At 39.0% G+C, this 72089-nt stretch overlaps 1 protein-coding gene and 1 non-coding gene across 2 annotated transcripts; one reads left to right on the top strand and one right to left on the bottom strand.

Annotated features, from left to right (window-relative positions):
* Window positions 1-7096: 7096 nt before the first annotated feature.
* Window positions 7097-8729, top strand: LOC112742554 (phosphatidylinositol/phosphatidylcholine transfer protein SFH11-like). The gene is made up of 7 exons (XM_025791794.1): window positions 7097-7114; window positions 7314-7442; window positions 7540-7617; window positions 7710-7811; window positions 7886-7935; window positions 8036-8144; window positions 8709-8729. Exons 1-7 carry the CDS (start codon window positions 7097-7099, stop codon window positions 8727-8729), a joined length of 507 nt encoding a protein of 168 aa, XP_025647579.1.
* A 29315-nt stretch (window positions 8730-38044) lies between these two features.
* On the bottom strand, window positions 38045-38152 carry LOC112745570 (small nucleolar RNA R71). Its single transcript, XR_003173490.1, has one exon. It is a non-coding gene; the product is annotated as a small nucleolar RNA R71 (small nucleolar RNA).
* Window positions 38153-72089: the final 33937 nt, after the last annotated feature.

The raw sequence follows: 72089 nt of genomic DNA, 5'->3' as shown, positions 1-72089 counted from the left end.
GCTTGACTTAGTTTTTGCTTAGTTTTTCCTCACTCTTGGCTTGGAATTGATGACTTTGGTGCTCCTTGAGTCATTGATGTCCATTCTTGTTTGATATATTAGAGTAGTTAGTTGATTTGGTTTCCATTGACTCTATGTGACCCAATAGTGTTGACTTAGGACTTAGGGATTGAAATCACTATGCCTATTTGACTTATCCTTGATGTAGGGTTGACTAAGTAAGATTAACTCTTCATAATCATCATGTGTTTGTGGTCAATAGCTAGGATAGGTAGCCTTAGCCCTCAATCTATGCCAAGAGGTTTCTTCCATTTTAATTTTTCTTGCTTTGACTTTTATTGCTTTGACTTTTAATTCCTTGTATGATCTTTTAATTGCCTTCATTTAATTCCTTGCTTGTTTACTCACTTCCTTGCATTTTAATTTCTTGCTCCTTGCAATCACAACCCCCAATCCCTCGTAGCTAATAACATGACACTTCATTGCAACTCTTAGGGAAGACGACCCTGGAGTCAAAATACTCTTGGTTAATATATTTGGTTTGAATTGTGATAACATTTGATTGATGATCAATTGTTGGGTTTGGACTATACTTGCAACTCAATCCTATTTTTAGTATGAAAATCCAAACCTATGCAATTTGATCACTCATCAAATTCGGCACCATTGCCGGGGAGTTGTAATGGTGTTGTATTTTTGGCTATTGTGCATATGTGAATAGTGTGAATAGCTTATTTTTGGTTGATTGTACATATGTTGCTTGCTTTTGGTTAATGTGAATATGTTAATATGTGAATATGTGAATAGTTGTTTTTGATTGATTGCATGTTTTTGCTAGTATTAGGAGTTCATTTTAATTGTTTTTGTTACCTTTGATTTCCATTTTCTTTTTATCCTATGAAATCTCACCCATTGCATTGTGAGTTGTGTTGCTATTGTGTATAGGAATTGGGAATTTCAATTGCTTGTTACCTAGAAGGAATGAAAGGAATTCACAACAAGATTGGGTGCACAAGCTTGGGAATCTCAATTGCCTTGGAGGATACAAGCTTGGGTGGGATTTCAAGTTTGATGAGAGCTCTCCATAAGTCTAACTTAAGGACTCTAAATAGAAGTGCTAGGTGGGCATCTGTTCGTACCTGTGCATGCGCACCGACCTGTGCGCACGCACACTCATGATATTACCCCCTGTTTGCAGCGCCAGCACGCCTTGTGCATGTGCATTCCTTTGTTTTCTGCGACCCGTTCGTGCGCACGTACCTGTGCGTACGCATAGGTTCCCTTTTTCGCACTCCCTGTGTGAGCGCACAGGTTTGTGCGTCTGCACGCCAACTTGCATCCCTTTTGGTGGGAGCACTGGCACAGCCTGTGCCCGTGAACCCCTACCCATTTTTGTTCCTGTGCGTGCGCTCGGACCTGTGTGCGTGCACACACATGATCCTTTTGGGAAAAAAAAAACCTGCCTGTGCATGCGCATAGCTCTGTGCGCACGCAAAACCCTCAACAACCCCTCTACTCGCAGCACACGCACCCCTTGTGCGTGGGAACACCCCCTCTTTTCCCTTCTGTGCGCCCGCACACGCTTCTGTGTGTGTGCACAGATTCTTATGTTCCTTCTGTTCGCAGCGCCTGCACCCTGCTGTGCGCACGCATAACTCCCTTTTCCACCTTGTGTGCGTACGCACACGTACCTGTGCCTACGCACACCCCTGTTTTCTCCTACTTTACTTCTTTTCTTCTCTTCTCTCTACTTCTTCTCTTCTTTTTCCATCCATTCCTCTCTTCTCTTACTTTTTCCCTATTTTCTACTTATTCTTGTTAGTTTTATTGCATCTCATTTTTGTTTTAGTAATTTTATATTAGTTTTGGTTTAGTTACTTGTTAATTAAATAAGTTGCAAGTGTTTGATTGATGTTGATTGGGTTGCTTCTTGCTTAAGTTTTATTTTTGATGACTATGTGCACTGAGCATTAAGTCTTTGTTTGATTGCTTAGATGAACTGTGAGTCTGATTCATGTTTGTAGCTACCATATGCATTAAACTTTATTCTTGTTTGGTATCATGAATTGTGCACTTTTACTTTAGTGAATTGAGTTGTAATTACTTGTTCATCATGATCCTCATGTCAATATAAATCATATAACAAGATACTTGTTTGTTTTTAATGCCTTGCATTTGTTTGAGTGACTTAACTTGATTCTTATGTAGCTTGTCACTTTTTGCAACAAGTACCTTTATTATTTAACTATTGCATCGTGTTTGAGGATGAACAAGTAGGTTGCTTTTCATCAATGAATTGGTTATGGTTGATTGTGCCATTTTTTCTATTCACCTTGCACTTTCATTTGCACAACTTTAATAACTAATGTCTTATATATTCAATTCACTTTAGTTGTGGCTATCTAGGTTTGGTTGTGTCCTATCTCTTGTTTTCCTTTACTTGTAACCTAGGCCACTTAATTAAGGAACATGCTATTTCTTTTGGTTGTGTGGTTTCTATTTTTATCCGGCCAATGTGTGTGTTCTAAATCGTGCGCATTTAGAATATGCACATTGCTTTTTCTCATACCACACTTCTATGACTTCTTTCTCAATTGTTGTTTATGTGTTTATATAGTAACCGGAGCCCCAGTGCCCACCAGCTGAAGGTGGAGCCTCACATCTCTTCACCTCCAAATTGAGTGCATGCACAGAGGACCGTACAACGTTTAAGTGTGGGGGAGGATCCGCAAATTTGGGGCATAAATTCTCTCTTCATAAACAATTTGCACTATTTTCTTAGTTTTGATAGTTATGCTTTTGTGAATATTTGTTTAGTATTTGTTTAGCATTTCACTTTGCTTAGTTGCTTGTATATTTCATAGTTTGCTTATAGTTTTATATTAGTAAATATTTGCATAGTAGAGTAAATAAGTTTGGTAAAACAACAAAGAATTTTCAAGAAATCCCTTTTAGGGTGTTCCATTGATTAGATTTGAAAACTTGTTTTTGAACTTGCATAAAGTATTCTTTGTTATGGAACATAGAAAAGAGCTTGAACAAATTACCTAGTGAGATTTGAGCTTTAAATGTGTGGTTGCACATTTTCAACCACAAAATTTTGTTCTTGTATGATAAACTCCGTTTATGATTGTGATCTTAGATTTGCTTGAATCTTTATGTCCTATATTTGTTGTGTTGAATGCATTTAGTATGATTGAGGCCATTTTTGAATTTAAACTCAGTTAACTCATATGGCCAACCCTTACATCTACCTTTGAAAACCACTTTTGAGTCTTTAATTCCCCTTTGTTATAATATTAAGCACATCTTTTGCCCTAAGTAAAAAACCATTAATGTCCATGTGTTGTATCTTTGATTAGCTTGGGTTTGAGGAGTGTGTGTTATTGAAGTGTGGAGAATTTGTGGAACACATTGGTAGAAAGTTAGTTTGGGTTCTCATTTTGAAATTTGGAAAAATGGGTAAACACTCATGCATTCTATACTTGAAACATATGCATCTCTTTTTCATGTCAAAAAAAAAAGAGAGAAAAAGAAAAGAAAATAAAATAAAATAAAAATAAAAATAAAGGATGCATATGTGTGTGAATTGGAAAGAGGATGCATGAGTGAATGTGAGAAAGAGGATAAATGGATAGTTAGGTTGTTTTGTTATGTATATAGGATGATATAGGATTAGGTGGGGTACTTGAGCTAATCAAAGATCCAATCTAATAGCCCACTTAACCATATTAATCCTACCCTTACCTAAGCCCCATTACAACCCTCAAAAGTCCTCATGATATTTGCATTCATGCATCAAGTATTAGTTGATTGTTAGATGACTTGCAAATCTTTGAGAAACATGATTAAAGGAGAATTGAGTGATTAAGCCCTAAACGCTGAGCGACTAGAGTGTATACACATCCGGTGAGGGGTTCAATCACTCCATTCTATGTTTCCATCCCTTATTTTGTGTCTTCTAGCAAGTTGTTGAAAGTAATTTTTGAAAGGTTCAAATCAAATCTTTGGACATTGATTATATTGCTATATTTTTTTGTCTTGGCCCTAAGACTTGTTTTGGATTGATTGAGATTCTATTGTTTATTTTTGCCAAACTCAATAGGAACCATAGTATATATATATATATATATATATATATATATATATATATAGTATTTAGTATAGTTGCACGCATGTAGTTAGTTGTATTTAATAAATTGCTTGCCCTCCTTATCCTTCTCATTTGATTGTGATTAGCATAAGGACATGGTATTGTTTAAGTGTGGGAGAATTGATGAATCCATATTTGACGATATATTTTGGTTGATTTGAGTGTATTTTATCATGTAAAACCACATTTATTCACCTAAATAGCATGCTTTTGTGTTATCTCCCTTAATTGAGCCTAAATGTCAAAACATGCGTTTTTGTGCTTAAATTAGTGATTTTGATCCCACTTTTATGCCATTCGATGTCATGACATGTTTGATGAGTGATTTTAGGTCCTAAAGGCAAGTTTGGCAAGGCAAAAGTGGAAGGAAGCATGTACAAAGGGAGAAAGCATGAAGAAAACAAAGGAGAAGCACACAATAGAGTGTGTGTGCGTACAACCCCCTGTGCGTACGCACAAGAACCACACAGCCATGTGTGCATACGCATAACAACCTGGGCATACGCACAGGAGGAAAATCAGCATGTGTGCATACGCACACACCTGTGCGTACGCATACGATGCAGCACGTGACTCACTTAATGGAAATCGCTGGGGGCGATTTTTGGGCCTCCAGAGCCCAGTTTTTGGATTTTCTGAAGTTGATTCTTCCTATATTAAGCAAGGTCTCACTCCATGTAAATGGAGGGGGGAGAAATTAGGGTTAGTTTAGCATTATGTAGGTTGTATTCTAGAGAGAGAAGCTCCCCCTTCTCTCTAGAATTACGGTTTCTTAGTTTAATTTCTTGTAATTTCTACTTTTAATTCTTGTTTTAATGTAGTTTCATTTATGTTTCTATGCTTTCTTGTCTTTATCTTCTTCATCTCTTTTATTAATTTCTCTTTTATGTCACTTTTCATGTTATGAGCACTCTTTGTTATTTTAATTTATATTTAATGCAATTTATGTTTTATGTTCATTTAATGCTTCTTTTAGTTGTTGTTATCATTTCCTTGCTTTTGGTAGTTAGCTTTTATTTTTTATGAAATTTAGTGTTATTTTATTTTCATGCACACCAAGTGTTTGATAGAATGCTTGACTTAGTTTTTGCTTAGTTTTTCCTCACTCTTGGCTTGGAATTGATGACTTTGGTGCTCCTTGAGTCATTGATGTCCATTCTTGTTTGATATATTAGATTAGTTAGTTGATTTAGTTTTTCTTGACTCTATGTGACCCAATAGTGTTGACTTAGGACTTAGGGATTGAAATCAACTATGCCTATTTGACTTATCCTCGATGTAGGGTTGACTAAGTAGGATTAACTCTTCATAATCATCATGTGTTTGTGGTCAATGGCTTGGATAGGTTGTCTTAGCCCTCAATCCATGCCAAGAGGTTTCTTCTATTTCAATGTTCCTTGCTTTGACTTTTAATTGCTTGCATGATCATTTAATTGCCTTCATTTAACTTCTTGCATGTTTACTCACTTCCTTGCATTTTAGTTTCTTGCTTCTTACAATCACAACCCCCAATTCCTCGTAGCCAATAGCATGACACTTTATTGCAACTCCTAGGAAAGACGACCTGGGAGTCGAAATACTCTCGGTTAATATATTTGGTTTGAATTGTGATAACATTTGATTGATGATCAATTGTTGGGTTTGGACTATACTTGAAACGTCAATCCTATTTTTGGTGTGAAAATCCAAACCTATAAAATTTGATTACTCATCAGGTTGCGACCTGCATCTGAAAAACAACAACAAGTATGGAATGAGAACCGGAGGTTCTCAGTATGGTAACCGTGACCAATATGTAAGATGTAAGGATCTGGGATGCCGAAGGCAATCCTAGAACTTCACATCGATACAAAATATTCAAGCTTAAAACAAAATAATTAACGTAAACCATAAACAATAAATACGGTTTTTTAAACTTAAAGGATTTCTAACTAGTACTAATCACACCATTGTATCCCATAGCCTTTGCCAACCTAACCTCCGTGCGATCCCATCACCACCACCTACGTAACCTCCTCAGCGCTAGACAAACACAAGTACTACAAGGAAATAATACACAGTTCATATGCAAATATAGCAAGTAATACAAGAAGAAAGTAGGCATATTATACATTTAGGCAAACTAAACTAATCAAAGCAAACAAGCATATGGTAGATGCATATGATGAATGCCCGTCCTATTGGCTGTGATATCACATGTCGGTTATCGTATCAAACCCGACAGAAAATCCAGACGGCAACTCCTGGATTAGTCTCTCTGTTACGCATATTCAGGAGGAATAATTCCGAGGGATGAGTGCCCTACCACCTTCTCCTTTCAGATGGAAATGTTCTGAGGGAGAGTGTCCTACCAACTTCTTCTAGATGCCGCATAATTTGGAGTGATAGTGCCCTACCACCTTGCAACCAGAGAGAAAACACATGCTCAGGAGGAATAATTTCCGAGGTATGAGTGCCCTACCACCTTTCTCTGGAGCGATAATTATGAGTGAGAAGCCCAGCTTCAACCCTCACATCCGAACGTAGGTGGGAGACTGCCACAGCCCCTACGATAGAGAACAATGCATATCATAATCACAATCTCACTCTCAGAGATCACTGCTCATAGCACAGGTCTATTTATATCCATCTTATAGTCCACATCATTCATCCTCAATATCTTCAAGTTCATCGTCAAATCCTCAACATCACAATGTTATCATACCAATCGTCTTTACAACACTCTACCACTTCACTCAACTAAATCACCCTCAGTACTCCAGAAACCTAAGTCTCTGTCTTCTAAACTTTTGCCAGAAATATCTAGTTAAACTCACTTATAGTATTCTCTATGTTTAACATCCAAAAACAAGGTAAAAAGTCTTAAATAGGTGTCACAGAAGTTTACAAGCTTGTTGGGAAGGTGAAGTAGTTAAAAACAAGATTTTAGTTGAGAAACAGGGCATGTGTGTAGGCACAAGGGTATGCGTGCGCACGCCCAAGAAAGTTTTCAAATGTGTGCGTATGCATAGAGGTGTGCGTACGCACAAGTAGTAAAAATTTCAACTCTGTTCATCCGCACAAGGCATGCGAACGCCCTCAACAGAGAACACCTTCCAACGTGTGCGTGCGCACAGGGCTGTGCGTGTGCACAGGTTGCAAAACTTCGTTGGTTAATAAGGTTGCTTCACATGAGATATTTTCACATGAGAGAAAAGAGAAAACATTGGGAATAAGGTACCCTGTATGTTCAATGGCAGCTAAAAGGCACATAGCATCCACTACAAGTATCTTGGATGTTAATGGAGTAGTAAGCACATTTTAATTTCGACTAGTTCAATTCAGTTTCTAGCGCTAGCTCCAAATTAATGCATATGGTTTTAATTGGTGGGTTAATATTATTCTAGGGAATGTCTAATTTCTCAATGCCAGCAAGACACCTCTTTATGGAAATTCAGAAGATGGATTGTAGTTACTATCCTGAGGTATATGTGTATGTCTCTCTAATAATTCCTTTTCAAATGGAAGATTGAACTTACTGATTACAAAACAGTTCGCTACATGGATGGCCTTGCAGACTCTTCATAAGCTCTTTATTATCAATGCTAGATCTGGCTTCAAAATGCTACGAAAAGCCGTTAAGACATTCCTAGATGTTCGCATAGTAGCAAAAGTTCAAGTATAGATCATTATTATGTTCCATCATATTATTCCATTTTTTCATTTCTTGAACTAACACAATTCTTATTTCAGGTGTTAGGTTCTAATTATCTTAGTGTGTTACTTGAGGCTATTGATATAAGGTAACAAATTTTCTTTTCTTGTAAAGTCATCACATTTTTATGGTAAATGTGATAATATAGTGAACCTATAAGATTTAATTATTGTTTGATTATTATATAGTAATTTGCTAAGTTTTTTGGGTGGTAAATGCACATGTTCTACTTATGGAGGATGCTTAATGAGTGATAGAAGTCCATGGAAAAATCAAGATCTAGTAAAAATGATTAAGGTTTGGCAGTACTTGAAAATGGCATATTTTTTAACTCTTTCAACATCAAAAGGGTTGTGCTTTTACTTGGCATGTATGAATAGTAGTTGAGAGATATATATCACTTAATTTTGAAGGTAATTTCTTTGAGAGAAGAGACGGATAGTAAAAATGATTCAAATAATAGTGATGTGGCTTAGTATGGAGTATGGAGTATGAAAATAATGATGTGGTTTCTCACATGTGCCTCTCTTTGTTGAAAATCAAGACATTGATCCTGGTTAGGATTCTAAGGAGTTCATCCTTTTAGATTAATTTATTCTTTCATTCTTTTTTTTTTCTTGGCTTTCTTACCGCTATAAAACTTACAGTGAGTGGGTGCTGTTGTTGCAAATCATTTTTCCTCTATCTCATTTGTAATCAGCAACAGAAAAAAAAAAACAAATTCACTAAATTAAATTATATAATTTCACTTTCTTATATAGACTGAGTAAATATTAGACTTTTCTCTCTTTGTCACTTAACAAAGATTTCTTGTTTCTTAGTATAAATTTTATTTCTATTTTAAAGTTTATTTGCTAATAGGGACCAAATGTTAGCATGTGATCTATATACTCTATTTTTTATTTGATTTTTGTTTTCAATTGTCCGTTCATTTGGTTTATTGTCATTAATTATGATATATGTGAGGAGTTGTGCATACTATGATGTGACTTTGCTTTGCATGTTAATGAAGCAAGTGCTGAGCTTTCATATGGTAAAGTGGCTGAAACAAAAGTTCTCGAGCGTTGAAAAGGAAGAATAGCAATACCAGAAACAATCTATCCTGGCAGAGTCTGAATTGCATTACTCTCACGCCTGAGTAACAATTCTGTTAATAGTGTCTACTTAGTGTTCATGTATATATCACTGTATAAAACTAAGATTGAGACAAGTGTATTCACTCAACTATATTGATATGTTAGTTGGTTACTTTAATCACAACGTATGTTAATTGTTGAAAATTTTTTTCCTCTAACTTTTATGATTTAGATGTCTTGAATTTCTCATTTTTAGATTTATTTTGGGATTATCATCATTTTGAGATGTGATCATGCTTTTAAAAAAAATTAAATCTCATAAAACAAAATAAGCTATGGTTACGGTAAAAACCGTGCCCATAGATAAGACTATGGTCACGGTTTTAAGGTGGGGTGACCATAGATAAGCTTTGGACACAGTAAAAACCATGACTATAGCTTTAAGGTGGGATGACCATAGAGGCTATAGTCATGGCGAAAACCCATAGAGGCTATGGTCACGGTTTTAAGGAGGGGTGACCATAGAGACTATGGTCACGGTAAAAATCATGACCATCGATTAGGCTATGGTCACGGTTTTAATAAAGGGGATGACCATAGAGCAACCTATGGGCACGGTTTTTACGCATGACACGGTAAAAAAATATGGCCTAAGGTGCCAGAATTTGAGCACTACAACCGTGACCATAGATAAAAAAACCCGTAATCATAGGTCTATGACTATGGCAGAATAAGCCACGGTGAAAAAACCGTGACCATATAGAGCTATAGTCATTCTTTCACTAGCTATGGTCACGATTTTTCACTGTGATCATGGATTTTTCTTTTGGTAGTGATTGGTGATGTCTTCTCAAACAGAATTAACGACATCAAGGATGATAGCTGTTTACTTGTTCTTTTCATGTTAATGAGATTTGCGAAATTGTGATTCCTAAGAATTTTGTCCGTGTAATGCCAATTACATATCGTCCAATATCTTCATAAATAAAGAAATACGTGTCAGTAAATATGTTAGATTTGTACAAGAAGATCCTGACAAAGTTGCTACAACATTAGAAATATAGCACAATTTTTGAGATTAAATTACGAAATGTTATACATTTACCTAAAAAGAAATGAGAGAGAAACATATAAAAAATAAGATTAATAATGGGGAATGCCAATTTAATAGTAAGTAATTATGCACTAATAGCTATAAAGAAGAATTGAATTGATTTAAGAAAATTCTGCTAATACAGCACTAATAGTAAGTAATTATTATGCATAAGTATGTTACATATTTTCAATAGTTAAAGTATTTGAGACCCCCTGGGAAAAAAGAAAACTTCTTTTAACCTAAATTGTGATGTGACCAGGTTTAAACTTTACTATAAAAGTAAAAAAATAATATATCTATTATTAGTGTGATAATTGATATAATCGTTATAAGTTGGTTACGAAAAGTTCGGCATATATATTATAGGTCGGCTATTAAAATCACAATGACAAATTAGAACGTTATGATCAACATACGTTACAACCATAATTCGATAACGGACAAACTCGGATCACGAACTCCTAATATAAAAGAGAAGGAGGTACTCATTTGGAGATAAGTTAAATATTGCTTAAGAATAAAATAAAAAAACCTCACTTGAGCATTGGAGTACCTTTTACAGGTATCTTCCCGTATTTTTGTTCACTCTATGTCAAGGTGTGCCTCTTTTGGAGAAGAAGCTTGGAGCAGAGATAAAGAAGGTCGGAGTAGAAAGTCAACAAGGGCGAGTTATACCTCAACCATCAAGCAAGAACAATTGGCGTCCACCGTGGGGCCTAAAAAATAAAACCCTTTTCCCCCTTTTTTTTTCTAGATCCCAAAATTTCTTTATCTACCCATGACTAATCAACTTCCTCCAACACCCTCTAAACTCCTTCGGATTGTAACTGAGTTACAACAAGCTAATCAGCACATGGCGGAAAAAAAAATCAAAAGATGGCAAACCAAATAGCCGAGTTGACCAATATTCGGATTGAAAATAATGACGATCATGATGAACGAGGGGAAGATGAGGAACACGAATTTGATCCAACGCATGTTTCTAAAACTCAGCGGCACGAAAAAGGTCGGCAAACTAATGACTGATGCCAGGGCATCATAGCCTATTTTTCTATGCTTTTTCACTAGATTTTGGTTTAGTTTTCATACAAATTTTATTTATAAAGGAGCAAAAGCATGAATAATTTTTGCATGAAACAAAATCTCAAGCATAGGTGAATTTTAGTTAATATACAGGGTAAATATGATCAAATAGATCACACTAAGTGAAGTTATGATTTTGAGCATTATTAGCACACTTAGCATAGTAAAGATTATCTTGTATGTTACTTTGATACACTTATTTGTTTGATGATAGGCAAAAGAGAAGCAGAAAATGGGGCAAGGAAGAAGCAAGAAGGCAATGTTTGAGCCCAAAGTTAGACCTCAAACGCTACCTCAAACGTTGGCCAAGAGAAAGGTGCATAGTTGGAGGCAAAGTTGGATTCCAACTATGCCTTAAAGTTCAATTCAAGAGATCATAGTTGGAGCCAAAGTTGGACTCTAACCTGGGTCCAACGTTAGGGGTAGAGAGGTGCCAATATTGGAGGGAACGTTGGTGGTCCAACGTTACCTCCAACGTGCTCGACAAAATCTCAAAATGTGAAGTTGGAAATTTGCAGCCATGCGTACGCGTCGCCCACATGTACGCGTGGGAAGTGAAAAATCAGCAGCCACGCGTACGCACACTCACGCGTATGCGTGAGAAGTGAAAAATTGACAATCCACGCGTGCACGTCGCTCATGCGCACGCGTGGGGTGAACGTTGTCTCCAACGCTCATTTCAAACGTTAAAAAACCAAGGGTCACGTGTACGCGTCGCCCATACGTATGTGTGACCAAAAAATGTTAGAGGGAATGTTTGCATGCCAACATTGACGAAAATGCTGAGGAAGGGTTTGGAAGCAAAACTTTAATGCTACAACATCACTAAAGGCCCCAATTACACCCTTGGATCATGCAAGCAAGCTGAGCCTATCAACATCACTCAATCCAAGGCATAAGAAGCATCTAGATTAGGAATTTTAATTCAATTGTAATTTTCTCTTTCATTTTAGTTTGTAAGCCTATATATAGGCAGTAGCTGGATTGGAGAAATCATTCTGGATTAGAGGGGAGTCTAGAATCATGCATCCACATCCCCTGACACACACCACTCTTACACTCTTCTTCCTTTTCTTTGTTTTTCTTCCTTAGTAGTAGCTTCATTTTAATTTGTAATTTTCAATATGAATTCTGAAGTTTCAATTCCAGTTATTAATTCTTAATTTTTTTATTTATTTTTCTGCACTTTCTTTCTTTCTGTTTGAACAAAGCAATGAATTAAACTAACTTTTTTCATTGGGTTAGAGAGCTCTATTGTATTTAATAGATCAATTGTAGTTTTTATTCTTCTTCCTCTATCTTTTCTCTTGATTTTTCTAGAAAGATTTTGTTCTTTATTCAAGCATTTAATTATCTTGGAAGAGAAATTGAATGTACTTGGGTTTTTGTGATAAGCTTGGAAGAAAAATCATAGAAACCATGCTAGAAATGCTTTCTCACATTGGATTAGGTTGGGGGTTGGATGGATATCGTGACATGTAATCTTACCAATACTTTGATCTATAAAGGTGTGTGGTATAATCAGTGACCAAACTTTATCTCTTCCAATGAGCTCTTAGATTAAGGAATTGGGTAATTATTCATGCTTAGAGAGATTGGATTGCCAAGGAATTGGGATCCAATCACTTAAAATTTCTGAGGAGATCAATGAATGCATTGATTGAGGAAGAGATAAGAATAAACTTGATCCGGAGAATGTAATATCTCTTGATCCCAATAATTTTCTTTCTTTCTTTTTAGTTATTTACTATCTGGTACTTTTCTTCCATACATTCCTGTACTTTATTGCTCTTTTATATTCCAGCACTTTATTTTTTTTGTCATTTTACTTACTTCTCTGCAGTTTATGCTTACCTTTACTTTTATGCAATTTACATTTCCTGCTATTCATCATCCAATTGTGCTTGTCTAACTAGGATAATCAATTAACTATTAATTGCTTAATCCGTTAATCCTCGTAGGATCGACCTCACTCTTTTATTAGTTTTATTACTTGATACGACCCGGTGCACTTGCCGGTAGTTATTGCGTGGAAATTTTTTTTTCGCGTATTAAGTTTTCAAGTAATAACTATTCAACACAACCGGCCCTTCTGTATTTTCCGGTATAAAGTACACCGATTTTGCAGAACAGTCGAGCAAAACATGATTCTTAGATAACCAGTCCAAACCCAAGATAAGATCAAGACCGGTCATCGGTAAACAGATTAAATGATGAACAAAATCGCGTTGTTGGACCCTAGATCCATCACAAAGACAGCAATAAAGTGGTTCGACAGTTTGCCTCCTAGATCCATCACAAGTTTTGACGACTTAGCCAAAAAATTCCTTGCTAGATTCTCAATCCAAAAGGACAAAGCCAAACACACCCCGAGCCTGTTAGGGATCAAGCAAGGAGATCGGAAAAGTCTTCGCAACTACATGGAAAGATTCAACAAAGCGTGTCTAGACATACAAAGTCTGCTAACTGAAGCAACCATCATGGGTGTCATCAATGGCCTGCGAGAAGGACCTTTTAGTTACTCCATATCAAAAAAGCATACAACATCTCTGAATGAGGTACAAGAAAGGGCAGAAAATATATTAATACGGAGGAGAATTCTCAATTAGGAGAATCCTCAAAACTTGGGTTCTCCTATCCCTCTCGGGACAAGGATAAAGAGTCCAAGAAAAAAGAAGATCAACTCAGTGAGAAACCAAGAAAATACCACAATTACACCCCTCTTCGGGTGTCTCTTGTGGATGTTTACCGAGAAATATGCAACGCTGAGAAGATCCCACCACCCCGCCCAATCAAAAGCAAAAAAGAGGGGGAAGCTGGACAGAGTACTGTGAATATCACCAAATCTATGGACACCCCACCAACGAATGCTACGACCTAAAAAATATCATAGAGAAGCTAGCCCGGGAAGGAAGACTAGACAGGTTCTTGGCCAACAAAACTGACGAACCGAGAAAGAGAAGACGAGACGAAGAGGTCGGACGGGTTGAACAACCACCCCACACTCCTGAGAGACATGTTCATATGATAAATGGAGGATTCGCAGGAGGAGAGATCTCTAAATCATCTTGCAAAGGACACCTTAAAGAGGTATATCATGTCGGGGAAGAAGAGAGGTCATCCGACCTCCCCACAATTACCTTTACCCAAGAAGATGCAACAGGCGTCATCCCGGAACATGATGATCCCATGGTCATCACTATCATATTGGCCAATGTTAATCTCCACAGAACACTAGTAGACCAAGGAAGCTTCGCGGATATCTTGTTCAAATCCGCCTTCGACAAACTCGGTTTGTAAGATAAAGAGCTCAGAGCATACCCGAATAGTTTGTTCGGACTGGAAGATATTCCAATCCAACCACTTGGATATATCTCACTACACACAACCTTTGGAAAGGGAACCCGGTCAAGGACACTCAACATAGACTACATCGTAGTCGACGTGAGCTCAGCTTACAACTCCCTAATAGGTTAGACAACACTAAATCAGCTCACCGCAGTAGTCTCGACTCCACATCTCTGCATGAAGTTCCTAACTCCGGAGGGGATCGCCACGATAAAGGGAGACAAAAAAATCGCATGACGCTGTTATAATGAAAGTCTAAACCTTAAAGGCAACCCCAAAAGAGAGGAAGTCAACACTATTAAGCTCGGGGGAGTGCGAGCTCGCGAAGAATTTCGTTCAGAGCCGGAAGGCGAGACTGAAGAGGTCCAAATTGGCGATGCCTGGGATAGGACGACAAATATTAGGGCAACCTTAAAGGGAGATTTAAAAGAGTCTCTGATACAATTCCTAAAGGATAACGCCGATCTCTTTGCAGTGACGAACGGACTTCTTCTAGTAAAGAATTTCACAAATAAATTCTCGTTGCAAGTATAGTTTCTAAACTAGCAAAGAATCCTTTGGTACAAAAATTTGGTTGTCACAAGTAACAAACCCCTAATAAAATTGATAACCGAAGTATTTAAACCTGGGTCGTCTGATAAACCCCATTTTGAGGGTTTATCTTGTATCGATTTCAGGGGTTTTATCAATGATTCCACACGCTTTTCATATGAAAATACAAGACTTTGTGTTCCTTTCCTAACTTTTGCCTCATGGATGAAAACATGCTTATTTTGCACTAAATTAGATACATTTCTAATCTTCTCTTGGTGCCATTCAATGCCGTGACCTGTGTGTTAAGTGGTTTCAGAATATAGGGCAGGGATGAACCGGAAGAGAGAAGGAGAATGGGCGCGAAGGAAAGGAGCATGAGGAATTGAGCTTTGGAAACTTCAGCAAGGGCGCGTGCGCGTACTTGGCGCGCCCGCGTGGATTGCGCAGCTAGAAGTCAAAGCCAGAAGCCAAGCCACGAGCCGGCTTGTGTAGCAGCTAGGCCATAACCCCCATGGGCGCGCACGCGTACGCTGCGCCTCCGCTCACATTGCAAGATGCCCCAGTGGCGCGCACGCGTACTTTGTGCGTACGCGCCCGATGCTCGAACATGATTTTTTTAGAAGTCACGTGACCTTGGCATAGAGACATTTGGAGATCTCATCTTGGGGGAAGTGCCTTGGCGGGAAGAGCTTAAGAAGACCAAGGGTTGAAGGGTTAAGGACTTTTGGCTCATTTTTAGATGGTTTTATATTTTTTGCTATTGTTAGTTACACTCTTGGGTAGAGAGAGAGAGGGAGATTCCAAGCTCTCATTAGGGTTCATCTTCATCCATTTTCTGAATTTCCAATCACACTTTGGTGAGATCCATTGCAATTCTCAATTCACTTGTTCATGTTATAGATCTTCTTCTCCAATCTCAATTAGTGCTTGTAATTGCTCAATCCTCACAGATCCTAGATTCAACTTTGTAGTTTTGGATTTTTTCAATTTCTTGAGAAGTTCATTTCCATTGTTGTTCTTTGTTAATTGTTGTTAGTTCCTTGTGTTGAAGCACTTTCAATTCTACTTCCTTCTCATTTTTTACTATGCCCTTTTATCCTTGCTCATCAATTGTTTGATAAAATGCCAACATTAGTTATGGAGTAAAAGTTTCTTACTTGGCATAGGGTTTGGGTCATTAGAAAAAGTTAAATAGTTTATGTCAATTGTTGATTTGGAATTAGAAATTGCTAATTGACTTGGAGTGCACTAAAGCTAGATTTTCCTAGGGTAAAAACTAGGACTTGTGACTCAAGTTAGTTACTCTCATTTGACTTTCCTCTATACCTAGGGGTTAACTAAATGAAGCAAGGCCTAATTGTTATCATCATTGAAGGGACTATAAGGATAGAATTTCTAATGCCAACCCTAGGCCAAGTCTTCTAAAAATTGATTGCTTGTTTGTCATTTATTTTGCTAAACCTTCAAAAGAACCACAACAAGGCTTCCTAATCGATAAGATGCATGCTCTAGCAATTCCAAGGGAGGACGACTCGGGGGACTAGTACTCTCGGTTATAGATTGTAGGATTATTTGATGCAAAGTTTGAATGTCGATTAGACTATACTCACGATTATATCCATTATTGAATTCTATATCGGCATGATAAATTTCGTTTATCATCGTCTCTCAAGGAATTGCAGGGAAGTATGATTTATTATTGGTTATGGAAGCTTATCTTTTTGGGGTTTTTGAATAAGGAACAAGGAAAAGTAAATTGTAAGAAGGTAAATTAATAACTAATAAAGCTCTTAGTAAGGTATGAGAACTGAAAATCCTATCCTAGTTATCCTTATCAATTGTGATGAGAATTGTTTATTGCTCCCACTTAGTTAACCCTTACTAAATAAAGGAAAGTCAAGTGGACTAATCAATTTGATTCCTCAAGTCCTAGTCAACTCCTAAGGAAAGACTAGCTTTAGAGGGATCCAAATCAACCAGCAAATTCCAATTATCAAACAACAAAGGAGTTTGATAACTCAAGTGTCACCAATTACTCAACCAAAGCTAAAAGTTGAGAAATCTAAATATTGAAAGCATCAATCACATAAATTGAAGAAAGCAACCATAAATCTGAAAGTGAACATCGAACCGTCATTCAACGAAGGCAATAATGATTCTCCCATCAAAATCACTAACAATTCTTTTCTTATTTTAGGTGCTAACGCCATGGATGCTCCGAGGAGAGTTACTATCAAGGAAGCGGGTGCACCGGATTATGTCCTTCAACCCCTTCATGTAACTCACCCCAATTTGAATGCAAACTTTGAACTCAAGACCGCTTTGATCAACCTCCTACCCAAATTTCATGGGCTTCCCGCATAAGACCCTATTCGACATCTTAAAGACTTTCATCGTATATGCTCAACAACAAGACGGGAAGGATCCGATGAGGTTGCTATATGGTTGTTTGCTTTCCCTTTCTCTCTTGAGGACAAGGCTAAAGAATGGTTCTACACTTTTTCTAGTGAAGTCACCTCCGATTGGGACTTGCTTAGACGAGGATTCTTGGATAAATTCTTGCCCCCAGAGAAGATGGATAGGCTAAGGAAGGAAATGTCTTGTATTGTACAAGGTGAAACGGAACCACTGTACGAGTATTGGGAACGGTTTCGTAAGCTACTAGACGCATGCCCTAATCACATGCTTGACACTCAAGTATTGCTTGGATACATATGTCAAGGGATGCGAGAACAAGATAGAACCCTCTTGGACACCTCTAGCAATGGTTCTTTGTCTAAATATAAAACAGCGGAGGAGGCATGGCAACTTATCATTGACTTAGCCGAATCCAATCAACATATGAGACGAAGAGTCAACCGCCCAAAAACCGTGAATGAGGTATCCACTAGTAGTGAAACCACCGCTCTAACCAAATCCTTGAGCGAAATGACATCCGTCTTGAGGCAACTCCAATTGAGTCAACAACAACCACAACAACCTCAACCTCAACCTCAACCATATCAACAACACTCTCCACCCCCTCAACAACACAATCAACAATTGGTCCCTCAAAAAGTGTGTGGCATTTGTTCTTGCTATTCCCACTACACGGATGAGTGCCCAAGCCTTCAAGAGGACAACACTTTGGCGGCTACCCACAATTTCTATGACCGCTCAAATCAAGGGTACGACCAAGGCGGTAATCCTAACCAAGGGCACCCTTATCAAGGAGGAAGCTACAATCAAGGGAGTGGGTACCACAATCAAAATTGGAGAGACAATCATCAACAAGGAAATAGGGACAACAACAACAATGGAGGAGGTCAAAGATGGAACAACAATTCACAAAACCGGCCACCATACAACCAAAACAACCCACCATACAACCAACAAAACCAACAAAGAAACTACCAAACATACCAACCACCACATCAAAGACCACCACCCAACCAATCACAAGCCCCTCAACTCACATATCCAACCGCCCCCTCCAACCAAGATGAAACACTCCGGACCATCATCCAAGGCCAAAAGGAACTACAAAACACACTTGCTTCCGGTCTCACCGGCCTCACCTCTACATTACAAGCTCTTCTTGCACGAATGGACACATCATCAAATCCCACTCCTCAACCCCCAATCCAAAGCGTCATTCCCTCTCAACCTCAACCCAATCCTAAGGGGGACATCAATGCCATCACCCTGAGATCTGGAACACAATTAAAAGAGAATGGAGCAAAGGATTCAAATCCCATCACAATCACTCAAGAGGAGGAGAGAATAGATATAGAAGAGGTAGTGGAAAAGGAGACACCACAAGTCATAGTTGAGGATGAAACTCAACCAACAAAAGAGACCCCCAAGACTAAGAGAACCTTGGAAGAAGAAATTGCTCAACCACTCCCATTTCCAACACTTGCAAAGAAAGCTAGGAAGCGCATAGAACTCGACCCCAAAATGGTAAAAATGTTCAAGAAAGTTGAGGTAACCATCCCCCTCTTTGATGCTATCCATCAAGTTCCTAGATATGCAAAATTCCTTAAAGATCTATGCATGAACAAGGATAGAATTCTTGAATTGGAAACCATCCCATTGGGGAGTTCTATTTCCGCTTTAATGGGAGCATTGCCCGAGAAGTGTGATGATCCAGGCCCTTGTATGGTCACTTGCACCGTCAATGGAGTTCAATTCGTAGATTGTATGTGTGACCTCGGAGCATGTGTTAGCATCATGCCTCTCTCCGTCTACCGAGTATTGAAGTTACCACCACTAAAAAGGTCGACGGCGAGATTTGTCCTAGCGGATAAAAGCATAATAACCGTGATGGGTGTTGTGGAAGATGTATTGGTGAACATCAAAGGGTTGGTATTTCCGATTGACTTCTATGTCCTTGAAATGCCATCAAGTGAAACCGAGAGAGCATCATCCATCCTACTTGGAAGACCATTTTTGAGAACTTCTAGATTTAAGCTAGATGCTTACTCGGGAACATACTCATTTGAGATAGATGGGAGAGTCGTAAGTTTTAGCCTAGAAGAAGCAATGAAGCATCCACCGGAAAATCACTCTCTATAACGGTGTGACCCAATTGACAACATTGTTGCCGAAGTGCACCTTGCAAAGTTAGATGAGAAGTACATGATTGAAGAGGCAAATGAAGATCCAAGCAAATTAAACACCACACACCATACAAACCATCCGGAAACCCAAACATCAAATCATGACAAAAAGATGGAATTGAAGCCACTACCTCCCCACCTAAGGTATTCATATCTTGATGAAGCCCAAAAGCTCCCCGTGATAATCGCACAAGAGCTAACTCCTCAACAAGAAGAAAAGTTGCTAGAGGTATTGAGAAAAAATAAAAGGGCAATTGGGTGGAGTTTGGCGGATCTAGTGGGAATAAGCCCCCAAGTATGCAAGCACCGCATATTCCTTGAAGAAGGAGCAAGACCGGTCCGACAACCTCAAAGGAGACTTAATCCAACCATTCTTGAGGTGGTGAAAAAAGAGGTCACTCGGCTACTTGAAGCGGACATCATCTATCCTATCTCGGATAGCGAGTGGGTAAGCCCGGTCCAAGTGGTGCCAAAGAAATCCGGGGTGACCACAATCAAAAATAAAAGCGGTGAACTTATAGCAACAAGAGTGCAAAATTCTTGGAGAGTATGCATAGACTACCGAAGGTTGAATGCGGCCACAAGAAAAGATCACTTCCCACTACCGTTCATCGATCAAATGCTTGATCGACTAGCCGGTAAATCATATTATTGCTTTCTTGATGGTTACTCCGGATACTTCCAAATACACATTGCTCTAGAAGACCAAGAAAAAACAACATTTACTTGCCCCTTTGGAACGTATGCTTACAAACGTATGCCATTTGGCCTATGCAACGCACCGGCAACGTTTCAAAGATGCATGATGAGCCTATTTGCGGACTTTCTAGAGCAATGTATGGAAGTCTTCATGGATGACTTTAGCGTGTACGGTGATTCATTTGATCATTGCTTATGTAACCTTGAAAAAGTCTTAGAGAGATGCACCAAAACAAACCTTGTCTTAAATTTTGAAAAGTGTCATTTCATGGTCAAAAAAGGCATTGTTTTGGGGCACATAGTTTCAAAAGAAGGAATCTCCGTAGATCCGGCAAAAATAAATGTCATATCTAGTTTACCTTACCCCTCCTCCGAGAGGGAAGTCCGCTCTTTTCTTGGACATGCAGGATTCTACCGGAGATTCATCAAAGACTTTAGCAAGGTAGCCCTACCTCTCTCTCGACTACTACAAAAGGACACTGAATTTGAGCTAAGCAAGGAATGTATGGAAGCATATGACAAACTTAAAGTGGCATTGACACAAGCTCCTATTGAGCGAGGACCGAATTGGGCTCAACCATTTGAAATCATGTGTGATGCTTCGAATTATGCGATAGGAGCTGCGTTAGCACAACGCGAGGGTAAGATTCCCTATGTCATAGCTTATGCTTCAAAGACACTAGATGGAGCCCAATCCAACTACACTACTACCGAGAAGGAACTCCTAGCTATTGTTTTTGCTTTGGACAAGTTCCGAGCCTATCTTCTTGGTTCCAAGGTAGTAGTGTTCTCGGATCACGCGGCACTAAAGTATTTATTGGCCAAAAAGGAATCAAAACCGAGATTAATTCGTTGGGTGCTTTTGTTACAAGAATTTGACTTGGAGATCAAGGATAGGAGTGGTTCCCAAAACTTAGTGGCGGACCATATAAGTCGCCTCGAACACACAAAAGGCGACACCACTCCTATCAATGACTCCTTTCCTCTAGATAGTTTGCACACAATCTCGGAAGTAGTTCCTTGGTATGCCCCAATAGCAAACTACTTGGTTTCACGCACCTTCCGTCCCAATCTCAACAAACATCAAAAGGATAAGCTGAAAAGCGAATCCAAATACTATGTTTAGGACGATCCCTATTTGTGAAGGTGTGGAGCGGACCAAATAGTGCGACGGTGCATACCTCAAACCGAATTCCAAGCAATCTTGGATGCTTGCCATTCTTCCGAAGGAGGTGGCCACTACGGCCCCCAAAGAACGGCAAGAAAGGTCCTTGATTGCGGATTTTGGTGGCCAACCCTTCCCAAAGATTCTTCCCTCTATTGCAAATCTTGTCCCAATGCATTCGGTTTGGAAATATTTCTAAGAAGGACGAAATCCCCCAACAAAATATGCTTTTTTGTGAAATCTTTGATGTATGGGGAATCGACTTCATGGGACCATTTCTAAATTCCAATGGCTTTCTCTACATCTTGTTAGCCGTCGATTATGTGTCAAAATGGGTGGAGGCAATCCCCACCCGGACGGATGATGCCCATGTTGTTTATTCTTTTGTGAGGAATAATATCATTTGTCGTTTTGGCTCCCCAAGAGCAATCATAAGTGATCAAGGATCCCATTTTTGCAACAAAAAAATGGACGGCCTCATGAGAAAGTATAGCATCATACACAAAGTCGCCACGGCCTACCACCCTCAGACAAACGGCCAAGCCGAGGTGTCTTCCCAGGAAATTAAACATGTGTTGGAAAGAATTGTGAAGCCGAATAGGAAAGATTGGAGCGCTAAACTCTCCGATGCACTTTGGGCATATCGAACGGCTTACAAAACACCCATTGGCATGAGCCCTTTTAGACTTGTATATGGTAAAGCATGCCATCTACTGGTAGAAATCTAACACAAAGCTTATTGGGCCATAAAGGAATGCAATATGAGTTTGGGTGGAGCCGGAATAGAGAGAAAGCTTCAATTGGCGGAATTGGAGTGCTTGAGATTAGAAGCCTATGACAATTCTAGACTCTACAAGAAACAGATGAAAGCCATTCATGACAAGAACATTAGGAGAAAGGAATTTAGACCCGGTGATCTAGTGCTCCTTTACAACTCAAGGTTGAGATTACTACCCGGAAAGCTTAGATCAAGATGGGATGGACCTTACCAAGTAGAGAAAGTAGAACCTTACGGGGTCTATCACTTGCGCCATCCATCAAGTCCGGACATTTTCAAGGTAAATGGGCACCGTCTCAAATTGTACCATGGTGAGCAAAGAAAGAACTCCAAGAAATTTGAAGTGTTCCTCTTGAGGGATGCATCTCTTGAACAAGAGCTTTGAGCTAGTGGACGTCCAACTTAAGGACGGTAAACAAAAGTGCTAGGTGGGAGACACCCCACCATGGTAAGATCTACCATTTGTACATAGCCATTGAATTTTTCTTTGATTGATACTTGCTTACTACTTGACTTCATGTTTGGTAGCTAGGTGATCGATGAAGTTGTAGCTAGATTTCGTTTCAAATTTTGTTTCATTTGTTGAGTTCATTTGGTACTTTATCATGTCAAAACATCCTTCTATAGTACCTAAAGTGGTTGTTTGGAGGGTTGGAATGCTGAAAGTGGTGCGAGAACATGCAACTTTGAAAAAGGCACCCTTCCGCGCGTGCGCGCACCTAACGCGCACGTGCCCATGAAGCATTTCCGACCATCCACGCGGACGCGCGATGTGCGCGGATGCGTGGATTGCAAGAAGTACCCCTCCATACATATTCCAGGGAGTTAGGCCACTCTCACGCCTGCACCATGCCTGAGGCACAGGCCGCTCACGTGTGCGCGCACGTGGCGCGTACACACTCTTTGACAAATCCTCAGATCGACGCGCTAGCACACCTCGCGCGCGCGCGCCGATCGCCCCTGTGCACTCCTGGTACATTTTCCAGAGAGTTAGGCCACTCTCGCGCCTGCACTAAGCCACTAGCCCACCACCTCTACCGCGTGCGCGCACTAGGCGCCAACGCGCCCACATGCCCGCAAATCGAGGCACGCGCACGCGCCCATGCCGCGCACGCATCCCTTGCCCCTGTACAATCCTGGTACATATTCCAAAGAGTTAAGCCAACCCCAAGCGCATCTCAAGCCTGGGGCATAATCACATTGCCGCGCGCGCACACCGTGCGCGCGCGCGCCATCACTCCACCCCGCTTCCTTGCGCTAGCGCGCCCCGTGCGCGAATGTGTGGGTGACCGACGTAAACCTAATGGGGAGCACACTTGCTCCCTTCATTCTTCTTCTCCCTTTTTCTTCTTACCTCCTCTACTACCCATTTACCTCCTACTATTTCTCCTCCCAAACAACCACCCACCTCCGGTGGCCCCTACATTGCCCCCCCATTCTCCATCATTCCAACCCACAACTTCCTCCCCCATACTATTTTCCATCTCTCTCAAGGTACTATACTAGGCTCCCCTCTTGCTCTACTTTTCTCTTTTGCTTCTTAGTCAGTTAATTTCATTCTCTTTTAGGTAGTCTCTTTCTTCCCCGCCCCCTCTTTTGAGCCCCTCACTTCTTTGGGGTGTTTTTTGGCTCCTTTTCCATTTAACTCTTCATAGGCACTTGGGTCATAACTTCTCTTGCATTGATGGATGAGATGTGTTGCATGATTTTCTTATAACCACTGTGCATTGTGGTGATTAATGTTGGTTTGTAGAATGTTACATTGCTCCCCCCCATCTATTTACATACTACAAAAGGATGCACCCCAAGTGTTTGAAGAAATGCATACATGATACTTTTTGAACTCATTGTGGCTCATTGCTTCTTAACTAGTCACTTTTGGGTGCACCTTCACATTCTACAATCCACCCACTCACCATTTCATAAATTGCTTCCCACTTTTGGTATTTGAGGGTGTATGCTTCTCATGCCTTTTCCTTGCATGCCTACACTACCCCTATACCACATGCCAATGATTTGCCTTGCTCATCACATGTTATCTTCGTTACATGTTGCAGCTGTCATGTAATAAGGATACCCATATTTTTACGGCACAATTTTTCATTTGCATAATCATATTCAATTACGCTTCTTTGGGTTTGATGTTATCTCCTTTCTTTACTATCATAGGATGGTCATCAAAAAGAGCAACGGGAAAGCCCCGAAGAAGCCAGCATCCAATAGAGCACGCCAGGAACTAACGGCCAAGCCAATCCTAAAGAAGGCTAAGGGCCCCGTTGATGTTCTAGAGAAGGACAACCCTCCGAAGAATCCAAACAAGTTCCCTAACCGCTACTGCGAACTTGTTTACTCAAGGATGATTGAATGGGATTATCACCCAGGGCTTCTTCTAGTCCTACCGGCCCACCTCACTCCGATAGTGATGCCACACATTGACCGGAGGCAATGGAGGTTCCTCTTGAGGCAACCCAAGGAGGTCAACTTATCGTGGGTGGTGGAATTCTACACCAACTACCACTCACCCCTTCTCACATCAATCTTTGTGCGCCGGAAGCAAGTGTCAATCATAGTGGAGTCCTTGGGATTGGGCCATTAGCAGATGGATATGATGCCTATCAAGAAGTCTTGACAGCATGCGACGACCGTGAGTTCGATTGGAACGCAGTCCTCCGCGTAATTGCTTCACCCGAAGCATGTTGGATTCGGGGGACCATAAAGCAGCGACCAAAAGGTTTAGATGCACGCTCCCTCACTCAAGAAGCCACGGCATGGGCCCAAATTCTAGCTCACTACGTGCTCCCAAGCACCCATGGATCATCCATTACCGCCGAGCTTGCCTTATTGATATGGTGCATCTTAACCGAGAACCGGTCGACATTTCACATGCCATTCGCCAATCCATGGGGCACATTCATGCCAAGAGAAATCTACCATTCTCCGCTATGGTGACCGAATTAGTGGCGGCAGCCGGCGTCCACCGAGAGGCTAAGGATAGGAGGACCTCAATCCCGGTCGAGGGCGATGTTATTCCGACCAAGAGGTGCCTCAAGCCTCCGGAAGTCACCAAGGACATTGGACTACCCACACCAACTCGCAACACCACTACATCATCCACGCCACAAAAATCAGCCATCCAACGCCTTGAAGACCTTCACAAGAAGTTGGACCGTTGTGAGAGGCGTAACCAACGCCGATATGCTCACGTGAAGAAACTTCTAAGCATTGTCACCCCACCTATGGAGGAACCAGATATCTCCACATCCACCGCAACTTCAAGCGGAAGTAGCGATGACAACGGAGATGAAGGACACTCGGGACTCGGCCATTGCCACCCATTACGCATCACCTCTAGCACGGAGGACCGTGCTAAGTTTTAAGTGTGGAGAGGTCGGCCGACCGATCTCCATAGGTAACACCCAAATAAATTTTCATTTTCTGAACTCCTTTGTAGTAGGATAAGTTGCATGATTAGGTTTTCTTTGATATCATTTGCATGATAAGTTTACTTGGTTGGAACAATGAAACTCTCTCTTAGGAAACTAATATTTTGGGGCAACCTTGACATTGCCAATTTTGAATATCTTGATGCCAAACTTGCTTGAAGAACTGTATTTTGGAACATGAATTTTGAGTTAAGAACACAAGCTAGTGAGCTTTGAGCCTTGTTTTGTGGCTACATCTTATAGTCACTTATTCTCCTTCTTGTGTGCAATTGTTTTCTCTCTATGAGTGTAATCCTTGCTTTGTTTGAGTCTATATGTCCATTATTCCTTGTATTCATGCATTTATATGATTGAGGCCATCACTTCATTAGCCCACCTACCAAATAGCCTTACCCTCTATCTTCCTTTGTTAGCCAAAATTGAGCCTAAGCTTAACCCACTTGTTCTTAAAATTAGCACATTACAAGCCTAAAGCGGAAAACCATAATTGTCTTCATTTGGATCTTTGATTAGCTTAGGCTAGTGTGTGTGTGAGTATCATTCAAGTGTGGGAACCTTGGGACATTGGGGGAATAAAAGGGGAAGTTTTGTATTGTTATTGAAAATATTGGGAATTGGGTACATACTCATGTATTGGTCAGATGTAAAACCTTATGCATTGATGCTCTTGTAGATAGAAAAAAAAATGAGAAAAACAAATGAAAAGGAAAATAGAAAAAATAATATGAAAAGAAAGAAAAAAATAGAAATAAGAAAGAAAAAAAAAAGAGAAGAGAAAAAAAAAAAGAAAGGAATAAAAAGGGGACAAAATGCCCTAAAGCAAAGTGCAGCTTAATAAGATCAATGCATAAGTGTTGTGAAATGAAAAAGAAAATACATGAGTATGTGAAAAAGTAAAGAATGGGTAGTTAGATTAGAACTCAATTGTATAGGATGTCATAGGTTAGGTGGAAAGTTTAAAGCTTATCAAAGATTCAAATTTCAAGCTCACTTAACCATATATGCATCCTACCTTAACCCTAGCCCCATTACAACCAAAGAAAAGACCTCATGATAGATGTATGCATGCATGAAATATATGTTGATTGATTAGATGAGGAACAAATCTTAGAAAGCATGATTAGGAGAAAATTGAGAGAATCAACCCTAGACACTCGAGCGAATAGAGTGTAAACACTTCCGGTGAGGGTTCGAAGGCTCTAATTCATGATTCCCGGCTCTCACGAGCATGCTTCATGCAAAGTTGCATATATTGCACTTGATGCTCAAAAATTGGTGAATCCCATATATTGACCGCCACCGTGCCCTATATGCTTGCATATATCTTAGGAAGGTTGATTTGTTCCTAACCAAGTAGATGGTAGCACTAGTCGTAGTTGCATTCACGTAAGTAAGTTGCACCTCATGAGTCTTATACCTTTATGATCCTTCGGTCTTTTACGTTTCTCTTGCATTTCTCTAAGCATGAGGACATGCTAGAATCTAAGTGTGGGGAGGTTGATAAACCCCATTTTGAGGGTTTATCTTGTATCGATTTCAGGGGTTTTATCAATGATTCCACACGCTTTTCATATGAAAATACAAGACTTTGTGTTCCTTTCCTAACTTTTGCCTCATCGATGAAAACATGCTTATTTTGCACTAAATTAGATACATTTCTAATCTTCTCTTGGTGCCGTTCGATGCCGTGACCTGTGTGTTAAGTGGTTTCAGAATATAGGGCAGGGATGAACCGGAAGAGAGAAGGAGAATGGGCGCGAAGGAAAGGAGCATGAGGAATTGAGCTTTGGAAACTTCAGCAAGGGCGCGTGCGCGTACTTGGCGCGCCCGCGTGGATTGCGCAGCTAGAAGTCAAAGCCAGAAGCCAAGCCACGAGTCGGCTTGTGTAGCGGCTAGGCCATAACCCCCATGGGCGCGCACGCGTACGCTGCGCCTCCGCTCACATTGCAAGATGCTCCAGTGGCGCGCACGCGTGCTTTGTGCGTACGCGCCGATGCTCGAACATGATTTTTTTAGAAGTCACATGACCTGGGCGTGGAGACAATTGGAGATCTCATCTTGGGGGAAGTGCCTTGGCGGGAAGAGCTTAAGAAGACCAAGGGTTGAAGGGTTAAGGACTTTTGGCTCATTTTTAGATGGTTTTATATTTTTTGCTATTGTTAGTTACACTCTTGGGTAGAGAGAGAGGGAGATTCCAAGCTCTCATTAGGGTTCATCTTCATCCATTTTCTGAATTTCCAATCACACTTTGGTGAGATCCATTGCAATTCTTAATTCACTTGTTCATGTTATAGATCTTCTTCTCCAATCTCAATTAGTGCTTGTAATTGCTCAATCCTCATAGATCCTAGATTCAACTTTGTAGTTTTGGATTTTTTCAATTTCTTGAGAAGTTCATTTCCATTGTTGTTCTTTGTTAATTGTTGTTAGTTCCTTGTGTTGAAGCACTTTCAATTCTACTTCCTTCTCATTTTTTACTATGCCCTTTTATCCTTGCTCATCAATTGTTTGATAAAATGCCAACATTAGTTATGGAGTAAAAGTTTCTTACTTGGCATAGGGTTTGGGTCATTAGAAAAAGTTAAATAGTTTATGTCAATTGTTGATTTGGAATTAGAAATTGCTAATTGACTTGGAGTGCACTAAAGCTAGATTTTCCTAGGGTAAAAACTAGGACTTGTGACTCAAGTTAGTTACTCTCATTTGACTTTCCTCTATACCTAGGGGTTAACTAAATGAAGCAAGGCCTAATTGTTATCATCATTGAAGGGACTATAAGGATAGAATTTCTAATGCCAACCCTAGGCCAAGTCTTCTAAAAATTGATTGCTTGTTTGTCATTTATTTTGCTAAACCTTCAAAAGAACCACAACAAGGCTTCCTAATCGATAAGATGCATGCTCTAGCAATTCCAAGGGAGGACGACTCGGGGGACTAGTACTCTCGGTTATAGATTGTAGGATTGTTTGATGCGAAGTTTGAATGTCGATTAGACTATACTCACGATTATATCCATTATTGAATTCTATATCGGCATGATAAATTTCGTTTATCATCGTCTCTCAAGGAATTGCAGGGAAGTATGATTTATTATTGGTTATGGAAGCTTATATTTTTGGGGTTTTTGAATAAGGAACAAGGAAAAGTAAATTGTAAGAAGGTAAATTAATAACTAATAAAGCTCTTAGCAAGGTATGAGAACTGAAAATCCTATCCTAGTTATCCTTATCAGTTGTGATGAGAATTGTTTATTGCTCCCACTTAGTTAACCCTTACTAAATAAAGGAAAGTCAAGTGGACTAATCAATTTGATTCCTCAAGTCCTAGTCAACTCCTAAGGAAAGACTAGCTTTAGAGGGATCCAAATCAACCAGCAAATTCCAATTATCAATCAACAAAGGAGTTTGATAACTCAAGTGTCACCAATTACTCAACCAAAGCTAAAAGGAGAGAAATCTAAATATTGAAAGCATCAATCACATAAATTGAAGAAAGCAACCATAAATCTGAAATACCTCAAATTGCATTAAATAAAGAAATCAAATCTAACATGGAGTTCATAAACCAAATTGGGAAAATAAACAAACTAAAGTAATAGAATAAATAAAAGTAGAAGAGAAACTAAATTAAAGGATCATTGAACCTGGAATTGAGAAGAAGTTATCCTAAAACTAAGAGAAATCCTAAATCCTAAAACCTAAAGAGAGGAGAGAGCCTCTCTCTCTATAAACTACATCTAAAACCTAAATTGTGAATTATGAATGGATGATGAATGAATGAATGGATTATCCCACTTTGTAGCCTCTAATCTGTGTTTTCTGGGCCAAAAACTGGGTCAAAAACAGCCTAGAAATTGCCCCCAGTGATTTTTGATACGTCCAGCATGCGGCACTGTCACGTGTACGCGTCGTCCACACGTACGCATGGATTGAATTTTTGCCAGGTCATGCGTACGCGTGATCCACGAGTGAACGTAACCCAACAGCCATGCAGCTATGGCAAATTATATATTTTTGCGAAGCCCCAGATGTTAGCTTTTCAACGCAACTAGAACTACCTCATTTGGACCTTGTTAGCTCAAGTTATGGTCAGTTAAGTATGAAGAGGTCAGGCTAGACAGCTTTAGCAATTCCTTCAATTTCTTGTATTCCTTCCACTTTTTCATGCTTCCTTTCCATCCTCTAAGCCATTCCTATCCTATAAACCTTGAAAACACTTAACACACATATCATGGCATCGAATGGTAATAAGAGAAGATTAAAACTAGCTAAATCAAGACCAAAGAAACATGTTTTCAATCATAGCACAAAATTAGGAAGGAAAATGTAAAACATGCAATTTACATGAATAAGTGTGAGAATAGTGGATAAAATCCACTCAATTAAGCACAATATGTACCACGAAATAGTGGTGCATCAAATCTCCCCACACTTAAACATTAGCATGTCCTCATGCTAAGCTTAGGAGAAGCTATAAAGGAATGAAGGGGAATGGTAAAACTTATGAAATGCAACCTATCTATATGAATGAAACTAAATGCAAAAATACTTCTACCTACTTGGTTAAAAGTAAACAAATTCTCCAAGACAAACATAAACTGGATTTCACTAATTTAAATCACACAATAAGAAACAAATAAACTTGTAAGAAGATAGCTCATGAAAGCAGGGAACATAGAATCAAGCATTTTGAACCCTCACTGGTAGTGTATATGCACTCTAATTGCTCAAGTGTCTAGGGTTAATCACTCTACTCTTCTCTAGTCATGCTTTCTAAAACTTTTTTCTTTATCTAACCAATCAACAAATATTTAGTATATCAATGCAAACATCATGAGGTCTTTTCAGGGTTGTAATTGATGACAAGTCATCATATGCTAGCTATGCAAGCATTTTTCACTTATTTCATTAGTTTTTATGCACTTTCTTACATTGTAAGTTAGTAATTTGGAGTGGAATTGCATGGCTTATTTGAATCAATCAACCACCCTTTAATTGGCATAAGATCATGAGGTTTAAGCTTGAATTAATTGATTTTTAAATGAATTTTAAACCTTATTAATCTGGTAATACTTTGATTGGTTGTTTTGATTACTTGTAGGTGAAGAAAAGAAAAAAAATGAGAAAAGCATGGCCTAGGGAGCATGCTCAAAGGAAATAAAGAAAGCATGGCCAAAGGAAGAGAAGCGTGGCCCAAAAGAAGAAAAACGTGGCTCAAAACAAGGAGCAAGAGCACAAAGCTCTTGCCAAGAGCTTAGAGCTCTTGTGGAGAGCTTTACTTCAAAAATCAAAGGCCAAGCAAGGAGCAAGAGCACAAAGCTCTTGCCAAGAGCCTAGAGCTCTTGCCAAGAGCTTAACCAAGCGCTACAAAGAATAAGGAAGCAAGAAATTTCGCTAAGTTAAATCTGGGCGTTCACAGCATGACCATGCCTCCTTCAAAGGGCCATAACTTGAGCTACAAACATCCAATTGATGTGCTTCTAGTTGTGTTGGAAAGCTGACATTTAGAGATTTCCAATGATATATGACAATCCATATTTGGCATAAAATTAAGGTACGAGTGAAAGGCATCTTTAAGAGCAAAAAATAAGCAAAAAAAATCAGCAATGCTTTCACCAAGGTTCGAAGTTGGAGCCTCACTCCAAAGCAAAGTAGCGCTCATATGGAGAGCTCTAAGCTCTTGCCAAGAGCTTTATTGTGCTTCACACAAAAAAAAAAAGAGGAATACAGCATGGGAAAAGTGGGGATGCTAGGATTCGAACTTGGAGGCTTCACTAAGGACAAGGAGGAAGCTCTTACCAAGAGCCTAGAGCTCTTGCAAGGAGCGCTACCTCCCTTAAGCATGTCACGCACAAATTGTCACAAGGTCAGGGAACCAAAGCTCAGCTCGTTGCAAGAACCGAGCCTTGCCCTGGGAGCAACTTCCATGGGCCAAAAATTCAACCAAAATTTCTATTTAATTCAATTCTTCACAAATTAAAAGGACCACTCCAAAGCAAGAAAAGCCCACATAATTCAAAGACACAGAGAAGTTAGATTAGGAATTTTATTTTATAATTTGTTTTTAATTTTATTTTCATTTTTATTTTGTAAAAAGCCTATATAAAGGCATCATTCTCAATTCATTAGGAAGGTTGGCTCCACTAGGGAGCATTAGGATCAGAGAGCTCTCTCTTAGTTTTCATTTTTGTTTTGAATCTTAGGTTGAGAATTGAGGAAATTCTGTTTCAATCTCACCTTGAGAATTCTCTCTGTTTGCTTGTCTGCATAATTTCAGTGAATTGTGAGTTGAATCAAAGCTCTCTTTACTGCTTTCATCTCTATTTCTTCTTCAATCTGCTTGCTGTTGGATCAAGGAAGGCATTGAGATCTAGACTTGTTTTCTAGTCTCATTGAGCTCCTGAGATCTTCAACCTCTCATTTAGATTTTGCAATTGAGCTGCATTTTACTTTCTGTTTCATTCCTCTTCAATTTCCTTTCTGTTTTGATCTTGAGAGCAAGTGAGCTCTTGGCTTCCTTTCTGTTTTTATTATTTCATTGAAATTGTTAGTTTCTCTTTGAGAATTCAAAATTGATCTAAGTCTTCTTGCTAATTTCCTCTTCTGCTACTTTTACTTTTCTGCAATTTCCTTTCCTGCATTCCGCAATTTCACATTTCTGTTCACATTGAGGTTGATTTAATTTCCTGCACATTTACATTTTCCTACAATTTAAATTTTCAGTTGCTTGATCTATTGCTTTCTTTAATTTCCAGCACCCACTCCCCTTTACTTTTCATGCAATTTACTTTTCTTGCAATTTAAGTTTCAGTTATTTTACTTTCTTGTTCTTTAAGTTACTTGCAATTTTACTTTCTGCATCTTTAAGATTCTTGCAGTTTACATTCTGTTGGCTACATTTCACCCACTTTCACTTCAATGTTAGCTTGACTAAACTAATCACCCACTAAAATTGCTTGATTCATCAATCCTCGTGGGATCGACCTCATTCTAAGTGAGTTTTACTACTTGATGCGACCCGGTTCACTTGCCGGTGAGTTTGAGTTGTTGGAATTTCGGTTCCAACCCATCAGTAATGGAGCTAAGGTAAGGGTGAGGATATATGTATGGCCAAGTGAGCTATGATATGAATCTTTGACTAACCTAAGCTCCTACTTAACACACACACACTCTATGTAATTCTAAATTCATACCTAGCTATCCATAATTCCCACTTTTGCATCACATACTCATGTATTAACTTTTCTTTAATTTTCACCACATATGTATTGATCTTTTATTAAACTTAACATTGGGGTAATTTTGTCCTCTTATTTATTTATTGTAATATTTATTTATTTATTTGTTTTTTTATTTATTTATTTTTTATTTATTTATTTATTTTATTATTATTTTTTATTATTTTTTATTTATTTTTTATTTATTTTTTTATTAGTTTTATTTATTTATTATTTATTTATTATTTTTTTATCTATTTTTTAATCATAAAAGCAAACATAACATATCAATGCATATGGTAATTTTTTTTGTTTCACATGAGTATGCACCCAAATTTCCAATATTTAAATAAAGTAGAAACATAACACATTCCCCATTAACCCAGGTTTCCCACAGTTTTCTCACACGTAGTTGACACACAATCTCTATCTTAAGCTAACTAAAGATTCAATGGGATAATTAACTATTTTTCTGCTTAAGGCTTGTGATGTGGTAAAATACAGAACAAATGGGATTAAAAGGCTCAAAGTGGCAAACAAAGGTAATTGAAATGGTAGGCTATTTGGGATGAGTGAGCTAATAACAAATGATGGCCTCAATCATATGCAAGCATGTAAATACACTAAACATTGGACATATAGAGTGGAACAAAATAAAGATTACAATTATAGAAAAGAAAACACACAAGAATAAAATATTATGGTTAAATAGTGTAACCATGTAATCAAGCTCAAATCTCACAGGTTGTGTGTTCTTAGCTATAATTCATGTTCCAATTTACAATCTTCAGACAAGTTTAACACAAAATTTTCAATTTAAATTAGTGAAATATTATAAAATATTTCTTGAAAAAGAATTTGTTACTTCAACCAAGTAGTAACTAAATGCACAAAATCAAGCAAACATGCAATCAAATGTGCAAATGCAGCAATGAACTACAAAGAAAATTAAATATTGGTGCTGAAAAGAAGGTAACTAACCCACGGAAGTCGGTATCGACCTCCCCACACTTAAAGATTGCACCGTCCTCGGTGCATGCTAAGATGTGTGATGAGCGGATAATTTATACGCTTTTTAACATTGTTTTTAGTATGTTTTTAGTAGGATCTAGTTACTTTTAGGGATGTTTTCATTAGTTTTTATGTTAAATTCACATTTCTGGACTTTACTATGAGTTTGTGTGTTTTTCTGTGATTTCAGGTATTTTCTGGCTAAAATTGAGGGACTTGAGCAGAAATCAGATTCAAAGGTTGAAGAAGGACTGCTGATGCTGTTGGATTCTGACCTCCCTGCACTCAAAGTGGGTTTTCTGGAGCTACAGAACTAGAAATGGCGCTTCTAATTGCGTTGGAAAGTAGACATCTAGGGCTTTCCAGCAATATATAATAGTCCATACTTTGACCAAGAATAGACGACGTAAAATGGCATTCAACGCCAGCTTTCTGCCCAAATCTGGCGTCCAGCGCCAGAAAAGGAGCCAAAACCAGAGTTGAACGCCCAAACTGGCACAAAAGCTGGCGTTCAACTCCAAGAAGGACCTCTACACGTGCAACACTCAAGCTCAGCCCTAGCACACACCAAGTGGGCCCCGGAAGTGGATTTATGCATCAATTACTTACTTCTGTAAACCCTAGTAGCTAGTTTATTATAAATAGGACCTTTCACTATTGTATTAAACGTCTTTTTGACCATCTTTGGACGCCTGGTTCTTAGATCAGAGGGGCTGGCCATTCGGCCATGCCTGGACCTTTCACTTATGTAATTTTAACGGTAGAGTTTCTACACTCCATAGATTAAGGTGTGGAGCTCTGTTGTTCCTCAAAGATTAATGCAAAGTACTACTGTTATCTATTCAATTCATCTTATTTCGCTTCTAAGATATTCATTCGTACTTCAATCTGAATGTGATGAACGTGACAATCATCATCATTCCCTATGAACACGTGCCTGACAACCACTTCCGTTCTACCTTAGACTGAATGAGTATCTCTTAGATCTCCTAACCAGAATCTTCGTGGTGTAAGCTAGAATGATGGTGGCATTCAAGAGAATCCGGAAGGTCTAAACCTTGTCTGTGGTATTCCGAGTAGGATTCAATGAATGAATGACTGTGACGAGCTCCAAACTCGCGATTGCGGGGCGTTAGTGACAGACGCAAAAGGATAGTAAATCCTATTCCAGCATGATCGAGAACCGACAGATGAATAGCCGTGCCGTGACAAGGTGCGTTGATCATTTTCACTGAGAGGATAAGATGAAGCCATTGACAAGGGTGATGCCTCCAGACTATTAACCGTGCCGTGACAGGGCATTGGATCATTTTCCTGAGAGATGACCGAAAGTAGCCGTTGACAATGGTGATGTATCACATAAAGCCAGCCATGGAAAGGAGTAAGACTGATTGGATGAAGATAGCAGGAAAGCAGAGGTTCAGAGGAACGAAAAGCATCTCCATTCGCTTATCTGAAATTCCTACCAATGATTTACATAAGTACCTCCATCCCTATTCTATTATTTATTATTCGAAAACACCATTATCAATTTATATCTGCCTAACTGAGATTTGCAAGGTGACCATAGCTTGCTTCATACCGACAATCTCCGTGGGATTCAATCCTTACTCACGTAAGGTATTACTTGGACGACTCAGTGCACTTGCTGGTTAGTTACACGGAGTTGTGAACCATGGTCTTGGCATCATGTTTTTGGCGCCATTTCCAAGGAAAGAAAGAGCAATGAATTTTACATACTTAAAGTGTAATCACGATTCTGCGTACCAAGTTTTTGGCGCCGTTGCCGTTGATTGTTCGAGTTTTCGGCAAGCTTTTGGTCCTGTAACATCAGTGCCAAGTTTGATCCGGCAACAGTACCAAGTTTTTGGCGCCGTTGCCGGTGATTGTTCGAGTTTGGACAACTGACGGTTCATCTTGTTGCTCAGATTAGGTAATTTTCTTTTTGTTTTGTTTTCAAAAATTTTTCAAAAATCTTTCAAAAATTTTCTCATCTGTTTTCGAAAAAAAAAATGTTTTCAAAAATATATTTTTCTTCAGAATTTTTAAGAATGAATTCTAGTGTTTCATGAAGCATGTGAAGCATGGCTGGCTGTAAAGCCATGTCTAATTCTTTTGGATAGAGCATGTTAGGCTTGTCATGTCTGAATTACACTCATATTTTTATTAAAGCTTGGCTGGCTATTAAGCCATGCCTGACCCTTTGATTGGAGCTTTAAGACTAACATGGCAAGATTCCTGGAATTCATATTAAAAATTTTGGAATCCTTATTTTTATTTTTCAAAATAATTTTCGAAAAAAAAAATTAGAAAATCATAAAAATAAAAAATATTTTTGTGTTTCTTGTTTGAGTCATGTGTCATGTTATAAGTTAGGTGTCAATTGCATGTGCATCTTGCATTTTTCGAAAATTTCATGCATTCATAGTGTTCTTCATGATCTTCAAGTTGTTCTTGGTCAGTCTTCTTGCTTGATCTTGATGTTTTTCTTGTTTTGTGTCTTTTCTTGTTTTACATGTGCATTTTTTATTTATTAGAGTCTAAACATGAAAGATTTCTAAGTTTGGTGTCTTGCATGTTTTCTTTGCATATAAAATTTTTCAAAAATATGTTCTTGATGTTCATCATGATATTCACGGTGTTCTTGGTGTTCATCTTGACATTCATAGCATTCTTGCACACATTCATAGTTTTGATCTAAAATTGCCATGCATTGCATCATTTTTCTTGTTTCTCTCTTGCATCATAAAAATTCAAAAATCAAAAAAATATCTTTCCCTTTTTCTCTCATCAAATTCGAAAATTTGAGTTGACTTTTTCAAAAATTTTTAAAATCAAGTTGTTTCTTATGAGTCAAATCAAATTTTCAATTTGAAAATCTTATCTCTTTCAAAATCTTTTTCAAAAATCAAATCTTTTTCAAAATTCTTAGTTATTTTCGAAAATTCCAAAAATATTTTTCAAAAATCTTTTTCTTATTTTTATATCAAATTTTCGAAAATAACAATAACAATTAATGTTTTGATTCAAAAATTTCAAGTTTGTTACTTGCTTGTTAAGAAAGATTCAAACTTTAAGTTCTAGAATCATATCTTGTGATTTCTTGTGAATCAAGTCATTAATTGTGATTTTAAAAATTCAAATCTTTTTCAAAAACTAATTTCTATCATATCTTTTCAAAAATATCTTCTTATCTTACCTTTTTCAAAAAAAAAATTGATTTCAAAATATCTTTTCTAACTTCCTAACTTCTTATCTTTTCAAAATTTGTTTCAACCAACTAACTAACTTTTTGTTTGTTTCTTATCTTTTTCAAAACCACCTAACTAATTCTCTCTCTCTCATTTTCGAAAATATCTTCCCTCTTTTTCAAAATTTCCTTTTAATTAACTAATTATTTCAATTTTTAAATTTTAATTTTCGAAAATTACTAACCTTTTTCAAAAACTATTTTCGAAAATCACTAACTCCTTTTTCAAAAATAATTTTCAAAAATTTTCTTCTCTCTCATCTCCTTCTATTTGTTTATTCATCTATTAACATCTCTCCCTTACTCAAAAAACAAAAAAGGATCTCTATTATTATTATTTTTCTGTGCCCTCTTCTTTGTCATATGAGCAGGAGCAAGGACAAGAATATTCTTGTTGAAGCAGATCCAGAACCTGAAAGGACTCTGAAGAGGAAACTAAGAGAAGCTGAATTACAACAAACCAGCAAGCACCTGTAAGAAATTATCAAACAGAAAAAGAAGATGGCAGCTGAAAATAATAATAATGCAAGGAGAATATTTGGTGACTTTACTGCACCTAATTCCAATTTACATGGAAGAAGCATCTTCATTCCTGCCATTGGAGCAAACAACTTTGAGCTGAAACCTCAACTAGTTTCTCTGATGCAGCAGAACTGCAAGTTTCATGGACTTTCATCCGAAGATCCTTTTTAGTTCTTAACTGAATTCTTGCAGATATGTGATAGTGTCAAGACTAATGGAGTAGATCCTGAAGTCTACAGGCTCATGCTTTTCCCTTTTGTTGTAAGAGACAGAGCTAGAATATGGTTGGACTCTCAACCTAAGGATAGCCTGAACTCTTGGGATAAGCTGGTCAAGGCTTTCTTAGCCAAGTTCTTTCCTCCTCAAAAGCTGAGTAAGCTTAGAGTGGATGTTCAGACCTTCAGACAGAAAGAAGGTGAATCCCTCTATGAAGCATGGGAGAGATACAAAGGACTGACCAAAAAGTGTCCTACTGACATGCTTTCAGAATGGACCATCCTGGATATATTCTATGATGGTTTATCTGAGCTATCAAAGATGTCATTGGATACCTCTGCAGGTGGATCCATTCACCTAAAGAAAATGCCTGCAGAAGCTCAAGAACTCATTGACATGGTTGCTAATAACCAGTTCATGTACACTGCTGAGAGGAATCCTGTGAGTAATGGGACGCCTATGAAGAAGGGAGTTCTTGAAGTTGATACTCTGAATGCCATATTGGCTCAGAACAAAATATTGACTCAGCAAGTCAATATGATTTCCCAGAGTCTGAATGGAATGCAAGATGCATCCAACAGTACTCAAGAGGCATCTTCTGAAGAAGAAGCTTATGATCCTGAAAACCCTGCAATAGCAGAGGTAAATTACATGGGTGAACCTTATGGAAACACCTATAATTCATCATGGAGAAATCATCCAAATTTCTCATGGAAGGATCAAAAGCCTCAACAAGGCTTTAATAATGGTGGAAGAAACAGGTTTAGCAATAGCAGGCCTTTTCCATCATCCACTCAGCAACAGATAGAGAATTCTGAGCAGAATCCATCTAGCTTAGCAAACTTAGTCTCTGATCTATCTAAGGCCACTGTGAGTTTCATGAATGAAACAAGGTCTTCCATTAGAAATTTGGAAGCACAAGTGGGCTAGCTGAGTAAAAGAATCACTGAAATCCCTCCTAGTACTCTCCCAAGCAATACAGAAGAGAATCCAAAAGGAGAGTGCAAGGCCATTGACATAATCAAAATGGCCGAACCCAAGGAGGGAGAGGAGGACGTGAATCCCAAGGAGGAAGACCTCCTGGGACGTCCAGTGGTTAATAAGGAGCTTCCCTCTGAGGAACCAAAGGACTCTGAGGCTCATCTAGAGACCATAGAGATTCCATTAAACCTCCTTATGCCCTTCATAAGCTCTGATGAGTATTCCTCTTCTGAAGAGAATGAGGATGTTACTGAAGAGCAAACTGCCAAGTTTCTTGGTGCAATCATGAAGCTGAATGCCAAATTATTTGGTATTGAGACTTGGGAAGATGAACCTCCCTTGTTCACCAATGAACTAAGTGATCTGGATCAACTGACATTGCCTCAGAAGAGACAGGATCCTGGAAAGTCCATAATACCTTGTACCATAGGCACCATGATCTTTAAGGCTCTATGTGACCTTGGTTCAGGAATAAACCTCATGCCCCTCTCTGTAATAGAGAAACTGGGAATCTATAGGGTGCAAGCTGCTAAAATCTCATTAGAGATGGCAGACAGTTCAAGAAAACAGGCTTATGGACAAGTAGAGGATGTGTTAGTAAAGGTTGAAGGCCTTTACATCCCTGCTGATTTCATAGTCCTGGATACTGGAAAGGAAGAGGATGAATCCATCATCCTAGGAAGACCTTTCCTGGCCACAGCAAGAGCTGTGATTGATGTTGACAGAGGTAAAATAGTCCTTCAATGGAATAAGGACTCCCTTGTGTTTAAAACTCAGGGATCTCCCTCTGCAACCATGGAGAGGAAGCAGAAAAAGCTTCTCTCAAAGCAGAGTCAACCAGAGCCCCCACAGTCAAACTCTAAGTTTGGTGTTGGAAGACCACAACCAAACTCTAAGTTTGGTGTTGAACTCCCATATCCAAACTCTAAGTTTGGTGTTGGAAAGTCTCAACAAAGCTCTGCACATCTGTAAGGCTCCATGAGAGCCCACTGTCAAGCTATTGACATTAAAGAAGCGCTTGTTGGGAGGCAACCCAATTTTTATTTATCTAACTATATTTTTCTTAGTTATATGTCTTTGTAGGTTCATGATTATGTGGAGTCACAAAATAAATATAAAAATTGAAAACGGAATCAAAAACAGCAGAAGAAAAATCACACCCTGGAGGAGCATCTGTCTGGCGTTCAGCGCCAGAACAGAGCATGGTTCTGGCGCTGAACGCCCAAAATGGGCAGCTTCTGGGCGCTGAACGCCAGAACAGGCATGGTTCTGGCGTTCAACGCCAGAAATGGCAACAAATGGGCGTTGAACGCCCAAAATGGGCACCAACCTGGCGCTGAACGCCCAGAGTTGTGTGCAAGGGCATTTTACATGCCTAAATTGGTGCAGGGATGTAAATGCCTTGACACCTCAGGATCTGTGGATCCCACAGGATCATCTCAGGATCTATAGACCCCACAGGATCCCCACCTACCTCATCATCTCTCTTTCCATTCATGATCATCCCTTTTGTTTTCCATTTACCACTCACATCCATACACCCACTACCTTCAAAATTCAACATCTCTCCCACCCAATCCCACCCATATGGCCGAATACACACTCCCATCCATCTCCTCCATATCTTCTTCTTCTTCTATTCTTTCTTCTTTTGCTCGAGGGCGAGCAACATTCTAAGTTTGGTGTGGTAAAAGCATAGCTTTTTTGTTTTTTCCATAACCATTGATGGCACCTAAGGCCAGAGAAACCTCTAGAAAGAGGAAAGGGAAAACAAAAGCTTCCATCAAGGGTCTATAGCTCAGTGGTAGAACATTTGACTGCAAATCAAGAGATCCCTGAGATACCTCAGGGGATACATTTTCTTCCACACAATTATTGGAAGCAACTAAGGGTGGAACATCAAGAGCACTCCATCATCCTTCATGAAATTAGAGAAGATCAAAAAGCAATGAGGGAGGAGCAACAAAGACAAGGAAGAGACATAGAAGAGCTCAAGGACATCATTGATTCCTCAAGAAGGAAACGCCACCATCACTAAGGTGGATTCATTCCTTGTTCTTATTTCTTCTGTTTTTCATTTTCTATGTTATGTGCTTATCTATGTTTGTGTCTTCATTACATGATCATTAGTAGTTAGTAACTATGTCTTAAAGTTATGAATGTCCTATGAATCCATCACCTCTCTTAAATGAAAAATGTTTTAAATCAAAAGAACAAGAAGTACATGAGTTTTGAATTTATCCTTGAACTTAGCTTAATTATATTGATGCGGTGACAATGCTTCTTGTTTTCTGAATGTATGCTTGAATAGTGCATATGTCTTTTGAAGTTGTTGTTTAAGAATGTTAAATATGTTGGCTCTTGAAAGAATGATGACTAGGAGACATGTTATTTGATAATCTGAAAAATCATAAAAATGATTCTTGAAGCAAGAAAAAGCAGCAAAGAACAAATCTTGCAGAAAAAAAAATAGGGGAAAAAAATAGAAAGAAAAAGAAAAAGCAAGCAGAAAAAGCCAAAAGCTCTTAAAACCAAGAGGCAAGAGCAAAAAGCCAATAACCCTTAAAACCAAAAGGCAAGGGCAAATAAAAAGGATCCCAAGGCTTTGAGCATCAGTGGATAGGAGGGCCTAAAGGAATAAAATCCTGGTCTAAGCGGCTAAACCAAGCTGTCCCTAACCATGTGCTTGTGGCGTGTAGGTGTCAAGTGAAAACTTGAGACTGAGCGGTTAAAGTCAAGGTCCAAAGTAAAAGAAGAGTGTGCTTAAGAACCCTGGACACTTCTAATTGGGGACTTTAGCAAAGCTGAGTCACAATCTGAAAAGGTTCACCCAATTATGTGTCTGTGGCATTTATGTATCCGGTGGTAATATTGGAAAACAAAGTGCTTAGGGCCACGGCCAAGACTCATAAAATAGCTGTGCTCAAGAATCATCACACTGAACTAGGAGAATCAATAACACTATCTGAACTCTGAGTTCCTATAGATGCCAATCATTCTGAACCTCAATGGATAAAGTGAGATGCCAAAACTATTCAAGAGGCAAAAAGCTATAAGTCCCGCTCATTTGATTGGAGCTATGTTTCATTGATAGTTTGGAATTTATAGTATATTCTCTTCTTTTTATCCTATTTGATTTTTAGTTGCTTGGAGACAAGCAACAATTTAAGTTTGGTGTTGTGATGAGCGGATAATTTATACGCTTTTTGACATTGTTTTTAGTATGTTTTTAGTAGGATCTAGTTACTTTTAGGGATGTTTTCATTAGTTTTTATGTTAAATTCACATTTCTGGACTTTACTATGAGTTTGTGTGTTTTTCTGTGATTTCAGGTATTTTCTGGCTGAAATTGAGGGACTTGAGCAGAAATCAGATTCAGAGGTTGAAGAAGGACTGCTGATGCTGTTGGATTCTGACCTCCCTGCACTCAAAGTGGATTTTCTGGAGCTACAGAACTTGAAATGGCGCGCTTCGAATTGCGTTGGAAAGTAGACATCCAGGGCTTTCCAGCAATATATAATAGTCCATACTTTGACTAAGAATAGACGACGTAAACTGGCGTTCAACGCCAGCTTTCTGCCCAAATCTGGCGTCCAGCGCCAGAAAAGGAGCCAAAACCAGAGTTGAACGCCCAAACTGACACAAAAGCTGGCGTTCAACTCCAAGAAGGACCTCTACACGTGCAACACTCAAGCTCAGCCCTAGCACACACCAAGTGGGCCCCGGAAGTGGATTTATGCATCAATTACTTACTTCTGTAAACCCTAGTAGCTAGTTTATTATAAATAGGACCTTTCACTATTGTATTAAACGTCTTTTTGACCATCTTTGGACGCCTGGTTCTTAGATCAGAGGGGCTGGCCATTCAGCCATGCCTGGACCTTTCACTTATATAATTTTAACGGTAGAGTTTCTACACTCCATAGATTAAGGTGTGGAGCTCTGCTGTTCCTCAAAGATTAATGCAAAGTACTACTGTTTTCTATTCAATTCATCTTATTTCGCTTCTAAGATATTCATTCGTACTTCAATCTGAATGTGATGAACGTGACAATCATCATCATTCCCTATGAATACGTGCCTGACAACCACTTCCGTTCTACCTTAGACTGAATGAGTATCTCTTAGATCTCCTAACCAGAATCTTCGTGGTGTAAGCTAGAATGATGGCGGCATTCAAGAGAATCCGGAAGGTCTAAACCTTGTCTGTGGTATTTCGAGTAGGATTTGATGAATGAATGACTGTGACGAGCTCCAAACTCGCGATTGCGGGGCGTTAGTGACAGACGCAAAAGGATAGTAAATCCTATTCCAGCATGATCGAGAACCGACAGATGAATAGCCGTGCCGTGACAGGGTGCATTGATCATTTTCACTGAGAGGATAAGATGAAGCCATTGACAAGGGTGATGCCTCCAGACGATTAGCCGTGCCGTGACAGGGCATTGGATCATTTTCCCGAGAGATAACCGAAAGTAGCCGTTGACAATGGTGATGTATCACATAAAGCCAGCCATGGAAAGGAGTAAGACTGATTGGATGAAGATAGCAGGAAAGCAGAGGTTCAGAGGAACGAAAAGCATCTCCATTCGCTTATCTGAAATTCCTACCAATGATTTACATAAGTACCTCCATCCCTATTCTATTATTTATTATTTGAAAACACCATTATCAATTTATATCTGCCTAACTGAGATTTGCAAGGTGACCATAGCTTGCTTCATACCGACAATCTCCGTGGGATTCGACCCTTACTCACGTAAGGTATTACTTGGACGACCCAGTGCACTTGCTGGTTAGTTACACGGAGTTGTGAACCATGGTCTTGGCATCATGTTTTTGGCGCCATTTCCAAGGAAAGAAAGAGCAATGAATTTTACATACTTAAAGTGTAATCACGATTCTGCGTACCAAGTTTTTGGCGCCGTTGCCGGGGATTGTTCGAGTTTTCGGCAAGCTTTTGGTCCGGTAACATCAGTGCCAAGTTTGATCCGGCAACAGTACCAAGTTTTTGGCGCCGTTGCCGGGGATTGTTCGAGTTTGGACAACTGACGGTTCATCTTGTTGCTCAGATTAGGTAATTTTCTTTTTGTTTTGTTTTCAAAAATTTTTCAAAAATCTTTCAAAAATTTTCTCATCTGTTTTCGAAAAAAAAGATGTTTTCAAAAATATATTTTTCTTCAGAATTTTTAAGAATGAATTCTAGTGTTTCATGAAGCATGTGAAGCATGGCTGGCTGTAAAGCCATGTCTAATTCTTTTGGATAAAGCATGTTAGGCTTGTCATGTCTGAATTACACTCATATTTTTATTAAAGCTTGGCTGGCTATTAAGCCATGCCTGACCCTTTGATTGGAGCTTTAAGACTAACATGGCAAGATTCCTGGAATTCATATTAAAAATTTTAGTCAGGGACGCGTACGCGTGGGGTGAGTTTGTGCCTCTAGCACAGTTCCAACTCGAGGGCAGCACAACTCTCGGGTTAGCACCCTTATTACGCTGATTTCCCTATCCACGCGTGCGCGTGCTAGACGCGTACGCGTGGATTTCCCAGGTTGCAAATGACGCGAACGCATCGTAGACGCATATGCGTAGCTCGAATTGTGCGCAGAGCACACCAGCTGCTCGATTCGATCACAACTTTCTGGTCATTGGATGGAGACGCCGAATTGAGATCGACGCCCACGCGTGGCGTACGCGCACGCGTGGGTTGCCCCTTATATATATATATATTATGCATGATGCAAAATGCAGAATGCAAATGATTATGCAGAAATTATGAATGAACACTAATAAAAATAAAATAAAATAAAACTAAGAATAAAACAAAACAAAATAAAACTAAGACTGAAAAAGAACGATCATACCATAGTGGGTTGTCTCCCACCTAGCACTTTTAGTTATTGTCCTTAAGTTGGACATTTGGTGAGCTCCTTGTCAGGGTGGCTTATGCTTGAACTCATCCTGAAACTTCCACTAATGCTTGGACTTCCATAAAGCTCTATCTGTTCCAAGTAAATTTCCCAAGCCTTGATGGAGTTCTTCATAAGCTTTGAGCTTCCAAAATTGATCCTCTTGTATGCCCGGATCCCAAATCTTGTTTCTACACCCGTCTTGAAGCGGATCACCATTTTTCCACTTGGGTGGTGAGCAATTGGAATTCTCACTGAGACATCCAAATAGCTTCCTAGACCCATTCAATCGAGCTTTACACCAATCCTTGCATTTAGATTTTGAGCTCCCAACCACAATGAGCCTAGGATTGTGTTGCCAACCACTAACCATCTCCCTCTTACTCTTAAATCCACAAAGAGCTCTAAGCTGACCATCTGTCTCAAGTAACCCATATTCAAGTGGGAAGGTAAAGGTTAAGGATAAGTATTTCACCCACTTGAATGTTGTATTGGATGGTAATGGCTTTGGGGGAGAGGTCTCCAACAACTTTGGCAAGGTGATTTCAAGCTCCATTTTCTTGTGCTCTTCCTTGATAACTTCCACCTCTTTGGAAGCTTCTTCAATTCCAACCTCTTCCTCTTGGTAGCTTTTTTTCAAATCAAACTCTTCTTTATGGCTTACCAAGGACATGGGGGTTGTGCTTTTTCTTCTTTAATCTCCATCTCTTGATCAACCCCTTCAAAGTCTTCAACCATGAAATGCCTTGGAGGTTCTACACCCTCCTCAACATCAAATTCAAACTCCTTAGAAGGAGGCTCTATGACTTGAGGATCCCATGGAGGTTCCGCATCTCCTAAGTCTGCAACCACTTCTTCCTCTTCAATAATTACTGCTTTGTCCAGTTGTTTTAGTATAAAATCATACTCATCCTTGATGATTTCCTTTCCATGACAACTCCTTTCAACTATTCCTTCATCTTCAAGGGTCTCTCTTACCTTCACCTTTAGGGCCTCTGATAAACCTCTATTTCATAGTTTATCTTGTGCTCATTTGAGTGGTTTTTATCAACTCTTTACCCACTTATTCATACTATTTGCATGGTTTTACATTTGCCTTCCTAATTATGTGCTTTGATTGAAAACATGCTTCTTTGGACTTATAATTGCTAATATCAATCCTCTCTTATCACCATTAGATGCCTTGATATGTGTGTTAAGTGTTTTCAGAGATTATAGGGCAGGAATGGCTTAGAGGATGGAAAGGAAGCATGCAAAATTGGAAGGAATACAAGAAGTTGGAGAAATTGCTAAGCTGTCCAGCCTGACCTCTTCGCACTCAAACGGCTATAACTTTAGCTACAAAGGTCCAAACGACGCGGTTCTAGTTGCGTTGGAAAGCTAACGTCCGGGGCTTCGATTTGATATATATTATACCATAGTTTCCCTGACGCTAGGCGACGCGACCGCGTGACCCATGCGGCCGCGTCACAGTGACGGAAATCCAGCGTGGTTGAATTCGAGACCAGCGAATTCTGGGCTGTTTCTGACCCAGTTCTCGGCCCAGAAAACATAGATTAGAGGCTATAAAGTGGAGGAATGCATCCATTCATAAGAAAGATCTCATAATTCACAATTTTAGGATTAGATGTAGTTTTTAGAGAGAGAGGTTCTCTCCTCTCTCTTAGGATTAGGATTTAGGATTTCTCTTAGTTTTAGGAGCGCCTCTAAATCTCAGGTTCAACATCCCTTTTATTTACTTTTGCAATTTAATTTATGAATTCTTCCATGTTACAGATTACTCTTTGAATTAATGTTATTTGAGGTATTTCAGTTTAATATTGTTTTATTTTATTTGCGTTGCTGTTATTCCTATCTGAAGACATTTTTATTCCAGTAGATTTACTTTTCTCCTTTTGGTCTTGGTTAAGAAATCAGTAACTCGGGAGTTATCAAACTCAAACATGATTGATAATTGTTATCTTTGTTAATTAAATTGAACTTCAATAATCCCAATCTTTTCTTAGAAAATAAATAGGATCCAAAGATCAAACTAATTAATCCCTTGACCTTCCTTTATCTTAGTAAAGGTTAACAAAGTAGAATTAAGATTCAATTCTCATCATCATTGATAAGGATAACTAGGATAGGACCTCTAATTTCTCATACCTTGCCAAAAGTTTATTTACAGTCATTTATTTAATTTACTTGCCATTTAAATTGCTTGTTCTTCATTTACTTTAATTGCTAATTAAACCATTCGCTCCTCATTCTCAAAACCCCAATTTACAACCTCCATAACCAATAATAAGAACATACTTCCCTGCAGTTCCTTGAGAAGACGACCTGAGATTTGAATACTTCGGTTATTAATTTATTTAGGGGTTTGTAACTTGTGACAACCAAACGTTTGTACGAAGGGATTTCTGTTGGTTTAGAGACTATATCTACAACGCGACTGTTTTTATAAAATTCTTTACTGGCAAAAATCCCAACGTCAAAATGGCGCCGTTGCCGGGGAATTGCAAACGTGTGCCTTGTTATTGGTTATTGTAAATATTTTTTTATTTTTGCTTGTTTATTTGTTTTTATTTTTGCTTTTCCATAAATTAAGAGGTTATTTGTTTTTATTTAGTTATTAAAAAAAATTTTCAAAAATTTGTTCTTAGTGTTCATCTTGATCTTCAAGTTGTTCTTCACGTTCATCTTGACCTTCAAGCTGTTCTTAGTTGTTTTCTTCGTTTTGATCTAAAAATTTGAAATTTGGTGTCATTTTATTGTTTTTCTCTTTCCTCATTAAATTCAAAAATATTTTTAATTAATTTTTTCGAAAAAAAAAATTTCAGATTTTTATTTTTAAAATTTTTATCTTATCTTATCTTATTTCAAATTTCAAATTTCAAATTTCAAAATTTCAAATTTCAAATTTCAAATTTTAATTTTCAAATTCAAAATTTAAATAACCTTTTAATTTAAATTTATTTTTATTTTCATTTTTAATTTTTATTTACTACTATGAACTCTCACCCCTTTGGCTATGAGTCTCGTTACAATTATGTTGCAGGAAGAAGAAATTACAATGAGAACAGGTATCAAGGTTGGAACAATCAAAGATGGGAGGAGCCACAAGGATTTGATTAACCCTCATGGCAACAACCACCTCCAATGGATTATCAACAACCACCACCATATGCCTATGAACCCTTTCCTCAACATGACTTTGGACCACCATACTCACAAGCCCCTTTACACCATTCACCTCCATATGACCCTAACCCATATCCACCATACCAACCACCTTATGAACCATATATAGAACCACCCCAATTCCAACCCAATTACTCACAAGAACCACCACTTCAATATTCACCATCTCCATATCCATCAATCCAAGAGCACTATGATCCTATTTATGAAAGCCGAGTTTATCAAGAGACAAAGGATCGTTTCAAAGAAATAGTGGATCGATTTCATGCAACCATTCGTCAATTGGAGCAAGCAATAATGAGTCAATTAGCTTCCCGACGTTCGGACACTCAAGGAACCCCCATGACTTCATGTGGACAATCTAATGAAGAACGTAGTATGAAGGAGATACTAGAAACTCCAGTGAACAGTACGGAGCATGACTTTGTACTGGAACAAGTAGAGGAAGCCGAAATTATTGAAGAAGAAGAATTGGTTGAAGACTTAGGAGATGCAGAACCTCCATGGGAAAGTCCAGTCATAGAACCCCCTTCCAAGACGTTCGAAATTGATGCTAAGGAGGGTGTACAACCTCCAAAGCATATCACAGTTAAGGACTTGGAAGAGGTTGATCAAGAGATGGAGATTCAAGAAGAAGAAGCACAACCTCCTATGCCCTTGGGAAGCAATGAAGGGAAGATTGAATTGGAAGAAAGCTACCAAGAGGAAGAGGTTAAAATTGAAGAAGCTTGCAAAGAGGTGGTAATTATCAGAGAAGAGAACAAGGGAGTGGAGCTTGCAATTTCATTAAAAATACCTCCCCCTAAGTTGCCATCATCCTTCACAACATTCAAGTGGGTAAAATTCATATCCCTTAGCTTTCTAATTCCACTTGAATATGGGCTACTGGAGACGGATGGTCAACTTAGAGCTCTTTGTGGCATTAAGAGTAAGAGGAAGATGGTCAATGGTAAGAACTGTCCTGTAAGGTTCATTATGGTTGGAAGCTTTAAGTTTAAACGCAAAGGTTGGTGTAGAGCTCAACTGAATAGGTCTAGGAAGTTGTTTGGCCGCTTTAGTGAGAATTCAGATTGCTTGCTACCCGGATGGAATCATGATGATCAACACAAAGACGGGTGTAAAAGCGAGGTTTGAGATCCTGGAATCTGTTCTGACATCCAACACCCCGGGAGCCTAAGAATCTGTTTGAAGCTGCGCAAAGGCTTCATGTGCCTTGTTTGGGATCCCGGAGGATATTGGAGTCACAAACATTGGTGGAGATTCCTGGATGAGTTCAAGCATAAGCCACCATAACAGGAAGCTCATCAAATGTCCAACTTAATGACTTTAACTAAAAGTGCTAGGTAGGAGACAACCCACCATGGTATGATCATTCCTTTTTCATTTTTATTTAGTTTTATTTGTTTTTGAGTTTCATTTTATTTTATTATATTGAACTTGGAGTTTTGCATCACATTCATATTAACACTGCATTCTGCATATATTTTTTTTCAGATTAAAAAAAAAAGGTATTTTCGCAGCGTCGCCGACGCGTCCACGTCGTATGTGCGTTTGGAAGAAAATGAGGATGAACAGAGAGTCACGCGAAAGCATGGCTGGAGGCGTGCTAATGGCACAAATTGATCCACGTGACCGTGTCACTGACGCGGCCGCGTCATTTGAAAAATAGCTTCCCCACGCGTCCACGTCACCAACGCAAACGCGTGGCTCTGTGGAATCGACGTAAATGGGTGTATGGCAGAAGGTTGAGCTGGAGTTGGGCTGGACTCGTGCTGGAAGCCCAAGCCTCACCACACGAACGCGTGCTCCACGCGTCCGCATCGTTTTTAAAAGATGGCCATTCACGCGATCGCCTGCCCCACGCGATCGCGTCACCCAGATTTTTGGCAAAAGAGTTTCGAAAAGAGAGTTGCGCGACCGCGAGGCTGCACTCGCGCCAATCGCACAAAACAGGCCACGCGATCGCGTGACCCACGCGATCGCGTGACCCACGCGTCCACGTCATCTGACCTTATCACGCACCACGCGACCGCGTCACTCACGCGTCCGCGTCACAAGCGGCGCACAGAATATCCAAATCAGCTAATTTTCTTATCTTTTCTTCTCTAATCCTTATTTTTCTTATCTTTTCTTATTTCTTTCTTCTTCCTTTCTTATTTTCTTTCACCTCTATTTTATTTTACTTAATTTATTTTCATATATTCATTCATTGCATTTTAAATTTGTGCATATTTTTATTTTCTTTTATGAATTTTTTATTTTTCTATTGGTGTTAAAAAAGTTTTTATTCAACTGTTGCATCTTTTCTTGAATTTATTTTGGTAACTTGTTTTACACTGTGGGATGATATTAATTATCTGCCAATGCCAATCTTTTATGATACTTGCACTCCATTTGCATTGACATGAGCTTGTATTGATACTTCCATTACCCACACTCATCCCCTATACAAATTTTATACCACTGGCATGCCATGGCTTCTATTGTTTTCTCACGTACATGTTGAAGCTTCCATGTAAATGAGACCCTTATCATTTGGCATTAACACCCATATTTTATTTATTTTCTATCTTTTGGGTTACTTTTCTTCTTTTTCTCTTCTTTCAGCCTGGCCACCGAAGACGGAAAAAGAGAAAAACCTCTAAAAGGGGAGACAGACAAGTCCATCTGCACATTCCTTGATGAGAAAAGCATCAGTTGGAACAACCCGTCCACCTGCACATCTCAGCATGCACCGAAGACGGTGTAATCTTTAAGTTGGAGAGGTCGATACTGATCTCCATGGGTTAGTATTTTCTTCTCAACACCAATATTTTATTTTTCTTGTTAGTTGTTGCATTTACAAATTTGATTGCATGATTATTTGATTTTGTGCATATTTTACCACTTGGTTGAAGTAAAATTTTCTTTTTCAAGAAACCTTTCAAGAATATTTCACTAATTTGAATAAAATTTAATGTTACACTTGTTTGAAGAGATATTATACTGGAACATGGTTTAGAGCTCGAACACACAAAACCTGTGAGATTTTGAGCCTATTTGAATTGGTTGTATTTTTCAACCAATATTTTATTTTTGATGTGTGTTTTTCTCTCTAAAATTGTGATCTTTGTCTTGCTTAATTCTATATTTCCATAATTTGATGTATGCATACACTTACATGATTGAGGCCTTTGTTTCACTGAGCTTACATACCCATATGGCCTTACCTTTCATTATCCATTGCAAACCAATTTTGAGCCTATTTTACCCCTTTGTTCTTTTTATTTAGCACATCATTAACTCTAAGCAAAAAATAATAATGTCCTTAATTTGAATCCTTGGTTAGCTTAGACTAGTGAGAGTGCTTATGATTTAAGTATGGGAAAATTGGGTCTGGAACCATTTGGTTTGAGAATTGAGTATGTTAGAATTTTCTGAAAATGTGAAAGAAATGTTTAGGACATGATTCATGCATCCAATAATTTAATCATATGCATTGAAAAAAAATAATAATAAAAATAAAATAAAAGAAAAAAAAGAGAGAAAAAGAAAAAGAAAAAAAAAGAAAAAGAGCAAATAAGAAAAAGGGGACAAAATGCCCCAAAGTAAATGATGAAAGCAATGCATATGCACTGTACTCAAAATCGAATGCATGAATATGTGGAAAATATAGTTAATGGGTAGTTAGATTTTACATTGTAATTACATGGATTGTCTAAAGTTAGGTGGAAAGTTTAAGTTAATTAAGGATTCAGATTTTAGTCCACTTGGCCAAATACAATCCTACCTTGACCCTAACTCCATTACAAACCTTAAAAAACCTCTTGATTTGTGTATTTGTGCATTAAATTTATGTTGATTGTTAGATGAAGAGCAAGCCTTAGAAAGCAAGGTTAGTGAAGAATTGAGAGAATCAAACCTTAAACACTTGAGTGATTAGAGTGTATACACTACCAGTAAGGGTTCGATGCTCAATTCCTTGTTCCCCGCTTTCATAAGCTATTTTCTTCTACAAGTCTATTTGTACTTCATTTTTATAATTTGAATTAGTGAAATCCAGTTCATGTTTATTCTTGGAAAATTTATTTACTTTTAAACCAAGTAGGTAGAAACATTTTGCATGTAGTTGCATTCATATAGATAGGTTGCATTTCATATTAATCTACCACTCCTCTTCATTCTTTATAGTTTCTCTTGAGCTTAGCATGAGGACATGCTAGTGTTTAAGTGTGGGGAGGTTGATAAACCTCTATTTTATGGTTTATCTTGTGCTCATTTGAGTGATTTTTATCAACTCTTTACCCACTTATTCATACTATTTGCATGGTTTTACATTTGCCTTCCTAATTATGTGCTTTGATTGAAAACATGCTTCTTTGGACTTATAATTGCTAATATTAATCCTCTCTTATCACCATTAGATACCTTGATATGTGTGTTAAGTGTTTTCAGAGATTATAGGGCAGGAATGGCTTAGAGGATGGAAAGGAAGCATGCAAAATTGGAAGGAATACAAGAAGTTGGAGAAATTGCTAAGCTGTCCAGCCTGACCTCTTCGCACTCAAACAGCTATAACTTTAGCTACAGAGGTTCAAATGATGCGGTTTTAGTTGTGTTGGAAAGCTAACATCCGGGGCTTCGATTTGATATATAATATGCCATAGTTGCCCTGATGCTAGGCGACGCGACTGCGTGACTCATGCGGCCGCGTCGCAGTGACAGAAATCCAGCGTGGTTGAATTCGAGACCAGCGAATTCTGGGCTGTTTCTGACCCAGTTCTCGGCCCAGAAAACATAGATTAGAGGCTATAAAGTGGAAGAATGCATCCATTCATAAGAAAGCTCTCATAATTCACAATTTTAGGATTAGATGTAGTTTTTAGAGAGAGAGGTTCTCTCCTCTCTCTTAGGATTAGGATTTAGGATTTCTCTTAGTTTTAGGAGCGCCTCTAAATCTCAGGTTCAACATTCCCTTTTATTTACTTTTGCAATTTAATTTATGAATTCTTCCATGTTACAGATTACTCTTTGAATTAATGTTATTTGAGGTATTTCAGTTTAATATTGTTTTATTTTATTTGCGTTGCTGTTATTCCTATCTGAAGACATTTTTATTCCAGTAGATTTACTTTTCTCCTTTTGGTCTTGGTTAAGAAATCAGTAACTCAGGAGTTATCAAACTCAAACATGATTGATAATTGTTATCTTTGTTAATTAAATTGAACTTCAATAATCCCAATCTTTTCTTAGAAAATAAATAGGATCCAAAGATCAAACCAATTAATCCCTTGACCTTCCTTTATCTTAGTAAAGGTTAACAAAGTGGAATTAAGATTCAATTCTCATCATCATTGATAAGGATAACTAGGATAGGACCTCTAATTTCTCATACCTTGCCAAAAGTTTATTTACAGTCATTTATTTAATTTACTTGCCATTTAAATTGCTTGTTCTTCATTTACTTTAATTGCTAATTAAACCATTCGCTCCTCATTCTCAAAACCCCGATTTACAACCTCCATAACCAATAATAAGAACATACTTCCCTGCAGTTCCTTGAGAAGACGACCCGAGATTTGAATACTTCGGTTATCAATTTATTTAGGGGTTTGTTACTTGTGACAACCAAACGTTTGTACGAAGGAATTTCTGTTGGTTTAGAGACTATATCTACAACGCGACTGTTTTTATAAAATTCTTTACTGGCAAAAATCCCAACGTAGCCTCCTCTAGCTTCTTATGAAGTATGAGATCCATTTCGTCCCTAAGACGATCCCTTATCTCTTGTTCAATATGACTAGCATAATTGGGATCATGTTGCTCTTGGGTTGATGGATGTGGGTGTTCTTCCATGGAGGGCAGTGATGGAATGGAGAGATCATTATGTGGCAGTTCAACACTCTTCATCTTTTCCACTTGTTGCTCAACACACTCATCCATGGGAATGTTTTGTTCATTGCATGAGTCTCTTGGGCCAAACTTTTGATGGATGGTTGCTTAAAGTTGATCCATTGCTTTCTTGAGATGATCCTTTGACTTTTGTCCAGCTTGAATAACATGATTAGGATCATATGGCTCTTGGGTTGATGGATATGGACATGGTATATATGGAGGTGGTGGTTCTTGGGAGTAATTGGGTTGGAATTGGGGTGGATCTATGTACGGCTCATAAGGCTCATTGGGTGGTTGATATGGGGGATAAGGGTTAGGGTCATATAGAGGTGAATGGTGAAAAGAGATTTGTGAGTGTGGTGGTTCAAAGTTATGTTGAGGACGGGGTTCATAGGCATATGGTGGGGCTTGTTGGTAACCACAGGGGGTCCACCACATTCATCATCTTGGTATGCACCCTAGAATGGCTCTTGACTATAGTAATTTGGTGGAGGTTGGTTGTCACGAGAAGGTCCACCATAACTATTGTCTTGGTATGCATCATATAATGGTTGTTGGTTATAGCGCATTGGAGGGGGTTGTTGCCGAAATGGTTGATCAGATCCTTGTGGCTTCGCCCATCCTTGATTATTCCAACCTTGATGCATGTTCTTATTATAGCGCCCATTCCTTACAACAACATTGGAACCAAACTCAAAGCGACGGGGGTGAGAATTCATAGTGGCTAATAAAAATTAAAAACAAAAACAAATAGATAAGCAAAAAGAATATATTTACAATAACCAATAATAAGGCACACGTTTGCAATTCCCCGGCAACGGTGCCATTTTGACGAACGGACTTCTGCTAGTAAAGAATTTCACAAATAAATTCTCATTGCAAGTATAGTTTCTAAACCAGCAAAGATTCCTTTCGTACAAAAATTTGGTTGTCACAAGTAACAAACTCCTAATAAAATTGATAACCGAAGTATTTAAACCTCGGGTCATCTCTCAAGGAATTGTAGGGAAGTATGATTTATTATTGGTTATGGAAGATTATCTTTTTGGGGTTTTTGAATAAGGAACAAGGAAAAGTAAATTGTAAGAAGGTAAATTAATAACTAATAAAGCTCTTAGCAAGGTATGAGAACTGGAAATCCTATCCTAGTTATCCTTATCAGTTGTGATGAGAATTGTTTATTGCTCCCACTTAGTTAACCCTTACTAAATAAAGGAAAGTCAAGTGGACTAATCAATTTGATTCCTCAAGTCTAGTCAACTCCTAAGGAAAGACTAGCTTTAGAGGGATCCAAATCAACCAGCAAATTCCAATTATCAATTAACAAAGGAGTTTGATAACTCAAGTGTCACCAATTACTCAACCAAAGCCAAAAGGAGAGAAATCTAAATATTGAAAACATCAATCACATAAATTAAAAAAAGCAACCATAAATCTGAAATACCTCAAATTGCATTAAATAAAGAAATCAAATCTAACATGGAGTTCATAAACCAAATTGGGAAAATAAACAAACTAAAGTAATAGAATAAATAAAAGTAGAAGAGAAACTAAATTAAAGGAACATTGAACTTGGAATTGAGAAGAAGTAATCCTAAAACTAAGGGAAATCCTAAATTCTAAAACCTAGAGAGAGGAGAGAGCCTCTCTCTCTCTAGAAACTACATCTAAAACCTAAATTGTGAATTATGAATGGATGATGAATGAATGAATGGATTTCCCCACTTTGTAGCCTCTAATCTGTATTTTCTGGTCCAAAAACTAGGTCAAAAATAGCCTAGAAATCGCCCCCAGCAATTTTTGATACGTCCAGCACGCGGCACTGTCCCGTGTACGCGTCGTCCACGCGTACGTGTGGATTGAATTTTTGCCAGGTCACGCGTACGCGTGATCCATGCGTGCGCGACACCCAACAGCCAGGCAGCTATAGTAAATTATATATCGTTTCAAAACCCTAGATGTTAGCTTTCCAACGCAACTGAAACCGCCTTATTTGGACTTCTGTAGCTCAAGATATGGTCAGTTAAGTACGAAGAGGTAAGGGTGGACAGCTTTAGCAATTCCTTCAATTTCTTGTATTTCTTCCACTTTTTCATGCTTCCTTTCCATCCTCTAAGTCATTCCTGCCCTATAAACCTTGAAAACACTTAACACACATATTATGGTATCGAATGGTAACAAGAGAGGATTAAAATTAGCGAAATTAAGACCAAAGAAACATGTTTTTAATCATAGCACAAAATTAGGAAGGAAAATGTAAAACATGCAATTTACATGAATAAGTGTAAGAATAATGGATAAAATCCACTCAATTAAGCACAAGATGTACCACGAAATAGTGGTGCATCAATCAGCAAAGCTTTACAAGGGGCCGAACTGAACTATTAAAAGATAGAAAAGTTTGCCTACGCACTCATACTCACTTCTAGACGACTTTGCCAGTACTTTCAAGCGCACACTATCAAGGTTCGAACCAACCAGCCCATAAAAGGCATCCTACAGAAGACAGACCTAGCAAGAAGAATCCTGTAATGGGCGATCGAGTTGTCTGAATTTGATCTTCAATATGAAGCCCGGACAGCCATCAAATCACAGTACCTGGCCGACTTCATTGCCGAGTACACTAATACTCCGGGAAATCCCACAAGATGGAACCTCTACGTGGACGGCTCTTCAAACAAAACCGGGAGTGACGCAGGTGTGATAATAGAAAGCGATCAGGGAACCCAAATCAAACTCTCACTAAAGTTAGAATTCTCTGCTTCAAATAATCAAGCTGAATATGAGGCATTACTAGCTGGTTTGAGGCTGGCTAAGGAGGTAGGAGTTCAAAAGCTCACCATCTTCAGTGATTCATAGGTAGTTACCTCACAAATAGAAGGGAGCTACCAAGCTAAGGACCGTACCATGAAGAAATATCTCGATAAAACTAGAGAACATCTTGGACAGATCGGGGAATATGAGGTCTAACATATATCTCGAGAACAGAATGCTCGGGTAGATGCACTCTCAAAACTAGCCAGCACCAAACCAGGGGGCAATAACATAAGCCTCATCCAGGAAACATTGCAAAGAACATCAATCACAGAGGAAGAAATGGTCCTAACCATATCTGGTCAGGATCAAGGGTGGATGACCCCCATTATCAACTACCTCAAGACAGAGACACTCCCCACAGATAAGAAGGAGGCAAGAGGTTGATACGAGAAGCACAATACTACACTATGGTGGGCGACATCTTATATAGGAGAGAGATCTAAACACCCCTCCTAAAATGCGTACCGACTTTCAATACAAGGGAAGTCCTTGAAGAAGTACACAGTGGCATGTGTGGTAACCATTTGGGGGTACGAGCTCTTTCCAAAAAGGTACTCCGAGCTGAATTTTTCTGGCCAACCTTACACAAAGAAGCGACAGAGTTCGTCAAGATATGCCCACCATGTCAGAAGCATGCTAACTTCCACATCGCTCCACCAGAAGAGCTCATCAGTGTAATGTCACCCTGGCTATTCACAAAATGGGGCTAGACCTCCTCGGACCCTTTCCCCAAGGTTCAGGACAAGTTAAGTTCCTCATTGTAGGCAGAGCTCCTAGCTAATGCCACCGCTCAAAGAAGTCGAAAATTTCTATACAGGAACATTATTACAAGGTTTAGGGTCCCTTACTCTATCACCACAGATAATGGCACTCAATTTATTGATACAGGTTCAGGAACTTGGTAGCTAACTTAAAAATAAAACAACAATTCACATCCGTAGAACACCCACAAGCTAACGGACAGGCAGAAGCTGCCAACAAAGTCATACTAGTCGGGTTAAAATGGAGACTGCAGGGTGCAAAGGGAGCTTAGGCCGAAGAGCTCCCACAAGTCCTATGGGCATATCGGACAACTCCGCACTCCACCACAGGAGAATCACCCTTCCGACTTGCTTACGGAATGGAGGCAATGATTCCAGTGGAGATAGAGAAAGGACCCCCCAGAATGATCCTCTACAATGAAGAGATCAACTCCCAAAATCAAAGGGAAGAACTCGACCTACTATCTGAGGTCTTAGAAAGAGCTCGAATTAGAGACGAAGAATTAAAGCGTCGAATGGCTTTAAGGTACAACCAGAAGGTAGTCCAGCAAAGTTTTGCCATCAACGATCTCATCCTAATCCAAAACAACATCAGAGCAGGACGATCATGAGAAGAGAAGCTAGCAGCTAACTGGAAAGGGCCTTACCGAGTTATAGAGGTATTGGGAAAAGGCTACTACAAGGCATCCGACCTCGAGGGGCGAGAGCTACCAAGGTCATGGCATGGCTGTAACCTAAGAAGGTACTATAGTTAGAAAATGATAAAAATCTTAGGTCAAGGTGCACTCTTTTTCCTGAAAAGGTTTTTTAATGAGGCGCCAGGCCAAGATCCACAAAATTGCCCGACTCAGAATGGTAAGCACTTATATGTATATATTCTTGTCTATTTTATATTTCCTACTTGAATAAAGTCTTTCGTATTCCCTAAAAAAGTTTCCTACCAAGACGCATTAATCTGAGTGCAAGAATTCATCGCGCGATCACGACAAGGTCGGCAAGATGAATACCAAATTCATCACCCAATCACGACAAAGTCGGCAGAATGAAAACCAAATTTATCACCCAATTACAAAGAAGTCGGCAAGGTGAAAGCAATAAAAATAGATTAATGCAAGAAGTTATAGAAAGTAATCCATAAAAAGCGGCCTAACGAGGTCTGACTAAAAATGGACTGCTAAAAATAACTTAAGAAGGACCGACAAAGAAGTCGGACAAAAATGACCAATGCATAAAGTTATAAAAAGTAATCCATAAAAAGTGGCCTGACGAAGTCTGACTAAAAATGGACTACTAAAAATAACTCAAGGAGGACCGACAAAGAAGAAGTCGGACCAAACTGATCAACGCAAAAAGTTATAAAAAGTAATCCATAACAAATTTCCTGACGAGGTCTGACTAAAGATGGATTATTAAAAATAACTTAGGAAGGATCGACAAGAGAAGTCGGACCAACGAAAAGCATGCGCTAAAAGGGACACAGCTTCGCCCAAAAAGCCACAACTCCACGACAAGGCTATCAAAATTGTTCAGACTAACTAAAAAAGGTTCTACGAGAACACTAAAAAAGTTGTCGGACAAGTTAGCCCCAATCAAAGCAGAGAGTGGACAAAACCAGAAACGATCAAAAGAGGTCAGACAAGCAGAAGTACCAACTCTCTCTAAAAATTTGCAAAGGATGCAAAAGAACGATCAACATATCAAAAGAAACACAGCTATCATTAAAGACTTGGAAGGCGACCTGAAAGAGGGCCTCAAGAGTTCCAAGTATTTTGTTTTTATACTTATAAATTTGCATAGAAGCAACTAAAAGTCAAGAGAGTGAAACCATAGACAAGTTACAAAAAACAGAGTTCAAAAGCCCACAAATCGGGCTATATAGATAAAACAAAGAAATCATAAGGGGTTCAAAGTTTCCCCAGTAGTAGCTGATCTTCATGGGTGTGGCGTCCACAGTCCCATCCTCCCGATTAAGAATTTGACAATCAGGATCAGGTTCGAAATGGTCAACCTCAGCAGAAGGAGTTGAAGAAGTCGTGGCTGCAGAAGCTTTGGCTGGTGGTGCAGGAGGAGGCCCGTCATCTTCATCATCCGGAGCAGGCACTATCTTGCCATCTTCCACCATATTGTCCAGGCTGAAGAGAGTGAGGTCGAGTTTAGGAGCGAGAACTTGGACCTGTGCCTTCAGTTTTCATAAGCACCCGTCACAGTATCTACAAGTTGACCTTGGAGATCGGCGTAATCCACACGGGCAGAATCAAGCCTCTCCCTCAGCTCCAACACCTCGGCATAAGTGCGGGTGTAACTCTCCTTGTGTTTCTTCGCCATCTCCTCCGCCAAGTTTGCAGCTGCCTCAGTCTTGGTAGCCCGGGACTTTTCCTCCTCCAAATCCAACTCCAGCTTAATTTTCCTAGCATCAAGTTCATCCTTCACCCCCTTGATTCTATCAAAATCCGATTTAGCATCCTCTAGAAAAGCCTTAGTTGCATGGACTGGGAACCCTGAACAGTACGGAATAGAGCTGCTCCCATATGAGCCATCCGAATACTATTACTGGTAATAAAATTCAAGTGATGAAGGATGAACATCATCCATTGGAAGTCGACCATAAGGAACAATTTGATTATCAACAAACCCCACAGCATCAAAATCAGGGGCGTCCAAGTCATAAGGATCCATAGTCTTCTGTTTTTTAGGAGGAGGACCAGCAATAGGAGAAGAGACAGCACCAGAGGTTGACTGGAGAAGAGCAGAAGGAACCACATGAATTTGAGGAGTCGGGATGATTTTTCTCGGCCCAGAAGTGTCAGAGGTCGGCCTCTTCGGAGGAACTTGGGTAAATTCTTCTCCAGAAGCCTTCGCCGAGATGTTTTGAGCAGCTGTTGCTTTTTTAGCCCGACGGAAGTGTTTCATGGAGTCCATGGATTTCACCATCTCTGCAAAACAGAAACCAAGAAAAGAAGTCACAAACAGAAAGAGGAAAAATTCAACCACAAAATAAGACTATAAAGAAGTCGGCCACAATCCAATTCAGCACGAAGAAGGGAAGGATCTCCTAGGAACTTCTTCGTGTCAAGATGAGGGGGCTCACCCCAGTTCTCCTTTAATACATTCACAAAGGCCTGCTCGACCTCATCCAGACTTTTCCAAGAATACCTAGCTACTACTACATTCTTTTGCCAGCATAATGGGAAGGTGGGCTCATTGTTCTTATCCAAGAAAAGAGGATGAACACCCTCAACAGCCCGAACCTTGAAATAGTAGTTCTTAAAATTCCTAAAGGACTCATCATATATAGAGAACACTTTATTTCCTTAGGTAGCTCAGAAATAAACCCAGGAAGCTTTCTTCTTAGCTGCTACAGGCTTCGTCAACACAAAAAGATAAAGAAAAAGAGTTTAGATAGGTCGGATATCCAGTTCCTGACACAACAATTGGAAGATTTTTATGAAGCCCCAAGAGTTCGGGTGGAGCTGAGAAGGAGCTACATTGCAGGACCACAACAACTCGGTCTTAAAAGGGGTAAAAAGAATAGTAATATTCAATTGACTAAAGAAATAGTCATAAGCATAGAAAAAAGGGACGTTCTTCTTGAATCAAAGGAGGAAAACTAACCCTCTCCTCAGGGTCAGGTGACACTAACTCATAATTTTTCTCCTGATCCCTATCACTACAAATCCTATGGTGCCTCCTAAGTCGCACACAATACTCAGGGTCAGCAACTGTAACACACATCAAAACTATGGAGTCCAGCCAGTCAGACATACCGTTCGGGATCTTAGTAGACATCTCAACAATATTTTTGCGAGAAGACATAGGTCAACTATTCCTACAGGAAGAAAAGGAAAAAATGGGTTACTACCAAACAACTCGGGCAAATATGGAAACAATTCGGACAATAACATATGAACATCAAGAGTCAGACACGGTAGTAAAAGGGAAACCCCAGGATTCATACTAAAGTCCAGGGGCACCCTTTAGAGGCAGTAACAAGGCAAGAACCAGGAAAGAAGGAAATTGATGGTCTATGCCTTAAACATATTGCAACAAGAAAACACAATCCTTCTCTAGTAACATCACTCCACACAAAGCAGCAAGAAACCCATCATCATCAACAAAAATCATCAAAAGCTACAATCTTTCTTTTCCAACAGTTCAGACAAAAGTAGTGAACCCAGAGACGAGGACATGCAAGGATGAAAGAAACAGGAACAGCGAGAATAAAACCCTAAAGGAAGCAAAAATTACCAGGCACACATCACAGCAAAAGAATGCAGGGATCACCACAAAGATGCAAGCTTTTTCAGAAAATCGTGAAAACAAAATGTCGAAAGGAAAGATACACTCTTTTTTCAAAGGGGTCAGGATTCTCAGAGACAAAATCAGTAAAAATCACATGCAACAGTAGAGACATACAAGAAGGTGACTATTAAAAACATAAAACGGAAAGAAAATACCAACCTGAGGAGGATGAAGAAGCAAGTGCGAGAGAAGGATCAGGAAGAACTAAGCGACCAAATCTGCGCCAACAAAATGTTCTCGAGCAAAGGAGATGGAAAGCTTGGGGGCGTGTAAACCAGAAGATATCAAAAGGAGCAAAACGCCTTGCAAAGATGAGCAAAGAAGACGAAGAGGAATTAGAGAAAGAAACTGTAAAATGACACTTTGAAATTTTCAAAAATGAAGTAGCAAAGAGGAAAAAAGGAAACGGCGAAGGGATATTTATGAGCTTTTAACCCTCGCACGTTTCCAAGAAAAGCGCAACGCGCGCTACAATTAAAAAAAGAAAGAGAAAATGCTTCGCATCCAAGGAGCCTCAACCGGCGATCAACCCAAAGCAAGATGCTCGAACACGACTTCCCCAAAAGGGGTCAAGATCTAAAAAACACGACCACAAAGGAAAGACCGAGTTCGAGCAGGGGCACTGTTCATACCCTGGGTCGAGCTATCCGACCCAGGCTGATTAAAAACAAAGCAACCGACCTCTTCAGGTCAAGTCCCCCGACCTCTTCTTTAAAGAGTTCGGCCAAATCGCCACAAGAAGCCCAAGCAGGCACAAACAAAGGGACATAGCCCAATCTAAAGGCAGCTAAAGCCTAGAAAGATAAAGGCGGTCTCCCTTAGAGATAAGATGACTTCACTTAAAGATAAAGATAAGATAACCAACTTATCTTATCTAGAAAGGTCAGCCCACACTACTATAAATACACTGGAGTACCCAGGTATAACTCATACTCTGATTCTACATAAAATACCTGCTTAAAGCACATGCTAACTTAAGCATCGGAGTATCTTGCAGGTACCACCACCCTCCGGTGACGAAGGATCAGCAGCACCACCAAGTCCAACAAGTCAGACACATCAGCTCTGGCCACCACCACAGATCTCGACCGAGATCGACCTACAGTTTCAGGTAACCCTCGGAACACTAACCATTGGACTGTCCCTCTGTCGTGCATCCCCAACTCGAGTTATACTCAATCGTAAATCATAATTCATATCCAACACCCTCACTTGTGTATATTCACGGGGGCGAGCTCATCCGAAACTTTCACAGTGTCCGGCCACACTTATGACATAGGGTCAGCAGAGTATCGAGTCTCCACCTGGAGCACATGGTGGCTAGCCACTTCTTTCTTCCAGGGAAACTCATATCTCAGATAGTGGAAGTGCAACATTCACATTTCATTCAATACGCATATATGCAATCATACTTAGCCGTAATTCAATAAGAGCACAGCCATAACTCGGCCATATCTCAGGCATTTGGCCCATAATACAATCCATAATCAGCCAATTTATTAACAATCACAGCCCTTCGGCTCATGGCATATAAGGCACTTCCACCACCGTCCTCCGTATCTCATATAATCATTTTTTATCATCATTGATCGTTAGTTCTCCCCTTTCTTCATTCACAAGCTACCACGTTTCCTAGCTTCTTCCCATTGCTAGGCTTATCATAATGATTTAAGACATAAGGGGTGAGATCAGAGGCTTAGAAGTCTGAAACTTGGCTTTTAAAACTCAAAAATCAACTTTGGGATGAAAACAGGTTCACGCATGCGCGTTGCCCACGCGCACGCGTGGAATGCATCAAGATATAGCAACGCGTACGCGTCCCCCCAATCGCACGCGTGGATGGGAGAAAAGCCAAGTGACGCCTATGCGTCAGCCACGCGTATGCGTGGGTGCGTTTTGTGCCCTAGGCACAAAACCAGAACAACTCAGGCACAACTCTTGGAAATTTTGGCTGGGCCAATTGAATTCGCTCATCGATGCGTACGCGTGGGCCACACGCACGTGTGGGTAGTGAATATTTGAAAATGACGCGTGCGTGTCGGTCACGCCTACGCGTGGCAGTGCGTTCTGCCAAAAATTTTTCTAAGTTAAAAAGCTGCAGAATTCACAATTTCAAACCCCAATCTTCTAACGGGCATAACTTCTCCGTTTCAAATCATTTTTCACCCATTCTTCAAACGGCATAAATATCCCGGATCCAATTTCATTTCTAAATAAGTTTGGCACAAAACGGGGATCTGGAGTCTAAGTTATGCTCCGTCAAAATATGCCAAAAAACCACATTTTCTTACAAAACCACAAAGTGCCATTTTCAAAACAACCAATTCGAACTCTTTGTAAAATCAACCAAAACATACCAAAAATCAACTTCAAGTCTCCTCAAATCATACATTTACATTCTTATCAAATTCACAAAATCCCCATCCCACCATTTTAATCCATCTCAATCAAATAGATCAATATCAAACACATTATCATGTTATATACTCTTCCTCATCCCAATTTCCAACAACACCATATCCAATCAACCATCATTACATACGATCAATATCACCCCCAACATCAACATAGTTTCACCCACAATTCCACCTCAACCAATCATTAATCATATATCAAAACATGCATATATCTCATGCATCATACTATTAAAGCATCAATATTCATAATCACATATATGACCACACAATATATCTCAACCATTCAACAACATCAACCATTCAATTCCTATCTTAGGGCCTCAAGCCTAAGTTTTCACACCACATTACATTTTAGATACAGGAAACTGAGACCATACCTTAACCGCTTTTTCACTTAACCCGGAACACCTCCAAATCACTTTTTCACAAGCTCACCAAGCTCCAACACCTCCAAGAACAGATTTTTAGCACACCAAAGCCCTTTTCCAAGGTTTCCAAAACCTCAATCAAGCTTCAATATTCACACACACACTACTTAAGCCACAATCATTATATTCAAACACAATAACTCAATACCCAACATCATAAACCAACAAATTCTATTAGGGTTGAGAATCTTACCACACCCAAGGATTCAAGGAGACAAGGTTACTCTTCTCCTTCAGGCTAGTTTCCTATAACATCAAAGAGCCCAAAATCTCAACACTTTTCACCCAAAAATTTGGCACCTCTCTACCCCCAACGTTGGACCCAAAGTAGGAGTCCAACTTTGCCTCCAACTATGGTCTCTTGAATTGAACTTTGAGGCATAGTTGGAGTCCAACTTTGCCTCCAACTATGCACCTTTCTCTTGGCTAATGTTTGAGGTAGCGTTTAAGGTCCAACTTTGGGCTCAAACGTTGCCTTCATGCTTCTTCCTTGCCCCTTTTTCTGCTTCTCTTTTGCCTATCATCAAGTGTATCAAAGTAACATACAAGATAATCTTTACTATGCTAAGTGTGATAATAATGCTAAAAATCATAACTTTACTTAGTGTGATCTATTTCATCATATTTACCCTGTATATTAACTAAAATTCACCTATGCTTGAGATTTTGTTTCATGCAGAAATTATTCATACTTTTGCTCCTTTATCAATAAAATTTGTATGAAAACTAAACCAAAATCTAGTGAAAAAGCATAGAAAAATAGGCTATGATGCCCTGGCATCAATGACAACAATGAATTGGACAATGTTGTTAGTCCATTCACTGCTGATGTCATGAACTTTCAAATGCCCAAGAGGTTCACTCTGCCAACGACCTTAACTCCTTATGATGGGCTGGGTGACCCAAAGAAGCACATCAAAAAATTCCGATCTATAATGATAGTAAACAGTGCTTCTGATCCTATTTTATGTCGTTGTTACCCTATTTTTTTAGACGGTCCTACACTTGATTGATTTTGTTCTTTGGCTATAGATTTCATTTTTCATTTTCAGGAGTTGGTGAAACTTTTTGAAGATCAGTTTGCTGTGTCTTCCATTTACGTACATGATTCTAAATACCTGAATACAATCAAACCAGGCCAGAATGAAAGCCTGAAAGATTATATTACTCGTTTTGTGATGCGTGAGTATCTTTCTTATCTTTTCTTAGTAAATTTACATTTGAATTGGTTAAGTTTAACCAAGATTTAGACGTTTTAAGCCACTATGAATACTACTTTAAGTTGTTTACAATTTAATTTATTTTAGGTAGCTTTCGGGCAAATTTGGCGGAGTTCAGAAAGAAGAAACAGAGCCAAACTTGGGAATTCCATGTTTGGTGCCAAGATCACTATAAGCTTACTATTGCACGCGGGCATGGTGGTGCCAAATACCGCATCACTGGCATTTGGCACCGAGGAGCTTGGAATGCGTGTAAAATGATGCTTGGACGTGGCGCCAAACTTAGTATAACTCAAGTTTGGAGCCAGGATCATCACTGGGTTCCTATTTGTTTCGGCCACCACGGTGTCAAACTTGATCCAGCTCAAGTTTGGCGCCAGCTTCAGGATCTTGTGTGGTCCCACATCTTCTGAAGAAGCCAGCAACATGAACTCCCCTAATTTTGATTTAATTGTTATTCTATTCATAATTAAAAAAGATATTAATTAGTTTTTAGAAAATATATTTTACATTAATTATGATTAGATATAAAAGGAGGAGAGATCTTGACCTAGTCACTTCTTCTCCTCTTCGACACCTTACAAATTCTCTGTTAGGATTTCCACACCATGAGCAACTAAACCTCCATTGTTATGATTAGGAGCTCTGTTTATTCTATGGATTAATACTATTGTCATTCTACTTTTAATTAACTCAATGATTTAAATTCATGGATTACTTTCGTTCTTCATCTTATGAATTTGAGTATATTGGAAGATATCTCTTTTTCTACATGAATTCTTGTTGATTCTTGAAAAAGTTAACTCACTTGAATAACATATAATAATCTTATATTTAGACAATTAGGGGTTATGTGGCCTATAAACTAGAATTGAACTTAACCCTTTAATCTAATTTAAGTAACCAAGGAATTGGCAGTTGATTACGCTAGAAGAGACTAAATCACTAAGGAATTAGGGTTTAGTCAATTAAAATTTGTCATGAATTGAATCTTGCATGATTAAAGTATTTTGTAAGATCTATTAATACAAAAAAAAATAAATATCTCTGAAACCTTAACTGTTTTCTCACACACTTTTCTCACCAAATTTTTTGTTTGCTTTCTTAATTTCTGCATTACTGTTTATTGCTTTTGAACCTAAAACACCACTTTCTGCTTGTCTGACTAAGTGAATCATTCAATCATTGTTTCTTAGTCCATCAATCCTCGTGGGATCGATCCTCACTCACCTGAGGTATTACTTGGTATGACCCAGTACACTTGCTGGTAAGTTTGTGGTATTCGAAATTCCACACCATTTTACGAAGGTAGCAATTACTATACCAGATCTTCACCCTGAGGTGCATCTGCACGCCATCAAAAGCGGACTTCGGTCAGGAAAATTCCAAGAAGAAATCACGGTAGCAAAACAAAAAACACTAGCTGAGTCCGAAAGAAGGCTAAATGTCAAATGGAAATTGAGGAACTTCGTCATGCTTCGAAATAAAAAAAATCCACAGTAACAAAGACAAGAACGAAGCTCGGGAAAACATGAAGACCTTTAAGCTAACTCCCTGTTATGTTCATATATGCAGTTCAACACAAAAAGAGATGACATAATCAATGAGATCTTAAATGCAAAGCTCATCAATCCTCCTCGGAAGGCCAGCAACTATCAGGACATGAAGAATGTAGATAAGTCCAAATATTGTACCTTCCACCAAAATCATGGACACACTGCTGACGAGTGTGTGATCGCCAAGGATTTGTTAGAGCAATTAGCTCGGCAAGACCATTTAGACAAATACATCAGCGGCCACATTCAAAAATGCGCCGCATCTTCTGCCGACCATACCTCTGCAGAACAATATTCCCGAGATAAGGAGAAAACGACTCATACTTATCCTGACCAACCACGAGGAGTCACTAAATGTATATTTGGAGGTTTAGCAGGAAGGGGAGCCTATATACCGAGCTATGCTTTCGGTAGAAGGAAGTTTGACTGAGACCTAGCCATCTCCTCACTTTCCGCAAATGACATTCCAACCATTCGATTTAAACGCAAACACCACGAATATGGATACTAGGTTGTTATTTCTATCCAGCTTGGAGACCTTTTAGTATGAAAAGTATTGCTGGATCCTGGAAGCAACACAGACGTTTTATTCTATTCTACATTCCAGAAAATGAAGATGAGCAATAACATACTCCAACCCTCTACTGGAGATCTGGTAGAGTTTTCAGGTGAATGTGTCCTGGTATTGGGATCTGTGTGGTTACAAACCACACTGGGTGAGCATCCTTTATCCAAAACTTCTAACGTTCAATATTTGGTTGTTGACTGTTTCAGTCCTAACAATTTAATACTTGGCAGACCTTTTTTTAAATAAGTTCGGCACTATAGTATCTACAATTCTTCTTTGTGTTAAGTTTCCTGTGCAGGACGACCTCATCGCAACTATTCACGATGACCATCGCGAAGCTCGTCACTGCTACAACATTAATCTCAAATTACCAAATCGAGCTATAGGAGCCCAAGTAAACAAAGTCCAGAATAAAGACAAGCTCACAGCACTAGCAGATCTTGATCCAAGAGCCGAGTTCCTTGAACAACCAACACCAATTGAAGAAATACAAAAAGTGTATTTCGCTAACGATCCTAACATATTTACTTATGTAGGTACAACCTTAAGCCCAGAAGAAAAAGGTACACTTCAATAATTCTTACAGCAACATGCCGATCTATTTGCCTAGACCCCTGCTGATATGCTCGAAATTGATCCCTTAATCATCTCTCAGAAGCTGGCACTTAATCCATCTGCCCGACCTATAGCTAAGAAAAAACACAACCTTGGAATTAAGAAAAAGCAAGCTTCCTTGAGGGAAACTAAAAAGCTCATCAATGCCGGTTTTATACAGGAAATCAGATTCACAACATGGTTGGCCAACGTGATAATGGTAAAAAAACACAATGGTAAATGGCGCATGTGTGTTGATTTCACCGATCTCAACTGACCATGCCCAAAAGCTACTTATCTTTCACCATCTATTGATTCTTTAGTCGATAATGCTTCTGGTTAAGCAACATTATGCTTTATGGATGCATATTCTAGATATAACCAGATCCTAATGCATCCTTCTGATCAAAATAAAACTGCCTTTATAAGTGAATATGGTAATTATTGCTATAAGGTCATGCCTTCTGAACTTAAGAATACAGGAGCAACCTACCAACATCTTATTGATAAGGTGATGCCAAGGCATCTTAGGCTAGTTTCACTAGCATTTTTTTGTTAGTTTTAGTTGTTTTATGCATTTTCTTGAGCTTAAAGTAACCAAGAATGGTTAAATGAATAACAAAGCAATGAACCATCCAAACAGTATGATTTTGATGCAAATTCCATGAGTTTTTAGTTATATTACTTGAATGCTATGAATGGAAGATTTCTCATGAAATTTTGCAAGACTTTGATGCAATTGTTTGGATGATTTCAGGGAAGAAGAGGCTAGGCAAGGAAGCAACAAAATCAATAAAGGAAGCTTGAATATCACATGTGGAGTTTAAGTTCCAGTTTAAGCTTAAACTGGAACTTAAACTACCAAACCATATAATGCTGGAAATGGCGTTTAAGTTCCAGTTTAAGCCTAAACTGGAGCTTAAACGCCAGAATCATGAAGGCTAAGAAATGCTGGAACTGGCGTTTAACCTCCAGTTTAACCTTAAACTGGAAGTTAAATGCCAGAATGAGAATTTCACCAAGGGAGCATTTCCACGTTTAAGCTCCAGTTTAACCTTAAACTGGAGCTTAAACGTGTTCGACACAATTTCTCACCAGGAAGCATTTCCACGTTTAACCTCCAGTTTAACCTTAAACTGGAGGTTAAATGCCAGAAGTAAGAAAGGCACCAGGAGCATTTCCACGTTTAAGCTCCAGTTTAAGGTTAAACTGGAGCTTAAACGTGTTCGACTATTTCTCTCCTCCAGGGTTGCTTTCTCATTTCCACGTTTAAGCTTCAGTTTAACCTTAAACTGAAGCTTAAACGTGTTCGACCCTATTGCTCCTCCAGGGTTGCTTTCTTCATTTCCACGTTTAAGCTTCAGTTTAACCTTAAACTGAAGCTTAAACGTGTTCGACATTTCACACTCCTGGGTTGCTTTCTTCCATTTCCACGTTTAAGTTTCAGTTTAACCTTAAACTTAAACTTAAACTTCAACTTAAACGCCACTTTTTGAAAGGATTTCTGGGCCAAATATATTGAAGTTTAAGTTAGCATTTGAGCACAAACATTAACTTAAACGTATTATGGTATGAAACCCAATTGAATATCATGGTTTATGGGATTGGGCCTGAAGAATTGATGAGTCTGGAGCTTCAATTTGTTGAGTCTTGTGTCATTACTTGTTTATCACTAAGTTTGCTCAATGAATGTTACAGAATTGGATCACAGCCTCATCAGGATTATGGACCATAAACCCAAAGCAAAAGAAAATCAGGGAAAGGCCTCAAAGCCCAAGAAACACAACAGAAGCTCAATTTAGAAAGTGTATAAATAGGATAGAATTTAAGTTAGTTGGGACTTTTGGGGGGCGGACACGGAGAACTTTGGATCATTTTTCTTTTAGTTTTGTAATTGAATTCAGAGCTATGACTCACTAAACCCCTTTCATTGGGTTAGGGAGCTCTATTGTAATTCAATGAATCAATAATAGTTTTATCTTCTTCTTCAATCTTTTCTCTTGAATTTTGTTAGAAAGCTTCTCGATCTAATTCCATTGGGTAGTTGTCTTGGGAAAGAAACTACCCATAATTGGAATCCTTCGGAACCTTGGGAAAGGAATGGAGGATTCATGCTAGAGAAGCTTTCTCACAGTGAATTGGATTGGGGTTTGGATGGATATTGTGACATGTAATCCTACCAAATTGTGGTTCATGAAACTGTGTGGTATAATCAGTGATCGAGCATCATCTCTTCTTATGAACATTTAAACCAAGGGATTGGGAATTTGTTTGTTTTTAGAGAGAATTGGTGAGCCAAGGGATTGGGATCCAATCATATAAGATTGCCAAGCAAAATTCAATGAATGCATTGGTTGAGGAAGGGATAAAAGTTGTTTTGATTCAGAGATCTCAATATCTCCTAACACCCAATGAACTCCCCATTTCTGATTTACCACTTTCTCTTTACATTCTGCAATTAAATTCATGCAATCACCCCCATCCCTTTTAATTTCAGCAATTTAGCTTCTCGCTCTTTAATTCATGCAATTTTACATTCCGCAATTCTCATCTAAATCTTGATTCCGCTCAACTAGAACATACTTCTAATCCGAATTGCTCACTCAACCAATCCTTGTGGGATTCGACCTCACTCTATTGTGAGTTTTTACTTGACGATAACCGGTGCACTTGCCGGAAGAAATTTTGCCGATCGTGCAATTTCCTAAATCGTAGCATATCAAGTTTATGCACATCAAGTTTATGGCGCCGTTGCCGGGGATTGGTTTTCGATTGACAATTCTCAAATTGGAAGTTAACTAGATTGAGCATTTTTTTTTGTTTTGATAATTTAGTTCAAGTTACTTGTTGAATTTTAACTTCTGCACTCTGTTACTTGTTTTCTTTCTTTATGCCTTTAAATTCAAGCAACTAACTCACTGACTCACTAACTATTTGAATTAATTCCTCAACTGCTCTAACCATACTCTTCCATTAACCAAGAGTATTTCACTTGTTTGGTACCTGTGCTGTGTTCTTGTATGACAGGTAGGAGAGGAGAGACATCAACTCCTCCATATACCGAACCAGATAGAACCCTTCATAGACTTAGAAGGGAAGCAAGAGGGAAGAGAGTACTGAGAGAAGAGGAATCTGAAGGAGAATCTGAGGACAATTTTGAGGAAGCTTTAGATCTCAACATGGATAGAGAAGTTCACAACCATGAGAGGGCTGATGGAAACAATGCCATTCCTGAGAGGAGGGTTCTTGGTTCATACATAAACCCAACCTCTGGGAATTGTGGTAGCAGCATTCAGAAACCACCCATTCAGGCCAACAATTTTGAACTCAAACCACAGCTAATATCACTTGTGGAGGATCATTGTTCATTTGGTGGGAGTGCTAATGAAGATCCAAACCAACATCTCACAAAATTCCTGAGAATTTGCGACACTGTGAAGTCCAATGGAGTCCAGGAAGATACCTATAAACTGCTCTTGTTCCCATTTTCACTTAGGGACAAGGCAGCTAAGTGGCTGGAATCATTCCCAAGTGGGAGCCTAACAACCTGGGATGAGGTGGAAAGCAAGTTTCTGGCACGTTTCTACCCCCA

This window comes from Arachis hypogaea, chromosome 14 (genome assembly GCF_003086295.3).
Source record: "Arachis hypogaea cultivar Tifrunner chromosome 14, arahy.Tifrunner.gnm2.J5K5, whole genome shotgun sequence".
In the NCBI taxonomy this organism is placed as follows: Eukaryota; Viridiplantae; Streptophyta; class Magnoliopsida; order Fabales; family Fabaceae; genus Arachis; species Arachis hypogaea.
The sequence above is the reverse complement of the archived record's forward strand: the minus strand, read 5'-3'. Positions and strand labels throughout refer to the sequence as shown.

Excerpts from the sequence above, each read along its gene's own strand:
- LOC112742554 (XM_025791794.1), top strand. Across the intron at positions 7,443-7,539 it reads TCTTGGATGTTAATGGAGTA|GGAATGTCTAATTTCTCAAT; the intron begins GTAAGCACATTT and ends ATATTATTCTAG. Across the intron at positions 8,145-8,708 it reads ATCTAGTAAAAATGATTAAG|GGACCAAATGTTAGCATGTG; the intron begins GTTTGGCAGTAC and ends ATTTGCTAATAG.